A 60948-nucleotide genomic window follows, 5' to 3' on the forward strand; every position below is an offset into this window, starting at 1 on the left:
CAAAGGAGCTTATTAGTTAGGGCAGCCAATGATGTGGCAGGGGGCCCAGGTTTGGGTAGGCTTTTGGGCAGATGCTTGAAGGAGGAGGCAATTGCTGAAACATTCATAAACTTGCCTGTGAGCAGACTCTTCCCAGTTTGCCTTGTCTGCGGTGGAGATGGGGAAGCGCAGGCAAGAGCTGCTGGACTCATCCCAGGGGAGGTGGCAGGGAGCAGCCTCTGAAGCCTGCTACTCCCTGACACCCTCCTCTGCGTTAATTATCTTAATTAATTCCCATAATAAATTTCTGCCTCCAAAAGCCTCAGTGAGCAGAGGTCTGCCAGAGCAATGCCACGGAGTGGTAGCTTTTTCTATTTTTACAGGTCTTTTTTTTTTTCCTCCTGTACGATTCACATGAAGAAGAGTGCTCTATAGTCTCAAGACAAATAGCAACAAACCAATGCTAAATACTGGCTATAAAAAGCCTACTTATTTGCTGCATGCATGTTGCAGTGGCAATGCAAGCCCCTGGTTATTTTAGCTTTTTTTTCTTCCCTGTTTACATAAGTTTAAGACTCTTTTTAATATTATTCCTCTACATTTAGAAATAAGGGCACAATAGTTCAGCCTCTGAACACCTTCAGTCTTTGCGAGTCTCACAAGGTGTCTCGAAGGCCTGCTGGTACCAGGTTTTATAGCCCCATGTCCAACATGAGCTAGGCTGACCCATCTGGTTGTGAGCATTTCCCCAAACTGTTCTTGTCTTGTTTTCCTTTATAAGCTTTCTCCTGTTTTCCTCCTGGAAAGATAACACAGTGGATAGTGGCAGGAGTGGAGTCGAGGAATTCAAAATTAACTGCTGAGCTTGTCCTCAGTTCACCCCTCTCATTTCTCTCACCACAGCAGCCTGTGTTAGCAAAGATGCTGTTGTGTTAGCCGGAAGAAATAAATTTTCTGCTGCATGAGCAGTCAGCTAATCATTACGTGTCTTGGTTTCCCCATTTAAGAATATGTTCTTTAAATCTTTAAAACTGCCTGTCTTCTCCCAAGCTTGCATCTCTGTTGAACAAGCATGAATTTTGTTTTGAAGTCCTCTGCAGCAGTGCTATCGTGAATCTGATGCTGCTTCCTACAGACAGGCGCAAGGCGTCTTTCTGTACATCATTCAGGGAATAGCCACTGTAACAGGATAGGAATTGAAGTTTTCCATTTTTTAATTTTTTTTTTTTTGGGGGGGTATTTTTACAGACGTTGTCGTTAAAGGTTTGTTTTTAGAACCTTAAATCTTGGACTGTGGCTCCATAACAGTATGTAGTAGGATTTGGAAAAAAGTCTGCTAAAATGGTATATAAGGGATAGTGCAACAGTGAGGTCATGTTAAAGTTGTTACTTTCTGCTGATGATGCATGTGATTTTTTTAAATTTTTTTTTTTAATGAAGGCAGAGCTATGAATGTTTTTCTTTAAAAAAAAAAAAACAAATAATGGGCCTTCCATTTTAGACAAATGTCCCTTTTTTTTCCCCCCCAGTGTTTTTTCCCAGTTAATGGCTTTTCTAGTGGGAGCTGCCCTGTTCTTTCCATCTGATCTCTGTGCCCACACCTCTGAATGTTTCCATTTCAGAAAGGAGGAGGATGCTGGTGCCAGCAGACAAACTTCAAAAGCTGCCGTGCAGGGAAGTGTCACGCTTCTGAGGCGTTAGGAATGAGGAAAAAAAATTTAAAAAGGCAAAACACCAAAACCGCTTAAACTTTTACTGCCATGTGGAGATGACAGGAAAACTTGTTTCTTGGTTCCTCTGGTCTTTGTCACGCTAAAATACTGGAACTGAATAATCCTGCCATCTCCTAAAAAGAACTGGAGAGATTTAGGAGCACACAACAATTTTTAAAGAAAATATACCTCCAGAATGCTGCAGTTGCACTGTCACAGTTAGTGACTTAAAATGGGACTTTCGGGTGCTGCTTATCTGCAGGACACAGGTAAGGGCTCTCTTTCTCCATATGCCATCATATTGCTGGTATTTTTCATATCCCAGACCCAAGTGGTACCTGGTAGTCTTGCTTGGCCCCATCCCCAGTGCCCAACTCCAGCCATCCTGGTGGAGCCGAGTTTGAATTGGGCGATGTTTTTCTGTCCAAGCCTCCCAAGAGCCTATTGAGAGGGGAAGGGGAATGGCTTTTTTTTTTTTCAAGAGCAGCTGAATGCAATGCCCTAGTTACCATGGTTTTTTAAATGGAGTACTTCAGGGGATGTACAAAAGCATCTTTAGCACTTGCAGTACAAGGAGAATGAAAGGATCTAGATTATGTCAGCACTGCAGTGGAGGCTTAAATGAGTGTCATTCATTTATTGTTAGGAGATGACCCAATTTGGATTGTATTTATGGAGTGGGAGGGGAAAGTGGACCTGTTTCAGATGACTTTTGAGCTTTAAATGTACTTACAGGCTTTGTGTAAGGCTTGCATTGGCTCCTGCTGGGTAAACAGAGTCCTTTGGAGGGTGTTCCCTGTGAGCTGGCACGGTGATGTGTCCTGCCCTTCCTGGCTAGACATGTGCTGCCAAAGTGGGTTGATTCATGCCACGTCTCTCTGCACGGCGTTGTATTCCATGGGGAAAAAATGAGTTGTCAGAGCCTATCCAGCAGATTTTTATTTATTTTATTTCATTTTCTTGCAAGGCTTTTAAAGCCTCCAGTTACTATATAATTTGCGGACCGGTTCCAGCCAAGTAAATCCTTAGCTGAAGGCTGTGACCCTGCAAAGTGCTGGTGAAGGCAATAGGTCATTACGTCTGCACATAGTGGGATGCTTTTCTTTTTGCTTCCCTCCCCCTTCCTGTAAAATGATGGGCAGTCTGTTTTAAGCGTCACCTGTGTCATGGTCCACTGTCCCCTTCTTTTCTCCTGGTTAGGATGGCAATGAAGACCTCCTTTTTCACCTTAAAGGGCTTTGAAAGCTGGGCATTAGGGTCTGCTGCCACTGTTTGCATCTCCTTCTGGAGAGAAGGCTCTCACCTGTCTTTTAAATAAGTTTGGTCCTGCTGGGAGGAATGCACATCTGCAGATCCTGTGAAGGATGTAATTTCTCGGATTATCTTTTTCTTTTTTTTTTTTCTTCCTTTTTTTTTTCCCTTCCTTTCAAAGATTCCTGTAGCCATTACATCAGGCTCAACCCTGATGATGCAAAGTGCTTTGAGAAGTGGCCAGAGCAGAGGCTGCTGTGGGCTTAAACCCACCTGCAAATCTGGGAGGAGGAAAGGAAGATAAGCAGGGAAAACTCATGAGGAACGGAGCTCAGAGAAGCTCAGCCTTTCCGGCAAATGCTCCTTTCTAGTTCAGAAGGGCCTGTTTCATTGTAAGTTCATTAGCAGCGTTCCCATCCATTTCAGTGGAGCCAGGGTTGTGTCCTCCAGCTAAGCAATGCTGTAAGCCCATGCCTCTTGCTCTGGAGGGGCACGTCTGCCTTGCCTGCTTTGAAGGGCAGCCCTTTCCCCATGAAGAGGGGGAGAAGGGCAGCCATCCCAGCAAGCCACAAGGCTGGTCCACTCCGGGGGTTCAGCAGAGTGGTCACCAGAGCACTCGCTGGAGGAGGAGAGGGCTGCAAGCGCTTGGAGGGACTAGTTCCTTGGAGGATTTGCTCCTTTGGAGACACCATCAGCTGCAAAGCCTGGATGCGTCCAAGCCCAGGCTGCGCTGGCACCAGCTGACTTCTGCATTAAGGGAGGTTGTTGCTCTGTAGGAATTGGCACCCGATGCTTTTAGGTTTGCAGAGAACCTGCTGCCTGGGAAAGCTTTCTTGTTTGTGGGTGAAAGTATCAAAATTCTGTGAAATGCAGGTGTGCTGCACAGCTGGAGGCGAGGGTGGGTGGATGGTCCTATGGGGCAGGGTCCCTGGGCTCTGCCAGCACACCAAGGGCAGAGCAGCACCAAGTCGCCTGCAGCAACCACAGAGTTGAGCGTGCCAGGGCAAACTGGCTTTTCCTCCTTTCCCTGGCTTTCCCAGGAGTACAAATGGCAGTTTTTGATAACTAAAGGCTTTGTACAGAGAGATCGGTCTGACGTGGGAGGTGTGAGCCAGAGTTCAGGCTTGGATGTGTCCCTTTTCTGTCTGTAGGAGCTTTAGGCTGGTTATTGTGTTCAGTTTGTTTTTCTTCCTGATTTTTTTTTTTTAAATCAAATTTGATCATACTGTTCCAAGTAAATGATAATGAAGATTAAGTAATGTGCCCTACCTCTTACACAGCCGCTGCTGTGTGCAGTTAGTAGTTTAATGAGAAATGAGGCAAGGCAAAGCTCATTTTGCTTTCCTGTGACCAAGCTGGCTCTGCAGGACTCAGGAGTAAGATGGCATAATCGGGTGTGATGTTGTGGTCTTTAGGGCAAGACTACAGGAAATTCATTGTATTCCTTTGAACAGGATGGAGCCTTTCACGTGATTATTTTTTTAAAAAAGTTTAATTCTGTAATCTTGATCTGTTATCTAATAGCAGGAAGACTCCCTTGGAAATGTATTTGGAAATGTATTTCATCTGCTCGGGGAGCAGCAGGCTCCACCTTGGTCTGTCTGGGGAGCTCTGGCTGTCCCCTTGGCACAGGGCATCTTGTTTAGCAGATGCTGGGGGGTGCTGTGCTGAGGGCAATGTATTGAATTGCCTTTTAACTTGCATGAGGGCTGGAGGATTTTTTGTTGCAGTGGATGGCTGCTGCTGTTGAGAGACGACGTCTTTCTGGCTCACCTTCAGGGTATGTTGTGGGCTGACACAGACCTCCCTGAAGCTTCCCCTCTGCTGTGTCTCTTGTACCTGAGAAATTGGTCCAGAGCAGCTTTCCATGGCATCTTCCCTCTCGGTGAAATCTGTCTGTAGGAATGGTCTGTCATTCGTCTGCCCTGACTGGGAAGCTGACTCCTTCCAGAGCTCACCAAGACTCCAGAAGGAATAAAAAGAACACTTTAATGTCGGTGTCTTTGCATCAGGAGGATTGATTATTGCTTTTTTCCTTCATCATGGTAGCTTTTCTCCTAGGCTTTTTAGGTATGTGTGGATTATAATTTAATTTCCTCTTTAACAGCTTTAGAAGGACCAAAATCAGCAGCTGGTTGGAGTTGTGATTGAGGACACAGAAGCTTCCATGCCCTTTTCTTCTAGAGCAGATAATGCTTCAGGCACAAAGGAGAGCAGAGAGCCATCTGTAAAGCAATCCACTGCGCATTTGGAACCAGAGTTTGGCTTCAAGCCTTATGGGGTAACGTTTTGGGATACTCTTTTAATCTCATGTGTGACCCTCAGATTTTAAAGAGCTTAGCTGAGCCTGCTTCATTACCTTGCCACTTGTGAGTCGCAGGTGCCATGGTCCATGAGCCTGGAGAGTGGCTTTTCTGCCACTTTTCTGCAACACTCCTGCCTGCTTTTCCCTAATAACTTCTTGCCCTGTTTCAGCTAAATTTTTATAGGGTAGAAACCCTACAGAGTTAATTTTCTGCTAGCTGGAGAGATGCAGTCCTAAGTTAACAGCTCACCCTGAGGGAAGACAGATGAGACTCTGGCAGCCCTGCCAGCTTCTCATATGCCAGCAGCCCATCAAGGGTGGAAACAGTATGTGTGGTAGCTCGTCACTGGAGAGGATGAAGAGGTTGTTAGTATATTGCCACAGGGTGGTAAGACTCAGGGGACACAGGGAATGTCTCCTTCGAAAGTAAGGTAGCAGTAGTGAAGGTGTCCACAGAATAGCTCACACCTGGGCTCCACTCTTACGTCTGGTTCAGAGGTTGTGATGTGGTGGAGCCACCCAATGACCCATGGCATGGATGGAAGAGCCTGCGGATGAGCTGTGGCACTGCCGTGCAGAGCAGGTGACATCCTTGAGCATCCCTGGCATGGCTGGGCGCTTGAGCCTGGCATTGGCTTGCTCATCACCCGCGTGGGCATCTCTCTGTTGCCTCCTGAAGCCCCAGGGGAGCATGAGCTTCCTCTGAGGCTCCTGCAAGACAAAAGGCAAAGTGCTACAAACCACAACAGCTTCCACTCTAAAAATGCCATAAAAGGCTGTGTCCTTAGAAGCTGGGCATGGGAGCTGTTCCCACCCACATTACTGCAGCATGAGTCACTAGGCTGTTGCAACTGCTCTCCGTGTGGATGCCCGGCTGAAGATGCAGCGAGGAGCAGAGGGAGGAAGGGGAACTGCTCTGTAGCACTGTGGAAGTGATGAAGAGTTACAAAGAAGGGGATGACATACAGACATACATGAACTCAACCAAACTGCCGGATGGTTTTGCTTTTGTTAGTATTTTTTTTGAGAACTTCCAGCAAATGCCGCTTTCTGATGATTTGAGCTGAAGGTGTTTGCAGCCAAGAGTCTTCTGAGTATGCAGAAACCACCGGTTTGCTTTTAGGAAGCACAGTAATTGCCACATGAATAATATGAAGCTGGAAAACCCCTCTGATGTGGAAGTGTGTTTTATTTACTCTCTTTAAGCAAAGTTTTTCTCTCCTATTTTCCCTGTTTGTCTTCATGCTTGTCTCCCCTACCCTGGTGCAGAAATAGGCTGCCCTTCCTCGTGACAGAGGGTGTAAAAACATAATCTCCCCTGTATTACACATTGCTCTTACTCATGCTTTTTATCCAACATGCAGGTATTAGGGAGTAAATTTGGGTTTGTTTTGGTTTCTTTCCTGCGACGCTGCCCACCTGCCCTCACCCCGGTGATGGTACGGTTATTGTTTTTCCTTTTCCATCCCTTCTGCTTGACAAAGTCTTGGCTATCAGGGTTTACCGGATTAAGTTTGTCAGTGGGAAATTCTATAAAAAGCTTCCTTTATTTAGACACCAACCCAGTAATGACATCATGTGGGCACGTCTTCCAAGTTCCTCTGGGCTGAAGCGGATGGAGAGAGGTGGTGGCTGTGAAGCTGAGCCCTGCCTTTTTCCCAGTGCATCTCCATGGCCCTGCTCGGTGGCTGTCCTTCAAAATAACCCCAGTCCTCTTCCTCCTCCTCCAGGGAGAGTGCAGTGAGGTCCCCAGCAGACTGGTGCACCTCCTTTAGCAAACTTTTTAACAGTATAACATAGCTGTGGTTGTCTTCCTGCTCATCACTTTCAGGTTAGTCCTTTGAAATGCTTTTTGTTGGGTGTTCTCCCTGACTTCTCAGGAAAGCAGGAGGCTTGCACACTCAATGTCTTTGATGCTACTAAATTTTGCATTGAGCTAGTTTCAAGTAACTTTGACAGGGGAGCAGGTGGATTAAAGGTACAAATGCCTGCATGGACAGGCAGAAAGCAGGGGGAACGGGCGCATGTGAGATCTGCTGCTTGTTTTATGGTAGAGAGAAGAGGGTAGCTGGGAGGAACAGCAGGGCAAGAGCTGGCTGCCAAAGTAATGGACTGACGAAATTAATTTTTGTGTGTGGTTTCTTAAAAAAATACGTTTTTGAGTGTTCCTGAATTGGGGAAAGGTGTATATTTGTTAAGGGTTAGAAAATAAAGCATATGACCTGGACAAGGTTTCTGGACCTTCTGGAGAAGTTATTCCTGGGTTTCATTTGCATCTTTGGAGGAAAAAGCATGCTATGGTGCGCTAACCTTCCCCTTGTATGTGCTTAGCTGATTAAAATGTTCACATAGGCATTCCCTTACCTGCCTGCAGTAATTCCTGGGTATTCTTCTACATGATCAATAAACCAGAGCTTATTTAAGCAATGAAATGGTACAAAACTCTCTGCTGGGGGGCATGTAATTGACTCCCTTTAGTCTGCTCATCCTGCTGTTGAAGGAAGCCATCAGGTTGCCATACATCTTAGCTGTTTTGCTGTCCACTAAACGTCGATTATACTATTTAGAGCTGGGAGGATTTTTGGGCAGTAGACTGAGTAACCAATTCAGTCTGTCCATAATGCAGATTTTTCCAGTCCTACCTAGGATTTGGGTCAGACGAGAGGCAGTTTCCAGCCCTCCGCCAACACTTGCTCTGCACTGCTGCTCTCCTTGTTGATGTTATCTCCTTCCCACATTCTCCACCTTGATACTCTGAAGTATTAAAAAATAAAAATAAATCCATGTTGCACAAATGCTCTGCAGCTCGGTATGGGTGGCCAAAAGACTTTGTTCTCTTCAGAAAAGTTATTTTGCAAAGTTAGGTTGTGCTAGAAGAAAATACAGATTTGCAGGTGCCAGTTTCAGACAGTATCTTACCATCAGACGGCACAGAAAAGTGGGATCTTTGAGGCAGCAAACAAGGTCTTTTCCCAAGATGTCTTATTGTGTTCCCTGGCAAGAAAATCCAGTGTTCAAAATACCACCTTAGGTAAAAAACAAACAAACATGTTTTTACCATTGAGGAGTGACATCTGATAATGTTTTCACTAAAGAAGGGGTGTGGGGATCTGGTATTTTTAGCTGCAGCTATTCTCAAGTTGTTGTTCTTTTATGACCTTCTCTTAATAATACATTTCTCTAATACTTTCTTTAAAGGTTTTGTAGTTCCAGAAGCTTTTTCAGCCAAAGGTGTGTTGCTGAAGGGAGGAGAAGAGGGAGGAGCAGCCCAGAGGCAGAAGTATTGGAATCTGTTTTCTGGAGATGCTCTAGTGTAAGAATCCCGTGGGAAGGCAGGCGTAAGGAATGGCGGCTTAAATTTCAGGTCTTTATGTAGTAGTTTTGGCTGTGGCTGACTGTCTGGAGGCATTTGGGACTTCCCTGCAAATGTTGTTGTCTCTGAGATGATAAGAGAGCCAAGAAATTCCCATGTAAAACCTGAAGGTCATCTTTGTCAGTCCACAGGCTGCTGGGCTTCTCCTGGCCTGGTGCGTATGGACTGGAAAGCCAGCACAGATCCTGGGGGTCGGGTGAGTTGGTCCTGGGCTTTTGTGAACATCAAAGTGGCTGTGAAAAAGCTTCTCGTAGAGCGGTGGTGTAAGAAGCAGGAGAGGAGGAGCGTTTTCAGGTTGGGTTGCTGATGCTATCTGTCTCTTGGTAGTTAGCAGCAGAGATGGTCGGGCTTTCCAAAGTGAACTGTGCAGTTAGGTGATTCTCTGTGCTTGCCTCTGACAACATTGGGTGAGGAAACAATTAAGCTGAGTGTAAATAATAAGCTCACACCACATGAACGCAGGCAGGAGGAAAAACAGGCAAGAGGTGTCCGTGCTGCATCTGCAGCATGCCACTGCATTATGATGGGCATCAGGGAATTTGAACCTGGTGGTGGGGCTGGAGAGGTGTCTGGCTTAGGCTGAGCCTGGGGAAGGGACAAAGAAGGTGTTTAAGTGGTTGTTTATTTGTTTATATATTTTTTTTTTTCTCAATACCCAAATCAGTGATGAGGAGTTTCTGCTCATTTGCAATAAATGTCATGAAGGAAGCATTCCCTGAGCTGAGACTGTTTTGCTTGCCAACAAATACTTTCATGCTGTTGTGCCTTTTTAACAAGCGCTGTCAGAAACAGCAGCCCAGCCTACTGAAGGTGTCAACACTGCACGTGGTGACTGGTCCAGCCTTGAGTCAGAAGAAAAAAGGGTTGCTGCTCCCCAAAACATGGAGCCCACATCCTGTAGCTGCTGGTGGGGAAAAGCAGGACTAGGGCGTGAATGGGAATTGGGGATGCTTGCAAGCCCCACGCTGTTCCAGAGCTGGGCAGGACTTGCCACCATAAAGAGGATTTTGCTTGGAAGAAGTTATGGATCATGTAGATCACTTAATAACAGAAACTTGCCAAAGTGGCTTGCCTTTTTTTTTTTTTTTTTTTTTTTTTGAAGCTCATACTTTCAAAATCTGTTCAGTCTTTGGTAGAGCCTCATGCCAAAGTGATTGCCAGCGTTAAAACCTGATCTTTCCTCTTCTGGATGAGACCTCCTGGGAGCTTTCACCAGCAGATAATGCAGGGCTGGTGCTGAGCTCCTGCAGGAGCTGTTGTCTTCAATGTGTTGGCTTCACATTTTCCCTTGCATCGGTTTTGGGGTACAGAGTGACTGTCTAGGAACCTCCATGTGTCCATGTGTGTATGAAAGCTGTTGGGGCTTGGCGACAGCCATCATGTGCAGATTTCAGTTAGAAGTTTGCAAGGTGACAGCTTGACTTGTGGTAGTTGAGTGTTTCATATTCTGAATAATACTTGGACTTTCAGTGCCCTTCTTGGTTTTAGGACCTGACACTTGATACTCTGGTTGCTTAAAAAAAAAAAATTAAAAATAAAAAGTGACTGTGTGCATGCATTCAGTGCTTTTTTGGGAAGTGTAAGTTTGGCACTGTGTTTTCATGTGACACCTGTGTTTAATTCTGCATCACTCGTTGGCAGGAGCACCATGGGCTTAGTGCCTGGTGCGTGAGTGTTTCCCTTGGTCTCTGAATAAAAGAGCAGCATCAGCAAGAGTGGAAGTTTCATCCAGGTGGTTTTAGGGTGAAACATGGTGATAAGGGGTCTAGCAGAAAGGGAGCGCAGTGCGTGTTGAGAAGAGAAACAGCAGATACTCAAAGTATGATACTCAGAGTATGATGGAGCAGATACTCAGAGTGGGCAGAGCATCTTCTGGAGATGGTCTGCAGCTAGAAAACAGGCAGCCACTTGAGGCCAGGTCAGTGGTGCAGAGTTGGCCCTCTCTTCAGGCCAGGCAGCTGGAGCATCATCTCCTCCAAAGGACCTGCAAGATGATGAAGAAGGTGTTGGAGCGTGCGGTCCCCAGCAGGGATGGGAAGGCCAGGACCAGGCTGCGCCTGGGTCAGGATTAGATTTGCTGGGTGGGCTCTGAAGGGCCTCTGTCCCAAATCACCCCCTGCTGCTTTTTGTTGGGAGTGAACCTGTTATTCTACTGTAAACCCTTCCGAAACAAGGAGGGGAGAAGCAATCTGGGAAAGCAAATATTTTCTGATAACGGTGAGCAACAGTACAAGCTTTTGTTTTCTGTCAATGGAAGGAAGTGGGAGAAACGTAATAGCTTTAGTGCAGCCCAGGCTTTAGTCCTGCAAAAGAGATTTAGTGCTTACCCTCCTGTAGAAGCATAGAATTGTTAGAGTTGGAAGGGACCTTAAAGGTCATCTAGTTCCAGCCCCTCTGCCATGGGCAGGGACACCTTTTACTAGACCAGATTGCTCAGAGCCCCATCCAACCTGGCCTTGGGCACTTTGAGGAATGGAACATCCACAACTTCCATGGGCAACCTGTTCCAGTGTCTCACCACCGTCACAGTAAAGAATTTCTTCCTAATAACTAATTTAAATCTGCCTTCTTTTAGTTTAAAACTGTTACCCCTCTTCTATCACTACACTCCCTCATAAAGAGTCCCTCCCCATCTCTCCTGTAGGGCCCCCTTTAGATACTGGAAGGCTGCTATAAGGTCTCCCCGGAGCCTTCTCTTCTCCAGGCTAAAAAACCACAACTCTCAGGCTGTATTCAGAGGAGAGGTGCTCCAGCCCTCTGGATCATCTTCATGGCCCTCCTCTGGACTTGCTCAAACAGGTCCACGTCCTTCTTATGTTGGCAGCCCCAGAGCTGGACACACAGCACTCCAGGTGGGGTCTCACAAGAGCAGAGTAGAGGGGGAGAATCACACCTCGACCTGCTGGCCACACTTCTTTTGACACATCCCAAGATGCGGTTGGCTTTCTGGGCTGTGAGCGCACATTGCAAGCTCATGTTGAGCTTCTCATCAACCAACATCCCCAAGTCCTTCTCCTCAGGGCTGCTCTCAATCCATTCTCCACCCAGCCTGTATTTGTGCTTGGGATTGCTGTGGCCCAGGTGCAGGACCTTGCACTTGGCCTTGTTGAACTTCACATGGGGTTCTCACAGGCCTACTTCTCAAGCCTGTCTAGGTCCCTCTGGATGGCATCCCTTCCCTCCAGCATGTTGACCGCACAACACAGCTTGGTGTCGCCGGCAAACTTGCTGAGAGTGCACTCAATCCCACTGTCCATGTCTCCGACAAAGATGTTAAGCAGCACCAGTCCCAGTCCCGACCTCTGAGGAGCACCACTTGTCACAGGTCACTACTTTGACACTGATCCATTGACTGCAGCTCTTTGTGTGCAGCCATCCAGCCAATTCCTTATCCACTGAGTGGTCCATCCATCAAACCCACATCTCTCCAATTTACAGACTAGGGTGTTTTGTAGGACAGTGTCAAATGCTTTGCACAAATCCAGGTAGATTATATCAGTGGCTCTCCCCTTATTCAACAACGCTGTAAGCCCATTATAGAAGGCCACCAAATTTGTCAGGCATGATTTGCCCTTAAGCGAAGCCACGTTGGCTGTCACCAGTCACCTCCTTATTTTCCATGTACCTTAGCATAGTTCCAGGAGATTCTGCTCCATGATCTTGTCAGGCACTGAGGTGAGACTGACCAGCCTGTAGTTCCCTCGGTCTTCCTTTTTTACCTTTTTAAAATGGGAGTTATGTTTCCCCTTTTCCAGTCAGTGGGAACTTCACTGGACTGCCAGGACTTCTCAAATACGATGGATAGTGGGTTAGCAACTTAATATGCCAGTTCCCCCAGGTCCTGCAGATGAATCTCATAAGATCCTATGAACTTGTGCGCCTTCCAGGTTCCTTAGATGGTCTTGAACCTGGTGGTCTTCTACGGTGGGCAGTTCCTTGTTCTCCCAGTACCTGTCTTTGCCTTTTGCAACTTGGGTGGTGTGGCTAGAGCCCTTGCTGGTGAAGGCTGAGGCAAAAAAGTCATTGGATATCTTAGCCTTCTCCATGTTCTGGGTAACCAGGTCTCCCGTTTCCTTCCAGAGAGGTGCCACGTTTTCCCTAGTCTTCCTTTTGTCACCAACCTACCTATAGAAGCTATTCTTGTTGCCCTTGACATCCCTGGCCAGATTTATTTCTGTCAGGGTTTGTCTTTCCTAACCTGATCCCTGGCTGCTCAGACAATTTCTCCGTATTCCTCCCAGGCTAACTGTCCTTGCTTCCACCCTCCTGAAGAACCTGTATCCTTCCATTCCAAAACTCTCCCTTCAGCAGCCCCATCTGGGTGGAGGCACTGGCCACCACTGGAGTGGAGGGTGCAGACCCCCCAGCCTGAGCTGCAGCCTTTGCTCTCAGATGAGTGTCCACCGTTCTGCCTTGAGAGTCAGGTAGGATGAGTGCCCTGTACTGGTTCCTAGGAGAGAATCCAGTGGGGAGATATCTACAAGAAGAGGACAGACTGCTTGGAGCAGGTGGGAAAAGCCCTGTTTTTGTTTTGCAGCAGCCAATCTCTGAAGCAGATGCTAAAGGAAGGTCTGTGACCAGTGAGGCAAGATGGGAATCCAGGTCTGGGCTTATATGGGAAATGGGAGCTGGGAAGAAAAACTCCTTTGTCTGTACTCAGCCAGGACAAGACTGAAGCAAATGTGCTTTAAATTAAAGGGTGGGCTCACAGAGGCTCCTCTCTACTCAGCTAATGGTCATGATAAGGAGCGAACCATCTTTGATCTCTGCTCTCTGGAAGAATCCTGCCTGATGAAGGACTTGGTGTTTTGTAAAAAACAAAATGCAAAAAACTCCTACGTAGTTGCTATTCTATTTCGAAGTCTTGTCTGAAGGCCTGCAAGCATGTTCTAACTCAAGCATAGATCCTATTCTTTGTGTTGGTCCCACTCTTTAGGGGGAAAAAAAAAAGTGATTTCTTTGTGGCTTTCCTATCAAAACACCCTCCACTGCCCTCAGATGCTTATTTATTGTCAACTTCCCTTTTGCAAGCCTTCTTGCACAGTGCTGAGTCCAGCTGCACTTTAGTAGGATGCATTCAGCTCTCCTAGGTTTTGATCTTGGAACAGGAAGATTCCCATTTCCCAGGCTGTCAAGGAAATCATCATCCTGCTTGCAAATGTCTTTTTGTAGCAATTTTGTGTTTATAAGTGAATGTGTTTCAAGTGAACTCTCTAGTTGTTGCTTTGTTGGGTGAATGTTAAAGCATTTTTAAGATAAATGCATCTTTCAAATTCAAATGATTTTTTTTTTTCCTTTAGCTGAGCATGTCTTCAGTTAAGTAAGATTGGATCTTGAAACACAGGTGATACTTGAGTTGTGTTCGTTACTTCCTAGGGAGAACAGCATCTGCTGCTGATTTTATGGGCAGCTTTGCCTCAGTCTTGTACCAAATGCTTGTCTCTATATCACTGCCACAGGCCCTAATCTACTTGAACTTCTCCCTCTGCTTTTTATCTCATCCAAGAAGGCGTTTTGTAATTTTTTTAGTTCCTCCATACGTACTGTCCCCTTCCCCTGCAAGTTCCAGCTTTGACTGGAAAAAACCTTCTCAAACATTTTCATTAATAGACTTGAGCTTGCTGTGGTCCCCTTTGACTTGCTTTCATCCTGCTTCTGTTGCTGTCCATTATTGACATCACAAGTGTTGAGGACATGGAAAACAGTAATTGTAGGTAATAGATCCATTGTGGACTTGAGCATTGTTTTTTCTGAAATTCCTTGTGTTGCTTTCTCAAGCATATTTGTTTGAAGGTACTGCCTGAATGCCTCCAAAAAACTACAAATGGAAAGATGATGTCTGGTGTGATGTCTGCCCATGTCATCTGGCTCACTTGGTTGTACATCCCCATGGGTACTGGCCTCCATTGGTGGTACCTGCAGGTTTGAGTCCACACCAGACTTGCTCAGACTTGCTCTCCATGCATCAGGTGGAGCTGGCCTCCAGACATGGGGCTGGCTCAGGCCATTGATTGTGCCACCTTTCCACCTTTGAGTCCCTTGTGGGGTAAAATCAGCAATGAGCGAGACGATGTGCTCAGGCATAGCGTTGTCCCCCCAGAAACCAAGCTGAATTCTTGTCCTCCTCCTGATGTTGTGATCATCTCAGGAGGTTTCTAAACCAGGGCCAGGGAAGAGGCAGAGTCAGCAAACCTGAATTTCTGGTTCACAGTGGTTTGAGGTGGTGTAGGGATGCTGGGGGCATACATTGTTACATGGTGGTACATGCCATGAAGTGTGGCAGTGCTTTGCTGTCTCACTGAGAGAGGACTGTGTGCCTGGGGGCTCAGCCTTGCTGCCACGGATGGGGGGAAAATGCTGCCATTGTGGTAAAGCCTGTGAGACAGCAGCATGGTGACATTAGCAATCCTTGCCAGGCCCTTTGGAGGCCAGTGTTTAGCTAATTAGGAAACACGCCAAGTGCTGAGGGTGTGCTTGCAAGGAAAAAAAAAAAGTTGTTGGGGGCTTTGGGGTGAACGTAGGGCTGGTGGAGGTGAGAGGAAGACTCATTTTATCCCCCAAGCATACGTGCAAAGACACCAGCTGTTGACACCCACCCTGTTTACACCAGAAACTGGAGTGACTGTTCCAGGACTGGGGACTCCCCGCTGTGGTAATGGGGAGATGTGTTCCACACTTGCATGGGGTTGTGATTGGCAGTGTGGGCTCGGACCGCACTGTGAGGACCACTGGTTTGGCAGCTGCTAATGACCAGGAGCTGACACTGCTTGGTGCTGGTGATTACCTGGGGTGGCACCTCACCAGCTGCCAGTGGCCAGGAGATTCACATCCTCTTCCACACTTAGTGGACGTGTCCAGCACCAACCCGCCTGGCTGCGCTGCCACCGCTCCCCTGAGCATCATTTCATTGCACTTATATCTAAAGTACAGAAACTGTTATTGCAGTAACATGCCTCACTCCCAAATATCAGTACCGATTCATTTTCCCTGGCTGGAAAGTTGCGTGTCTGTCTTTCAACCCCAGCAGTCTTCAATGCATCCATTTTTAGTGCCAGGTTTAGTTTTAGGTCGACCACGGTAAAGTGGTAACAGCCAAATACATTGATGTATTTGTACAAATACAAGATGTATTTTGAAGCCCTGACAAAATGACACAGATGTTGATTTCAACACTATTAAAAAAAGAAACAAACAAACAAGAACCCTTGAGTTATTTTTAAATTGACTCCTAAACTGGCAAGCTGCTTTTAACAGGGTGTCCTACACAACCATTGCTGTTTCATAAGCTGGAGCATTACGTCTGCCTTAAGTCTTCACCTCTGGTTGGAATTTATAAACATGTTTTCCACGAAGGGAAGAGGGGGGGACTTTTTGTGTGAACAGTTTCCTCAAAGGGAACACGTTAAATTTTCTTGTTTATATAAAATGTTGCTTTTTCACAAAGAAATAGCAAAAATTCCTGTGACTGTTCAGTTGGAGTAATTTTAGGAGTTATCAACAAGCAAAAAGGAAGGGAAAGGTTATGTCGTAATTTATAAAAGATTGCTTTCATACTCCTTTAAAATGTTGTGTATCCTAACACTGTCCCTGCGTATGGTTCAAGGCTGTAAAAGAGCTTTGGGAGACATTTTCTCAGTACTTTCCAGTGTTGGATCAAATACTTCTTGTTTCCCTGAAGTTTTTGGACATGCTTGTGTGGGGCTATGGAAGAAGAAAAGAAGTTAACAACAGCTGACCCATTTGCGTCCGAAGATGCTGTTTGAAGGTAATGCAAGTCCAAGGTACTGCCAGCAAAATGGTCAGGGAGTGTCCTCTGCAGAGGCTGCCAAATACAAATAATTTACTGCATGGGATCTGTATTTGGAGGCGGTGTGAGTTGAGTAAACTCATTAAAGTGGTTGAAGGAATGAGGGTGGTTCTTGGAGAACCTCATTTAAAATACACATTTTCCTAGGGGATGGGCATTAGTCAGGGTCTGGGTCAGAATAATGGCTGGAGCTGCCTCCCCTCCTAAAAATGGGGTGCAGCCAGGGGCTCTGGCAAGCTATGCGAGACCCACACGGTCAGCGTAGGTCTCACTTGAACTCAACTTATAGATATATAACTTACAAATCATTCACCTCAATGATTGTTTTGAGCAAGTTTTCCACAGACAAGCTACATCTTGTTAGTGGATTTTTAACTTCCTATGCGTTTATTTCATCGGCTGTCCCAGTGACTTTATGTAATGGTACATTTGTTATTTCCTTATTTGTGTTTTAAATAAGATGCCGCCCCTCTGTGCCAAGGAGAGCACAGACTGCTGGCAGCACGATAGTTTATTTTTGCATCCTTGTTCCTTTGGTTCTGGCTAGTGACCATCGCTAGCTCCACAGTGCTCAGGGAGACATCCTAGGTATCAGCCAGGACGTGTCTTCACCCCACTGCTTCAGGCATGTGTTAGGTGTGGGTGGCCTCTAGCTGGCGGCTTGGCAGGAAAAGTTTTAAATAGCAAAAGGAGATGCAATAAGAGCTTTTAGCTTACCCAAAATTGCCATGTGTATCTGGAGGCAAGAAGTACCATGGGGATGGTAAAAGGGAAGAGTAGCGTGTCCTGTGGTGTCACTACATGGACTGAAAAGAATAAAGTACAGTATTTTGAGAGGAATGCATGTCTAAGTGGAGAACGACCCTTGTTGTAGCTTCCTTTAGTTTATGGTTAAAGAAATGTAAACTGCTCTTCCAGTCTTAAGCAAACAGAAGAAGCCAGTTCCTAAGCTCTGTGTTTATATAGTTCCTTTCCATGTCAGTGCATCACCCCCAAAAAAGGGGATTTCCCACCCCCCTGCCCCAGCTTTTCGGGCCTTTTTATAAATGCTGGAATGGAGGAAGGAGGGAGTGCAGAGAGAAAATTAGTTGTCAATTCCCAAAGCAGCACATGGACTTTTGGATTCTTCAGTTCACTTCTCTATTATTTAAATAAGAACTCATTTAAATAATGATGTTTTAAAAAAAATAAAGTATGCACCTTGGGATTTTTGTGCGGGTTTTTTTTGGTTTGGGTTTTTTTTGTCTGGAGAAGATGAGCTCATGTCAAAAAGAGCTTAAAAAAATGTTGGGATAGTCCTTTATTCGCTGTGAGGTCTAAAAATAGAAGCTGAAGAATTGCTTGTAGACTCACTGTTCTGCTCAGAGGGTTTAGCTTATGTCTAAAGCCGCGTCTTCTGACATTGCAACAGCTGAGCTTTGCAGAACCAGCAAGGCTGGGCTTACCAAGCATAAACAGGGAGGAGAGCACATCTCTTTATCAGCCCTCTCTCCTGTCTCCATCCTTGGGCAGAAGACCTTAACCTGAGCACCAAGGCACAGCGCAAAAAAAAATGCGTGTGAAAACGAGAGCGAGATGTAAGTAGTGGGAGCACAGGAAGGATGGTGGGGAGAGGGTTGAGGTTTTATTTACCGGCAGCTAGGCCGTGTATGTGGGTAGTGCTGAGGGGGGTGGCATGTAAATGCAGCCTTACATAGTGTTTTAGTTATTTCTATAACTAAAAGGCTCAGTCAACATATTTGGATTTCATGGCATTGCCATAGTCTAGTGAGTGGCAAAGTATTATCATCATTGTGACCACTGCTTGCCATCATACTTTAAAAGTCTGGTGCAAAGAGGGAAATGTGTGTAATCTGCATTATAACGTATGTAAGCCCCATTATAAGCTGCTCAGTGATAATGTATACGTAATGTAACCTGTGTTATAGGTTACTTGATGATAAAGGTGGCCACCTCTGATAGGGTGTGAAGCCTTCTGTGCTTTGGGGTCTCTGAGTCGTTATGTCCGGGTGCTGGAGGGGTGACAGCAGGGAAAGTCCATTCACAGGTGCTTGTGAGGGGGATCGGAGGAGAGGTGGTGTTATTAAAATGTCTGCTCATGACAAAAGGAGCTGTGCTTCCTTTCCCGGACATCGGCGTGCACTTCCCCCTCCCAGTGCTTGCTGTCTTCCAACACAAGCGTCATGCTTTGGGGTGATGTCTCAATTTCAGGCTTGTGAAACCAGTGCGTTGCTTCTCTGGGTTGCTTAAGGTGAGAATTAAAAACTTGTTTTAAAAAAATGATAGCTGTATGTTGGGCTCTGGTGTCCTCTGCACTGGTGTTAGCTGTTTGGATGTGTCAGGGAGGAACTGCAGGTCCTGGAAGGAGGCTCAGGTGGCACTGCTGGTGCCATCCCTTCCATCCTGTGAGTCAGTGGTGGTGTGTTACTGGTCTTAACCTGACCAAAGTCCCATTTGCTGTTTCTCCCTTTCCTCCCAGCTTGTTCCTGGGGGAACAGACTGGAACCCCTCATTGCATCCCTTCTTGGTGGCAGCATGCTTTTAGATCGGCTGAAGCTGTGTGTAATACGGTGCCTATGGCTTGGGCAGGGGGCATATTCTGCCTGCTGAGTTGCTGGTAGCATGTCTGCTGGTACAAAGGTATGAGGGATACTGAGATCTGTATGGGAAACCCCTCCATCCCCCAGCACTCAACCAGGCCAGAAAATGTGCTAAAACACAGCCCCCTGCTGCAAACCAGATGCTGGGTTGTGTCTGAGCTGAGCATCCCTGGATGAAAACCCCGGACAAGATGATGTTGTGCAGCTGGAGGCGCACAGGCTGATTTTCCAGTACCTGGCATGTATGGTCAGATAGTTGTAACATTCCTGCTCAGCCCCAGACAAAATCCCTATAACAAGTCCTCTGTGTTAGTGCAAGTTCGTGCTGGGCTGGGCTGGGCTGATGCTGTGAGCTGGGTGGGGAGGAAAATCATCCTGAAAAACTCACCAAATCAACAAAATCCAAGCATGACCCACACCAAGGGTCATCTTGCAGCGCAGATGTGCACAGTTTACTTTCTGCCATTGGGTGCCCTCCCGTTACAGCCTGTTCCTTCCCTGCCAGGCTGAGACGCTGCCTTGCTGCCCACTCCAATGGGACCTGTGTGCAAAGACCCTCTGCACTGGTAAAGGATGCTGGCTGCGCTGTGCCAGAACTGGAAAACTTACCAATTTCTCATTTCCTTTGCAGTGAGCCCAGGAGAAGAGAGCGCCTGCGTGCGGATTGCCTCCTCCCTTGCCTGTTGTCCCAGCTGCTCCCGGTGGGCTCGCAGGTGCCGGAGGAGCGGAGAGGAGAGTTAGGGACACACAAGTGAGGCCACAGGGCATTTGACCACTGGGGCTGCGGCGGCTGGGGGTCCTCGCCACCCTGCGGCAGAGACAGCCAGCTCCTGCCACGTAGATGCCCGCAGGGAAGAGGACAACTCCAGCTGAACTGATGCATCTTGACACCTGATACCAGGCTCAGGTAAGGACACATTGCTTGGACCCAGGTTGCATTTCCACACTCCCTTCTCTGAACTCAGAAACCGGCTCCGGAGCAGGTGAGAATTGCCCCGAGAGCCATCGTGTGCTGTGGGTACCGGCGCCGATAAATCGGCAGGATCCTGTCTGTGATGATGCTGGATACTCTGGCTTGTTGGGACATGCTGGTGGCGTCAAAGTGAGTTGCAGCCGAGGTTCTCACTTGGGTGTTGCCAGTGCCTCTGCCAAGGGAGGTGAGCGTGGTTTTATCCAGCATCCAGTGCAGTTTCAAATACAATGCAAGTTTACTATGACAGGAGCTCATTTGAATGTAACAAATATGCGACATATAAAGTGATCTATGGACAGTCCTTTTCAAAGACTCCCACACAGTTAAAACATAAACTTCCTTGCAATTCAGTTTGCTTTGTGCTCCTTACACTCTTAAAAGAAAAACAAAACTTGCTTGTGTGCTCTTGAGTTTTTGTTGTAGTCAAGGAAATAAACATGCAAACAGGATCTCCTGTATCTTGGCTCATCCTGCTTGATAGTAATTTCATTCCTGAAGTCATAATTCACTTTGCCAGTGCAAGTCCGATTTCCTTTTCGGTAGCAGGTTTGGAAGCAAGTGCCGGATTTGGGCTGAGATTGGTGATGTGCGGTCTGGTGACGTGTTGTTTTGAAGCTGGTGCCTGGCCAGGGTGTTTGCAGTCTGGGTTTGTTAATGAGAGAGGAGCTGCAGATGGTGATCAGCAGAAGTCCTCGACGCAAGCAGATTGAGTGTGTTGTCCGTTTTGGGATTGCAATTTGGGTTTCTAGTAAAAAACACTGCAGCAGCTGTGGTGCCGGAGGTGGGGATGCTGGCCTGTCTCGTAGCAAGACCTCAGGAGCAGCATGACTTCCGCGTGGGGAGCTGGGTCTCGTGAAGCAGAAGCTCTGCCGGCAGCGTGTGGCCGTCACTTCCTCCTGCGGCTCGTCACCTCCCGGGCACGCAGCCCTGCAGCAGCCCGCAGCTCCTCCTGGATGCCTTGGGAGGCTTTGAGGTTTCCACGGGCCGTGGCGATGCAGTCGAAGCAGACCCAAAGCCGTGCTCGTTCTGGCTGTGCTTGGTAGGTATGGGCAGTGGTGTAACCCCGCGGCTTTGCTTTGAAAGGCTGTAAGCGTGTGGGAGAAGAGCCTCTGATGACAGCTCCCTCGGCTCACAGCTGCTGGCTGTGCCCCCTGAATTATATCAGGCAACCACCAGGATGGGGAGTTTGCTGCCAGCCGGTAGCCTGCATGGTTGGAATCATGTCAAGGGGCCTGTTTCATGCGCTTTAGAAACCCTGAAAGGGTTTATTCAGCTTTCTGCAGCTTGCTTTAGCCGCTTTGTAAGCGGCCTGTGGCACCGCTTCGCTCACACGCTCCAGGGTGTGCAAAGCGCAGAAGCCACTGTTACAACCGGTCGTAGCTTCACAAGAGAGAGCAGCGCTTTGCTGGCAAGCGGTGCAGGCTGCAGGGGCATCTCCTGCGGGGGTCTCACCCTCTGCAGGTGGTGTACAGGCATTTCCACTTGCATAGATGCATAAGCATTTCCTTTAGGCCTGTTCCCCTAAAGGAAAAAATGCAGTCTTATACCATAGACAGCTAAAGATATAAAACACTGTGTTAAAATGTGCTTTTAAAATAGTACGTGAAACAGGAACAGCGACTTGCTGGGTTTCGGCAGTGGTGGATGTGGTTGTAGTAACTACGTACCTTTTTGACTTTATTCCACAGCAGTAGTTTCAGTCTGATATAGGCCACCGTGGCATTTAAGCACGGTGTGACAAAATTTGCCTTTTTTTTTTTTTTTTTTTTTTTTTTTTTTTCTCCTAACAGCATTCTCTGTTAGTGGCTAATTGGGCACATTCAGGACTCCAGCACACCTGCACCTAAAGTCATTTCTCCTTTTTCAATGACCTTCTGCTTGCAATAGCATGCAGCAAAAAAAAAATCATATATGTTTCCATGGGCTTGGGTGCAGCTGGAGAGGAGAAACATACAGTGCTGTGAGAGGTTACTGAAGCAAAAATGCAAATTTTGCAGGTTTTGCCCTAGAGATGGAGCATGTTGAGGAGTGAGTAGGGATTCAGGAGGTCGAGATGACTCTGGTCGGAGGGAGGTAGATGTTAAGATTTTGTAACTCAACTGTATTTGGCTGCGTTCCTGCATCATGCTTGACTTTAATTTGCTCTGCCTGGTGGATGCAGCGGGAACAGAGAAGTAACCAAAACTGTCTGTAATCTCAAGTGGCTTGAGTAGATGCTTTTCTACAGTATAAAATATTTTAAAATTGCGTTCCAGAATATCCCCAAATCCAGCCCAAGGTTGAGAACGCAATGCTATGCTATACTTCATAAAAAGAGGAGATTTTACTGATATTTTCATTTTCAAAAGCCCTTCTGCTAAGTGACACTGGATCTACAGTTCTCCTCGCAGCAAAATGGTGAAGTTGAGCAGTAAATTCTGATGCTAGTGCAGCCTGACAGTATAAAACCTGTGTAAAAGCGTGTAAAACTTCTGTACTTTCCTTGTAGGTATAAGGAAAGGGCTTGAAGAGACTGCAAATTGAGCAGCCTTGGCTCGGATGGGTTGTTTGGTAGCATCACCACAGCTACTCCATTCAAAGGCTGGGAAACTGCTTTCTGGCCAAGGTCCCAACAGCAAAACCACTTTGCGAGGAGGGCTCGGAGGAGTCAGGTCTGGAATCAGGGTTGCAGTGAATTTCTGTGAGGGCATCTGAAGACATGCTGATGTGCACCCACCTGAACCCTCTGCAGGGACCATCAGCTGAGCCTTTGATGTCTCAGCCCCAGTCCTTAGACCACATACATTTGCATTTTTGATGGGTTAAATTCCATGTATGGCTCTCGCATCCTGGTCAAGTTTAACGGAAGTTTGTCCTTGTTTAGTATAAATCGAGCACTGGGGAGAGGAGGACCTGGTGGTGAGCAGAGGGCTGTAGATGTGGCCTTGGAAAGTGACCTCTGTGGAAAGAGGTGGCAGTGTCTGTGTCTTCTGCAAGTACTGGCGCAGAGGGAGCGAACCAGGCAGGGTGTTTGCTAATGGGTTTATAAGCTGGAAACATGATGTTGTGGTTGGGGGCGGCAGGAGACGCATGCGTGTGTGTGTGTGTGTGTGTGTGTCCCCTGGTCCATGGTAGGAGCAGCAGTGCCACTGGGCCGTGGGAAATGCTCAGTTCCTCTTCTGGCAGCGAGCAGGGTTGCAACACGCAGGTTGGGCGACTGGTGGCCAGAGGTTCCCATGCTCCTGGCCGGGCTGGTCCTGGTGGGTACCACCCCACACGGGGCGGCAGGAGCTCAGCAGATCTTACTGCAAAAATACAGGACTTTGGGGGGAGGGTTATAACAGTAAATCTGATTTATGGATAACAATTTTTGCACCAAGTCTTGGATTTTTGCTGCAGACACCTTCTTTCTGCTGCCAATACTGGAGATCCAGCTGGTGAATTAATTTCAAGAAAGTTACTCTGATCCAAACCTTGGATATTTTATTTCAAGTTTGCTAACGGGTAGACAGCATTCAATGTGGGTAGGCAGTAACGTGCATTTTCATTAAGCATCTTTAGGCTTACTGTTGCTAGGATTAATTTATACTTCCTTAAATTGTAAACTGGAAGCTGCAAGTTTTAGAGTGAGATGACAGATTGTGGGGTTTTTCAACTCATTCTTTTTCAAAGGAACTAGTTGGTAACTTTGTTTCCCAGTTGAATTTAAGTGTGCCTGGCTTCGGAGTTTCTATTGCTTATGTCCTGGTAAATTTATCTAATGCCATTCTCGCATTTTTCACATTTTCTTACCATTCCTGTTTATAGCTACTTCACTTTGTGTGTTTATCGTGGAAAAAAAACCTCTGTTTGTTGGGAAAATACAGTACTCGCAGGAGAAAATTAGGTGTCAGGCTTGAGAAAGTCCTTTGAGCGGTGTATTAAAATAAAAACCACTTGAGTCTTATATAGGTGTGTGGAGAAGTGTGGCAGGTACAGGCTGTGCCTATTTATAGGTAGCCTCTTTATATCAGGGCAGAATGATGTGTTTCGTCAAACTCTCCAGGAAACAAATGTCTCGGTAGTTTTCGTATACACAAGGTATCGTTTCTCTCAAACAAATGCTTTGACTTCATGGTGTCAAACTACTCTGGACTTCAAGTATGAGCAGAATTAAATAATCAAAATACCATAGTTGATATCTGTGTTTAACGTAGGCTGTTAGAGCTAGGCTATATTCTGTTCCCTTTCCAGAGTACTTTGAAAATCACCTAGTCGAGCACAGCATCGCCTTCATACTCCAAAAAGCAGCAGTGTTGTGGTCAGACGCTGAGGCCGGTGCAGCCACTTGCCATCCCCATCCCTCTCACTGCCATCAACCATTTTCTCTGCTTTCAGGTCTTTTCCTAAATTTGGACTTTTGCACTGTTATAGTAGAAAGAGAAAACAAATGTGCACATTCCAGGCATGAGGCACAAAACTTGCTCCTTTGCACCAGCCTGGCGTTTCTGGCTGCAGAGAGGCTTTCACAGAGGCGGATGCCAAAATATATGTGGTCTCCCCGCTGTCTTCTGCTGTGTAAGCCCTCCCATGTCACCAAGTCGCTCTTCCTCTGGGTATTCTATTACAGAGTGTGGTCAGAGACGTTCAGAATAACTTCCACTTCGTAAATGTCTTGAAAAATTGCCCATTTAATTTGACATACAGTTTATTTTTTCCCCCCAGTCTGCAGAATATTTGTATTTTTAGCAGCATATAAAGGACCTCATCTGAATTCCTTGGCCCCATAACAATGAAAAAACGACATCAGAAGTGGGGGAGTGAATTTGCCTTTCAGTTAAACTTCGCAGATGAAGGATGTGAGAAGGAGAAGATGCAGATATATTAGGTGACACTGTGAGACACTTACTCAGACCTTGCTACTTTGAAAAATGAAGCTGCAATTAACACGTATTGGGCAAAATTCATGGCAACATTTGAAGTAAGAGCTGCAGCTCGGAAAAATAAGAGAACAAAGTACACTTTAAAATTTCTATCCTTGCTCTCTGTCTTGATTGTGGAGTCAATAAAATGGAAAGATACACCCATTTTTGCCATAAGTTTGAAGAGTTTGCTTTTTTCAGGTGTCTGTACAGATGAGTGTAAAGCAGTGAAATAAAAGCCTGTGCTATAACGTGTCACGGAAGAGTTGCCCTGGTGGCCCAGATTATTGTGTGTGGTTTAATATTTCTATTACACTGCTTGCAACCAGGAGCGCTGGCAGCTTTCGAAATGAAGAGTTAGGGAAAGATAGATCTCCCCTCGGTCTCCATCTGGGCCTGAAAAATACAGTGGCTGTGAGCAGGTTGCATTGAGGAGCTAGTAAGATGAGACAAATAATAGCTTATAGATGTCTGAAGGTGCAGAGAAGTGGGCTGAGCCTTGGAGAGTGATGATGCTTTTGCTCATCATATCTCCCTGAGTTGTTTCTTCATTGCTGTTTATTTTTGCACTCCAGGAAAAATCACATTCTTCAGATCATCCCAAGTGCAACGCCTTTGGCTGCTCTGGCTCATCCGGTGCCAAGCGCTGCTGCAGCCAGCTGCATGGTGGCTCACCAAGATGCAGCCTCAGCCAGAAGCTGAGTAGCGTGTCCTACAACAAGAACCCTTCAGGTTCCTCCTGAAGGGAGGTCAGGATGGCTCCTGGCATCTGCTAGCGAGCTGCAATGGCAGCTTGGGGTAAACTTGTTCTTGAGCAGCTATTGCAGAGTTTTATCTGTGGGTAGCAATGTTCCTCTTCCCTGCAAGGAGATGGTCACCAGCGCTTTGGGAAAGGGCCAGAGCACAGTAACACAGGATTTACTTTCCAGCTTCGGATGCAACATGGGAGTCAACCTGCTCTTTTTTTTATTTTCAAAAGGCTTTTCAAAATTTTGTAATTTTTTGTGGGAGGCTTTCAAGTCTGTTCTGCTAGGGCAATCCCAGATGCTCCAGGGAGCTCCTTTCAAGCCTTACAGGAAACTTCTGGACTTTATTATTGAAGTTGCTTAGCTTTCAGATGTTCTAGATAAATCACTGGATCATTTGTAGTGTGACAGTGGGGAAACTATTTTAAGGCTGCGGTGGCTCTTAGCAGTTTTTTCCCAACCCTGCTGAACCTTTTTACAGCAGGCAAAATAGCCAAAACCTCCTTAAAGCAGGCAAAATGCAGTCTGCCTCTGTAACAAGCTATTCTAAGAGGCTTAAGTGTTCAAAAACTGTTCAAAATGCTAAGATTTTTATAACTGTGGACTAAAATTATTTTACCTTGCTGTTCTTGAAATGCAAGACCTGTGGCAGGTTAGCAGGACCTAAGGAGAGAGCCATGTAGGTGATAACACAGCATGACTTCCTAGTCCTTATCCTATCTATCCTATCCGAGTAGGTTTATAATTCATAGCAGAAGTGTGGGAAAAATGTAAAACTATTTTAAAAGCTTTAAAAAAAATTAAGAGATATAAATAAATAAATAAATGAGACTTTAAAAAAATTTTAAAAAGCAACCAAGCACTGGGGAAAGGGAGCAAGGGGAGCTCTTGGGCTGGCTGGAGTTTGTCTATTTACAGAGCACTTGGGAATGTGGTCAGTGGGCTGGAGATGAGGCCGTCCCTGTTGGCTGCCTGTCCCTACTGCCATCCTCCATGCCTAGGAACTGCTGCAGCCAGGACTGCGCTGCGGCAGCATTGCTCCCGTAGCCCGAAGGTTTGGGTAATGTGGCTTGTGGTAGCCTGGCTTTAGGTGCTACTGTAGCCATTGTGCTGTCTGAGTTGGGCTGGTCACAGTTCCATAGAGTTTCAGAGGAGGAGTACTTGGTAGACCTTCCCTCTGCCCTCTTTGCAGCCACCCCTGGAGACTGTGGTTCCCTGGAGATTTTGTCTGCTCGTGTTTTCTCCTAAGTGTGTTAGAACAACCTTTTCTTTCGGTGAGCAGCGAGAAACTAGTTACGGCTTGACAGGGAGGATGATCCTTTGAGCTTGTACAAGAAAACACTCAAGTCACGTTTGATGTGGAGGTTACCTTGCTCATACGTATGTGTATGTGATGAAGCAGAACAGTGGGCACAGACCTCACGTAGCTGGACTGGATCTTGTTTAGACCAAGACTGGTCCATCCCAGAGTAGATGGAGACTCGGCGGTCATCTTGCTGCTGTGTTGTTTTTCTTTTGGGGGTGTGTATAGAAGGTAACTATCTAATTTACTTGTTGCATGCACACTTCAGTAGGCAAAAACTTCTTTTAGTTTCTCCTTTGATGTTAAATCTGCCTTTGGATGCTCCAACAGAGCATCTCATGGCTCCACATCCATAGCTGAGGGCAACAGCATGGTGGTTTGCTGTCATCCACATGAACGTTGTACTGTGCAGCTCCCAGCCGGAACGCAACCTGTGCAATGCAAGGGTTTTGTGGCTGCCATGCCCGTCTCAATTTAAAAGCACCATGTCTTCGTACAGGCACGTGTGTGCCTAAGAACAAAGGCATGATGTCTTGTCTTCCAGCAGACAAGACTCTCTCTTGCTCAAATTCAGTTGTGGCCCTGTGCAGAGAGCGGGGAGCTGGCAGTCCTGCTGCATGCAGACAAACTCCATGCGCACTTTGTACAGTGGCTTTTCAACATCAGCCTAATTTTAACTATGGGATATGACTGGAAGCTAAAGTTGTCAGCAAAGGTTTTTTCTATTAGCACTTTCCTAAAGTATTTCTCACGCTGTGTACACATTTACTTATCTCCCTTTCCCTCTGTCTTTTATTTTTTGCCTTACAGCTTCTGACATGAAGAAAGATATAGAGTCTTTAATAGCCCAGGAAAAAGCGGAGATCGTTGCCAAGTATGAGAAGGTACCAACCTCGTGTTTCTCCCTGACATGCTGGCTAAGGCCGAAGCTATTTAGTTAATTAGGAATGCTTCGAATAAGAACTTTTGCCTCTCTGCCAGGTGTCACCCCAGTAACCCTCATGCCATCAGGCTTCATGCTGGCTCTCCCTACCTCCTTCTGCCTGCACGTCCTCTCTCACCACAGCCCCAGAGTTTCTCGTGGATCTCATGTGTGCTCAGCACAGATACTAGAGCTGCAGTGCTCCCTTAACACCAGGACGGCATGTGCCCGACAGCACTGGTTTCTCTGATGTACAGCCCTTCCCAGCCTGCAGCAGAGTCACACCAGGGATGCTGGATAGGCTGAACTTGTGCTTTTTTCTTCCTGCCTGCACTGTATTTGTCTCTTTAGAGCAAGGTTTGGTTTTCTAGCTCTGTGCCTTCTAGCATGCAGGGAGGGAAGGATGCGGGCACTTGGGGGTGGGATGCTGGCACTGGGGCATTCCCCGTGCTGATGGTGGTTCACTGATGTCCTTTCTGCTTTCAGGGCAGGCAGGAAGGAGCTCAGATTGACCCATGGGAAGATGCCGATTTCACGCTGTATAAAGTTACAGACCGGTTTGGATTCCTGCAGTAAGTCCTTCTGCCCTCTCCTTTCCTCTCTGACCTGTGTGTCTGTGCGTGGCAGACCCAGCATCGGTAAGCCGCTCTGTGGCTTGGCTTGATCAGTCCCAAATGCAGGAGGAAAGACTAGATTTACCTCTTCCATCAACCACACATGTTCATACTCTCTGATGCTTTGGATCTGCTGCAAGACAAGGCTCAGAAATGGTTTCCCATCAGAAGGTGCAGGCTGGTGCCACTCTACCTCCGTGGGGGCCCGCAGTGTGTCGCAGAGGGAGAGGCTCTCACGCTTGCACCTGATGATTCAGGGAGGTGTAGGAAGAGATGAGACAAGATATCTGATTGTTCTTGGTTCCCTTAGGAAATACACATCCTAAATGAGGCGCAGATGAATTAGACGCACACCCTGTGCCTGGGGAGAATGCTTAAAAGAAGTATTTTTATTCAAAATCCGAACAAGTATTTATAATAGTAGGTGATATGTGCGGGAGGGGGGTTTGAAGCAATTGCGGTCCAGAGATCTCCCCCTCCTGCCACCTTTTAATTGCCTTTTAATGTATGTATTGAAGAGGAGCTTTATCCCCACAATTTCCAGAGATGTCCAATGTCCAGTGCTACATTACCCCCAGCAGATCCTGTATGGTGGTGGGTTTTTGGCTGGTGCTTCCTCTGCGTCTTCCTTGTTGGGGACAGCTGTAGGAAAGGCACAGAGCCCCTGAGCGTATCTTCTCAGGTGCCTGAGCTGGTCCCCAAGTTGCAGCACCTCATGCTCCTCTGCACCCTCTCTTGCCTATAAAGTAATCGGTGACCCCTTGCTTTTCAGTGAGCAGGAGCTGCCGACCCGCACGGCCTTGGAGGAGAAGGTGAGAGCTGCCAACTCTGTCATCATGGGTATCAATCAGATCCTTACCACACTGGTTGGGGAGGGGACGGTTTTTGAGGAAATGAATGTGCAAGTGAGAGCAAAGCAGGCAGCCAGCACCCGCTGGTCACTGCTGCTTACGCAGAGGTGGGAACTCTGCATGATGCCCAGCTGTTGGAGCTTTTATTTTGCTGGGTCAGGCATCTCCCCTCCTGCACTGAAATTGCACTTTTTAAAGCAATTTTGGGCTTTTCTCTCTGCTTTGGCACAGTGCTCAGCGGCTGTCGCTTGAAAAGCGGATTGCACATGTTGGGGAAAGTGGTGGATCTCCCCTACACTGGTAGCTTGTCCTCTGTGAAGATCCTGCTAACAGGGACTAAATAGCATCTCATTTCTGCCAATCTGAGACAATTATATGATTTGAGGCTAGCTAAACGTGCAAAAATTTTTGTTGTCAAGGAATACTCCTCTTGGAAATGCTTTTTCTGTGTTAAGCTTGTGTCTCATTTTTACTAATGCTGCTTTAATTACCACGGGTTGAAATTACTGGTGCCTGCAAGCACCTGTGGATTATTCCCATCCCTGATACAAAGTCTTTGCATGGAAGTTTAAACCTAAAGAGAATGGAGTTTTGTGTTTTCAGGAGGTCCCTTCTGGGGCTTTTTTTCTTAAATTTGTCTTGTCTTCTTGCCCCTTGCATCAGCAAAAACAGCAGGAAATCGAACGTGTGGACAAGTGGCTAAAGATGCTGAAGAAGTGGGGCAAATACAGAAACAGTGACAAGGTAAGGAGGAAGAGAAAGAGCACGTGTCCGGAGGGACGGGAATGGTGCATCCTTCCAATGGGTCAGGCTTTCAGAAAGTTGCTAGAGAAACCAGAGATCACCGGAAAATATTGCCTAATTCTACCTGTTAGATTTTAATATTTTAAATCTTTCCTTGAAGTTGCTAGGGAAAAGTCCTGTTCTGACTAGCATAGTTTTAAAAATGGTTTCTTAAGTGCTGCTGGTGTGTTTGCACTTCTGCTTCCCTGTGCAAGCAGGAACACAGCAGAGATGTTCTTGTGCTCAGCTGGGTCCCTGCCCTGAGAGCAGGGGGTGGTGCATGCTGCAGGTCATGTCTGTGATTCCACCACCTGGGAATGGCATGGGAGATGTGACTGATATGGTCCAGCTGATGTTCCTTGTAACTCTCCCTGGAGGGAGAATTATTTGTCTACAACATCACCTAGATTGTGAATTTTGCTCCTGGCTGTGCCTGTGAGAAGCCCCTTAGGTGTTAGGTTGTGTGCACCCATCTGTGGAAATCAAGGATGGAGACACCAACCTTGTGTCTTAGCTTTGGTGTTCAAAATAAACTCTGCACCAAATGCCACTGCAAAACTGAGTTGTTTTTAATAAATAATATTTGTAATGTGTTCCTATTACAAACCTCTTGAAACAAAAACCGCTTGAACCTGATGACAGCGCCCTTGCCTGGGTCATGGAAGAAGCATCACACCTGACCTGCTCTGCTTACGATGCTGCGCAGGAGAGAGCTGAAGCCCAGTGCACCCTGTTGCCGTGGCCCCTGCAGCCTTCTTTTTTGCCTGGAGAGTGGAGTGTTTGGCTGTATTGCTTCTAGCTCCTGCTGAGGGTCCTCAGGAGAAAATTGAGCTTGGATAAAAGGTTGTGCAGAGGATAGCTGCAGGGGGGGGACATCGAGAAAAGCATCCCCCTCGCCTGGCCATGCAGTGATGTCAGGTTCACCCAGCCAAAGACCAGCTGTAGTTTTGCCCTTCCAAAATCTTATCTTCATGACAGCAGGGATGGGGTGGAGAAGGGCGTGGGTTTTTATAGTCCTTCTTTTCAATTCAGGGTAGTTCTAATTATTTTGTTCATCGGTGCTGCTCCACAGGCAAAAACGGAGGATCTCTCATGGCTTTGGTTTTTCTAATTAGAAGTTAGCACTAATTGGTTAGTGGCCTTGTGGGTAAAGCGCCAAATTCCAGCAGAGCACAGGGAATTCCTTCAGGTCCTGGATAATGTTTGGGATGGGTAATGAGTGTTTTTAGCATGCCTTCAGCTGGTGGGGACAGATGGGATCCAGGGTGAGAGGTGTGTGCAGCAGTAGCAATTGCCGTTTGTCTTTTGGATTTACCCTGACAATTAGCGGGTGTGTTAAGCACGCTGCAGCCAACGTCGCAGGTCTGCTGAATGGCAAGGGGCTAGACCAGCAAGTGGGTTTTGAGTGTCTTTCGGTCAGAAAAATCACAGAGCTCTTGTAATGGAATAAATGATGTTATTTATAACAGCCCGTAAATGGCTGATGACTCTTGGGCACAGACGTGGCATTGTCCCCATGCTGGGGGACTGGAAATGGCCATCCCCCCTCCCAGCAAACAGAGAAGCAGCTCTTGGCTCCAAGCAGGGACGGAGCAGTCTGGTGACCCCGGGGAGTAGAAAGGAGCTTTGGTTTCAGTCCTGTCCAGCCTAACACCCCGCGGCCCTGCGCCAGGGCAAGTGCAGGCAGGAAGGTCTGTGCCTCGGAGCAGCCATGCAGCGTCAAGTGCAAAGACCCTGAGAGGCACAAAAAAAGTGCTCTAAAAAAATAATAAAATTAGGTTGTATCCTTCACCTGGATGTGCAGCCCCATGCTCTTGTGTCAGAAGTGTGGAAGCTGCTCGGAGATTCTTGCTGCCGTGGCTGGATTCAGCTCAGATGTGGCGTTTCAGGGACCTTATGCCGGGATCACAGTCACGCACTTCAGATGGTTATGGTGTTTTTCTAGCTAAAGTAAATGTGGTAAGCCCTTGATCTGATTTTTCTAAAGCAGAGTGGGTTGGTTTTGTTCCCTCTCTGAGCACTCAGGCTGTCACATCTGCATTGCACGTTTCCTTCAGGTTTGTTTTCGGCACTTCGCTGATGTGATGGAAGTCCAAGTGTCACAAGACAGCAGCTCTGTGTTATTTTTATAAAGACTAGGATGTCATCTTTGAAAAAAACCTCTTGCTGAAGACAGCAGCCTTCCCTTTGATGTTCATTTTGACAGACTGCGCTTTATTAGAGGGGAAAAAAAAAATATCTTGTTGCAGGAACTCCAGGCAGTTTCACAGGGCAGCTGCCCTGACTTTGTATCTGCATGAGTGATGTAGAAACCCATCTTATTTTCTAGGCTGAGACTTTCTGGACTTCAGGGCCAACCTTTCGAGTCCTAGTTCATGTTCTGGAGCTGGCAGACAGCTGAATGTGTTGAGTGCTTGAAGAGGGACTCTTGGCTTATGAAGTAGGCTGTCATGTTTTGCAGGATCTTAGTAGCTGATTGGGGCTTAGGTTGTTGTCTCAGCTTCTATGTTGTGGGAGGAGAGAAGTTGTGTACCTGTCCAGGCCCTAAAGCAACCACCCGTCAGCGGGCGAGAAACCAGCTTTTTCAGACCCCCAGCATGAGCCATCGCCAGAGAGCAGCAGGTTTTGCTTTCTGTTTCCCCACCTGCTGCCAATGTGCATCCCTGCCTGCTGTGGGCTGCAGTCTGGGTGTTGTGGCTGTCACAGGTCATGGGAAATAAGGCTGAAAAAAACCCTCAAGGGGGAGAGCCTCTTGCAGTCCCTAGCCCAGGATGGCCCGGCTATGACTACAATCATTCCTGGCACAACCTGTTTCAGGATAAGCAACAAATAGCATTATCTTAATTAAAGTAATGCCCTTGAGCTCATCACCACATCAGATCTGTCTCTGTATCTGTTCTAGACATGCTTCATAGTGATCTGATTTAATTTCAGTAGCATCATCAACAAAAAGCAACACCAGCACAATTCTTTGCATTGAGGGGATTAGACTGATGCAGCGGTGCCTTTTCCTGGCTGTACTTCCACAAGGGAAAGGGCACAGAAGTAAAGGAGTCCGTGCAAGGACCACACTGCTTTGCAGAGCTAAGGTATGTCAAACTTGCAGAGAAATGCTGAATTGTGTAATCCAGGGTTCAGCACAGGGAGGCTCAGGTGGTCTGTGTCCTCCTCACTGCTGTTTTAAAGCCGAGTTTAAGTCCCAACCTGACTCTGCTGTGTAAGAGTATACACAGTTAAGGCAAGCACAGTTTTGCAGAGAAGAAAGAGGCTGTGCTGTGTGTGCTCCAATAGCAGGATAATTTATTCATCATAGCCCTGAAACAAGTGGATTTCAGCCAGTATTATCAGTCTTAGGAAGAGGATGTGACCTCTGCATCATTTGCAAGCTGCTGCTTGCTGCTGGCTGTGTGGGATGAGACCTTTAGAGAGGGATGTCTTCAGCAAGAGATGTCTGGTTTTTAGGCAAAGCCTGTCTTTGTGCACAGGGGTAGCCTTGTCTCTGCTAAGGTCACGGGAGTGCAGGGCACTTAATCCAGCGCATGCCAGCAAAGCGGTTTAGGATGAATCGGGGCTCTGTATGGACTGACACGGACCCCCAAGAGCGAATAATCTGCTAACGCTGGGGAGAGCCAACAGACGTTTGTCATGTCAGAGTCGGCTGAAGTCAGATCTCCTGCCCACAAATGCCATGGGAAAGAAAGGGGGTTGTCCCTTGGAACTGCTGCTGGTTTTTGCCATTTTGGAAAGGCAGGTAGCATTTTCCTCTCCCCTAAAGGTTGTCCTGGTAATAAATGCAAATGCCCACCCACAACACATCAGCTTCAGGATTTAAATTTGCCCCTCCTTTGCTGCTGGAGCCCCTGCAGACCTGCTGGCCCCCCATTCAGCATAGCCAGGTCTCCAGCTGCAGGGACGACAGCTGAGCTGGGAGCAACCATTATCCATACAGAAAGAAAACCATGCGCAGCAAAGTCCAGACTGCCAAGTGTCTTGCATGGCCACAGCATCAATCAGCCTGCTTCGTGGTGCAAAAAAGAAGTCCTCCAGGGTGGTGGTGGTGGTAGCAGAGACTTCATGCACCACTCCAGGTGAAGACTTTCACAGCTCAGCTCCCCCAGCACATCACTGGTGGAGGAAGTGAAGGAGTCCCTCCTCTCCGGAAGGGTCACTCTTTGAGGCCTAAAGGAGCCAAGGAAGGAGGATTGTATCCCACTTCAGGGTGTTGGAGACGTATGGTGGATATCTGCAGAGGCTTGAAAGTGAAGTTGCCATGCATACCCAAAATTGGGGTATTAGTCCTGCAGTCTCTTCCTGGTGGACCATACACATGGCTGAGAAGCTAACAGCGACAGGCTCCAAAATGTGAAAGTGGGCTGAAATGTGTATATTCTGCTTTAAAAAACCAACCCACCTTTCCCAAACCCTTTTTAACTTCAGTGTCTTAACTACTGCAAAAAGATGTCCTGTGTCTAAAGGCAGTCACTCCACCCAACTATCTAAAGACCTGGAGCACTTAGTTGTGCAGAGCAGATCTCTGATGCAGGAAGATGGAGCTCGGGTCTGTACTTTTATAGTCTTCCCCATCCCATCACTGGAAAGAAAGTACATGGAGAGTTAAATGGGGATGGGGTGACAATGGCCTCTGTGCTGTGAGCTTTGTATGTTAAAACCGAGAGAGGGAACGTGATCCTATGGCAAAACCTGGAGCAAGTTTTAAACACTTTAGGTTCAGTCCTTGGCTTTGACACCACCTTTCTACACAGCACTTTGAGCTTTTGCTTTGAGCACCAGCATCTCCATTTGTGAAACAGGATGATGTCCATTCTTCCTGCTGTGCGTTGGTCTGTCTATCAGTTTGCATGGGGCATGGTCTAGGTGCTCTCTGTCCATCTGTAAGGGCTGAGTGGCTTATAAGAGACAGAAGATGGTGACCTTGAGGGCTGTTTCTTCTTCTCACATGGAGCAGGAGTTGCCATCACCTGCTGCCTTCCCTCTGTCAGTTCATCCCAGCATTAATGCTGCTTTTAATCATAACTTCCCTGTTTTCCTTCAAGTTTCACGACGAAGGAAAATTGCTCATTTTTCCTCTGCATGACTCATGGCTCTGAGGTTTTATCACTTTCATGTCTGGAGGCGGTGGGAGGAGGAAAGCCCTGGGATAAATAACAGAGAGGCATTTCAGTTCAGTCCCATCTCAGCATGTTTTGTAACTCCCCTGTTCCTGCTGCGCTCTCATGTGGAGAAAATCATTAGAGACATTTACTATGTGCCAGTGAGGGCTGCACTCATTAAAGTATGACAATACCAGCTCTGGGAATTCAAAACAAAATTACTTTCTTCCCACGTATCTGAGCATCATCTTCTACCTCAGCAGCTGTCAGTCAGTCTCTCCTAATCCATTGGAAATATATTTTTTGTGAATTGGTGATTTTATCTGAATTCGTACATACTCCGGTTTCTTGATCCTGTCTCAGCTTTTTTTTCATGAAGTCATGAGTGCTTGTGGGACCAAGGCTTTTGTGGGCACCTCACCAGTACCACTTCAGGGATATGATTCATGTAACACTGTCATTTTGTGTTTCCTGATGCATTGTACTTCTTTCATCCTGACTTAATGACTCTTGGGGAGTGGGAGTCTCTTGTTCATCTCCTTGGTGTTTCAGCCATGGGGATGAAGCTGTCCAGCATGGCGTGGAGGTTTGCTGTCCTCCCAAAACACCTCCTCATGTGAACTTGGATGAGCAGGAGTGGCTCCCCCAGGTGTGCAGACAGTAAACTAATGATCATAGAGTCATTATAGTTGGAAGCGATATTTAAGATCATTGAGTCCAACCATTAACCTGGCACTGCCAGGTTACTACTAAACCATGTCCCTCAGTACTACATCTACACATCTTTTAAATACCCTCAGGAATGATGACTCGGCCACTTCCTTGGGCAGCCTGTTCCAAGGCTTGATAACCCTTTCAGTGAATAATTTTTTCCTGATATCCAATCTAAACCTCCCCTGGCCCAACTTGAGGCAATTTCCTCTTGTTCTGTCACTTGTTAGTTGGGAGAAGAGGCTGACTCCCACCTCGCTACAACCTCCTTTCAGGTAGTTGTAGAGAGCAATAAGGTCTCCCCAGGTCTCCCCTCAGCCTCCTTTTCTCCAAGCTAAACAATCCTAGTTCCTCAGCTGCTCCTCATAAGACTTATTCTCTAGACCCCTCACCAGCTTTGCTGCTCTTCTTTGGACAGGCTCCAGCACCTCAATGTCCTTCTTGTAGTGACGGGCCCAAAACTGAACACAGTATTCAAGGTGCGGCCTCACCAGTGCCCAGTACTTCCCTAGTCCTGCTGGCCACGCTATTTCTGATACAGGCCAGGGTGCTGTTGGCATTCTTGGCTACGTGGGCACACTGCTGGCTCACATTCACCTGGCTGTTGACAAACGCCTCCAGGTCCTTTTCCACCAGGCAGCTTTCTAGCCACTCTTCCCCAAGCATGTAGCATTGCCTGGGATTGTTGTGATCCAAGTGATGTCCCACTTAAAATGCAAGATGCTGTTGAATCGGATGGTGGCATTCCATGGGCACATCTTGGTAGTGAGATGATTTTTAGGGGGCAGTTCTTATTTGGTGCCTACAGAGAGGGGGAGAGCAGGATCTTGCGAAGGATTTCTGTAGGGTATGATCCTGGCTACGCGTTGGACCTTCAAAGCTGGTGCTAAGCAACACCTGGGGCAGAGCAAGCATTTGGCAAGTGCTGAGAATGGGGTTTTAAATGTTGAATGACCATTACACTTACAGGATGAAGATACATTTCACTGACACTTTACGTGTCAGCAGAAATACTGAAATATTTACCATATGTAGTGGAACAGTTTTCTAACACGCGTCTCGTCTAGGAGGGCCATGGTTGGCTTTGTAGTGCATGGCATTTCACAGGTGGGATGAATGAAAAGGTGGAAAATATTCAGAAATGAGGCTTTTTTCTTTTTTTTATGAATCTTTTTCTTTCAATGGGAGAAGTCAGGGATAGAACAAAAGCTCTTTTTTCTGTTTTCCATTGAAATTTAATGGTCTCTTTAGAAAGAGAGGGCTTTGTGACAAGAAGAAAGGGAAGAAGCATCTGTGAGATGGAACACATAAAGACAGGAGGAGGGACACATGCACGTTTGTCCCCAATACCTCTCCTTGCTTGAGAAGTACCCTGCATGTTCAGGGGAGGGCCCCTGGTGTAGTCCACAGTCTCCTTTGCTGCTTGTCACGCCATGAGAGCTGCTGTGGACACGTCCCTGTGGCTCTCATGGTACGGGCTTTTCTCTCCAAGGGGAATTGTATTTTTCTCCCAGTCCCTGAGGACCCAGGTGAGAACAGCCATGCCAAGTCAGATCAAGGGCATCAAAGCCAAGGGTGCTGCTTCTGGTCCTTGGAGAGGAGCCCAAGGGCAGGCTGGTGTGCACAGAATGTGACCACTCTGAAAGCAGGTGCTCAGCTCATCCATCAGATTGGAGATGCCCTCTCTGCACCAGCACAGGCAGAGGAAGTGTCCACTCAGATGGCTGGTGGTCCACCGCAGCAAACCATGGAGCAAATCTCTTCTGACACCAGCAGGACCAGCTAACCCTGCATGTGTTTCCCTCCCCACAGATGTGCCGGCGAGTGTACAAAGGTATCCCGCTTCAGGTGCGAGGTCAGGTCTGGTCGCTTCTGCTGGATGTCGAGAAGATGAAGGAGGAGAACGACGGAAAATATGAGGTATGGGCTCTTCCTGGCGAAGACAACGGGAGCAAGGTGGTGGGGAAGCAGGTTTGGTGGGGCTTCACTGGTTGGAGCAAGTCAGACCTGTGACAGATGCAGGTGTCTCCATCTCCATCCGCATGGGCCAGGTGGAAATGGGGATTCCTATGGGGATGCTTTCAGGGGTGGGAGGCACAACCCAAGCCTTGCATCCTCCCTCTCAGGGTAGCAGCGTTCCAAGTGCCCTATGACATGCACTGCTGGTGGGGCCCAGTCCTGTCCATGAACTGCTGCAACCTCGGAGAAGGAAAGGCTGAAAATTAGTGAGGACTGAAAACGTAAAGGGGATAAACTCTATAGCACGTTAGCCAGCTGCTTTCCCTAGCGTGATGCTTCCATTTATTCTGCTGGAAGTCATGAGCAAAGATGCTTTCCTTAGGGAAAGATGCAGGGAAGAGGGAGAGGAAGCTTAGCAGAGGTACCACTCACAGTTCCCTGAGCTCCCTGGAGTGATGCAGAGAAGCCAGGAGTACCCTGAAGCAGGTAGATGCTGGGTGGGGGTACCCCAAGCTTGAAAATTTCACTCTGCGCATTTTGAAATGTGCAGCAAGGTCAGAAGCCTTAAACCAGCCGACAATGTATCGTTAGTCAAGAAACCCAATTAAGGCGGGGTGAAGGCAGTTTTTGCAAGCTTGTAGAGGATTTCTGAGCACGAGGTCCTGGCTTACAACTTAGATGTGCAGCTGGAAGTTGACTGGCAATGTTTGAAGAGCTTGGATTGAAGAGGCTTCTTTTATCTTCCGTCTTCAATCTTTTTATAACTGTCTTGAAAGTTTCTATTAAAAATCACTTATTTTCTCTGCAGACAGGAGAAAAGTCTGCCTTGCATTTCTTCCTCCCAGATGCATGCTGCAGGATTGGATTCCTCGGTGTAAAATAAGACATTTCTGTAGCATGCATTGAACAAGAACCCAAGTGACAGGGCTTGCTGTATTTTGTTATTTTTTTATTTCAGGCATCTCAGCTCCTTTACGCTGCCTATTTCCATAGGCAGTGTGTGCAAGCCCTTGGTTGATAATTAACTTATTTTCCAAACTTGTGTTATGATTTAGCTTGCATCATGTACTCAAGCAAGGATCAGGGTCATGGACACAGTTATATTTCAGAGGCAGGAGACTGTGTGCTGCTTCCAGCAGGTGTTTCTAAGAATCTCTGCCTATTAATGCCCAGGATGATGCTAATGCTCATTATAGTTAGTCAAGCGTAGATGTTAATAGTGAGATGCTGCTGGGAAGGAGTCACGTGCAGGGGCTTGGGGAAGGCAGGCTGGGCTCACAGCAGTAAGAAGAGATAACTAAGCTCTCCCAGCACGCAGATTCTTATCACGCTCCCTCCCTCAAAGCTGTGCTGTGCAGGCAGGGAAGCAATCCGAACAAATGAAAGTCCCGAGGAGTTTATCTGTGCTCCAGAGGGGTCTGTGATAAACAGGAGCTTCAGGGCTAATAGGCTTTGCTGGATGTAAACCCCCTACAAACTCATTTTAATCCTCCTCTTCTTTGCTGCCACCTGCCGCCAGTAATTAGCTCTCCTCTAATTCCTCTGGAAGAGGCTCCCTGCAGGTCCTGGATGAGGGGTTTTGCTTTCAAGAAGGACCAAGTCTCAGCCCTGGGTCCTGGAGGGGCTGGGTCCAAGGCCACCTCATTTCTCCCTGGGGCATGAACCATGGCACAAAAGCCTGGCTTTTGCGTGTGCCTTGAGTTTTGAGTGTGCTGCCTAGCATGTGCCAGGTGATTTATCTTTTTTTATACCCTCTGCTCCCTCTGTAGAGAAGTTGTCCCCTGCACCCAGGCTGATGGAGGAGCTACTTTTCCAGCCAAGCAGGATACCTTGCTCCCTGTGTCCATGTTGCCTCTAGAGTGATGCAATTAAAAAGCCTAGCACGGTTGCTTCTGAAGTGCTTTGTCTTATCCCAGCTGTCCTCCAAGTCCTCTCCGTGCAAGTCTCTGAGTCTTCCTCAAGGCCGTGGCAGCTCAGTTGTCCCTGATGCTGCAGGAGCCCGGAGGCTACCATGGAACGTGCAACACTTGGTTTCAACTTGGGTGTGATGCTCTGCCTCTCTGGGATTTTATAGCCACAACCGAGAGGGCTTGAGGAGAGCTGAGAAGGCAGCAGGAAAACGTGCTGGTCATGGGGCAGAGCAGAGGCATCCTGGCTTTTACCTGCTGCTTTGTAAAAGGTCTCTGGGATGGGACCTCCAGTTTCTCAGCCTCTGCTCTGCCACAGGCTTGCTCTCTTGTGGTGCTAATGAGCTTGGAGAAGCATCTGTGGAGCCCCCAGGTTACTTAAACAAGGGAAAAAAGAACAACTCATCCCGGGCTTCTTGCTTACCATCTACAGAATTAATAAAGCCTCCTGGGTGCATGGAGGTGACAAAGTGCTGTGCAACCTACCTGTTTTTCAGATGCAGTGATTTAAGACACCACCCCCACCCAAAGTAGGGTTTTTCATAGTCTTTGGGAGGTTTCTGTGTTGTTCTAGTAGGGAAAAGAAGAGGGCCTTTAGCAAGGAGGTTTGAACTGAAGTGACTCAGTGCATATGAATAGTCATCTTGTCTCAGGTAGTCTGCCAGCTTTATAGAGGGCAAGGAGCTATAGGATGCAGAGAGCACAGAATTTGCAGCAGGGAAATGGTATTGTTCATCAGATCTTCATTCCGTTGTCACTTTTATCCTCCCTTGTCTTGTGCAGGCAATAATTCAAAATAGCCCCTGCAGTGTTGCTTCTCTGTACAGCTGCTTTTGAGGTTGGAGTTAATATTCCCAAGATGCTGTGCCTGCCTTAAGTGTTGGCTGTGCGGGACACATTTGAGTGCTAATGACCTTTTGATGTTCCCTAGAGCTGATGTGGCCACCTCGGGAGGTCAACAGCAGCCTGGAGGCACCTTGTATCAGGCTGACAAGCATTTGTAGGATGGCAGCTGCTGGAGCAGATGATTAAGTATCTGTGCAGATGTGCTATTTTCTGTCTCCTGTGGTGAGCGAGGAGGGGTCCTGACACTGGACTCCAGGCAAGCTGGGCTTGCCGCTCATCTCCGCTGCCCCTAACCTGCCAGTGAATCTCAGGCTGCCTGAAGACAACCACAAAATGTATTTTATTAATGCAATTAGCCCTGGAGATACTAAAGAAGGAGGGCAATTGCATGATCACCAGTGGTATTTAAAGGCTGTGAGATGAGATGCTTGGCTATAGCATAATGGTCTTTGCCTGCACACACAGGGCTAAACAGTGGGTTACTAATAGGACTGCAGTGGGATTTGTCCAAGGAGCATCTTGAGCTTGGGACTCTGAGGGTGCAATTGGTTGAGGTGGGCTTAGATTTGGTTTGAATTTCCTTCCTTTGGCTGTGTGATGCTGCCTTAAATGATTAGCCAGCATGGGAGGAACATGGGGATTCTTGGTTTTGAGTTTAGCTTCTGTTCTGTACTCTGCCACTTTTGCAGCAGTCCCAGTGAATACCCCAGAACTGCTTTTCTATTGGAAACTGCTTAAACCTCTTCTGCAGTGGAAGTAGTAGATGGAGATCACTTCATAGAGTCCGCTGTCACAGTTTGGACTTCATTATGACTGAGCCTCTGAAAAGCTCAGGGACCTGGTGCTTACATCTACATACTGGTTATACAAGGGTATTGTTCCTTAAGCACCATCAGAGATCTCAATGCTTTATGACAGCCAGGCCGTGTACCTCAAAGAAATCAAAAGAAATCAGAGTGGAATTTAATTGTAAAGGGTTTAGATCCTGAAAACTCGGTATCTGCATTGGAAGATGGGCAAAGGTTGGATTGGCAGCTGCTGCTGTTGTAGCGTGTGAGGGTGGGGTCATCCTCTTCTCCCTGGGGCTGAGGATTCACCTCCAGGCTGCAGATCGTTGCTCAGTGCAAGATGGCAGTGTGCCCGAGTCGCTCTGCGATAGCTTTGTGCAGCTGACAAGCTGCCACTCCTGCTGTAAGGGAGCATGCCTGCTGGCTGCGGGGAGAGAGGTGTGGGCTGAGGTGGTGTCTGACTCCTTCCTCTTGTCTGCCCCTCTCCCTTCCAGCAAATGAAAGAACAAGCAAAGAGCCTTTCTTCGGAAATCAAGCAGATAGATTTAGACGTTAACCGCACCTTCCGAAACCACATCATGTTTCGGGATCGCTACGGAGTGAAGTGAGTACGGGAGGCTTCGTGTGGCTGTACAGGCATTGGTGCCGGTGGGTGTGTGTGGGATGAGCTGGATGGGGTGTACAGCAGCCCCCATGGCTCGGGGTGGCCACCAGCCCCCTGGCTCAGAGCAGCTCACAGGAGAGCAAAGCCATCTCTGCTTGCTCCACAAACCATTGGCGCATGGGACCACCCACAGATGGGGGGCTGCTGAATCTCTCATTGAACAGGTTCACTCTGGACCACGTTCAGCCCCAGTTCTTGAGCCAAGCATCAGTTTGTTGCAGTGCCTTGTCCCCCAGGGTACTAGCGTTGCAGTTGCAGAGGGCTTGGTTTGGGATGGCTGGGATGTTGGGGTGGGTCTGTTGGGAGCTGGGTGGGATGGGGTGTACGTGGCCTCCAGACAGTGTTTGCGAGATTTGACAAAGTGGCTTGGATGAGTCACACCTGGCTGCCCTACACAGACATACAGTCTGCGAGGAAGCATGCACTGCATATTTAAGTCCTTTAGCAAGGAGGGAAGAGAGAAAGGGGCCTACTAATTAAATGGTGGCAGTGCTTTCCCCCAGGAGGTATAATGCTTGATGCCTGGGTGGTTGCAAGTCTATTAAAAACCCACCACCGCTCCAAACCTGAAGAGCAGGTGTGTCGGCACGTGTGGGTATGTGCATGTCTCTCCAGGAGACCTGCTGATGGAGCAGGCTGGTTCAGCCCTCCTCTGCTGGGGCCACTGCTGACTGACTCCCCCGTGAAGGAAGAGGTCCCATCCCACCTGCCCATCAAGGTGCTTTCTGGTTCTGTAAGCCCTGCTCCTTGCAAAAGTCATAAGTACCAGTTGTCTGGGTGTTTTCAGAGCCTTTGCTCTCTGTGCATACGCATTGGTGGGCACAAGAAGCTGGAGACCTCGCAATCAGGTGTTTTAATATCCTTCTTTCTTTCCAGGCAACAGGCACTCTTCCATGTCCTGTCAGCATACTCGGTCTATAACACCGTAAGTAGTAAGTTAGTCCAGTTAAAGTGAATAGTGTTGTGCTTTTTATAAATATATCTCTATATAAAGCCTTTTAAAAAGCTTTATATACAATTACATATGTGTATACATGTAAGTGTGTGTATATATATATATACACACACGCACACACCCACATTTAGGCAGTGGTTATTCCTATTTTAAGTCCTAATACTGGTTTGTACCGACAGCTGCAAGACTCACAGGCAGCACAAGACTCTTTGCACAGTTGTTTCATTCCCTTGTTCATTCTGTCACCTGGTAAGTGACACCTGGCAGATGCTATTTGGGCGAGTATCAGCAAAGAACAAGGGACTGCCCTTTGTCTTTCCAGGCTGAAGGTCTGTCATGCTTCTGACTTCTTGTCATACACTGAATGGCATCCTTGTTGAAAACACTGATTTATTACAGCAAACCAGTCATTTTTAGCTGAAGGGCACAGGCAGAATAAGCCTAAATTAGCAGTTAAACCTACTGCCTTCATCTCCAGGAGAGGACAGTTACTCCAGAAGGCAGAGAAGATGCTCAGGGAGGGTAGTCAAGGAAACAAAGACCCTGCCTTCCCTCATAGCAGATAAATGCTTACCAGATTTCTTTATTCTTTAATTACTTCAGTGCTCATGTGGCTGAAGGAATCCAAACCAGTATCAGAACCACATGCTATTTATCATCCCATTCCTTATTCCTTGAAGTAGCTGCAGGCGCCTCTTATGTTGGAGTTTCTGTCCCTCACCCTCCAGGCTTGAGCAGGGCTGGTGGGGGGAGCAGCGTGGTGGGTGGCGTTGCCTGCAAGCCGCTCACCTCCTGCTAGAGGTCCTGCTAGAGCGGGTCCAGAGCAGAGTCACAAAAATGGTCAAAGGGCCGGAACACCTCTCCCATGAAGAAGGGCTGAGAGTTGGGGATGTTCAGCTTGGAGAACAGAAGGCTCTGGGGTTACCTTATTGTTGCTTTTCAATATATAAAGGGAGTTTATAAGACAGACAGACTTTTTACCAGAGCCTGTACTGACAGGACAAGGGGCAGTGGTTTTAAACTGAAAGAGGGTAGGTTTAGATTGGATATAAGGAAGACGTTTTTTACAATGACACTGGTGAGGCACTGGAACAGGTTGCCCAGAGAAGTTGTGGATGCTCCATCATTGAAAGTGTTCAAGGTCAGGTTGGATGGGACTTTGAGCAACCTGATCTAGTGAAAGATGTCTCTGCCCATGGCAGGGGGGTTGGATAAGATGATCATCAAAGGTTCCTTCCAACCCAGACCACTCTCTGAGTTAGTGACACGCTAGATGCTGTAGACATATGGGAGCTGTGAATTTGTGCACAATCGATAAAGACCTTGAAATGGGACAGACCTTGAAAGAGAGGAAAGAACAGGCAGCCTGACCTGCTTCTGCAGCATCATGGTGGAGTCTGACGGTATGGCAGCATGAGTGTTCCTCTTGGCTCTTGCAGGAAGTGAGCTACTGCCAAGGCATGAGCCAGATTGCAGCCATCCTCCTGATGTACTTAAACGAAGAGGACGCATTTTGGGCACTGGCGCAGCTGCTGACCAACCAGCGGCATGCCATGCACGGTAAGGCTGGGGTGGGATGCGGATGGGGCCTCTTGCAGCAGGAGGGAAGGCTGTTCAGGTTAGTCGGTAGAGCCTCGTTTCCCCTCACATACTTGCGTAGAGCAGGGAAGGCCTAATTGTGTGCCAATGCAAACCGACTATGGAGCTGAACTTTGCTTGTGGAGGCAGACAAGTTCATCAGAGAGAAATGTGGTTTATTGGCACTGAGCTTTAGCACTCAGTAATTAACACTCTCACAGAGGTGATATCTTCCCTGCGGAGTGCCTTGCCCTTGGCAATCAATTAACTCAAGGTTACGAGTTCTTAAGAAGTCTCACAGAAGTACTTCCAACAGCATCATGTAATGCCCCGTTTTTAGCGTGCCACAAGCTACGTGCCCTTGTGCTTTTTTGAAGGTGTAATTCTACAAAATGTGCTGTATTATTTTACTTCAGACACATTAAAGATCCTTTCATCTTACTTGTAGTTAGCAGTAATCTATGCGCAGAGGGGTATTTTATGAACAGAGGGCTAAGCCTTTTGGCTTGATATCTCTGGACAATCTTAAACGCGTGTCCTGCTAGATTACGGGGCACTGCACAAGCTTTTGTTCAAACATCTTCCGCTTTCCTCTGAACTGTGGGAAGCACGAACATGTGTTCGGAGAGGTCTTGGCCAAGCCAGGTGGGCAGGCAGTGGGGAGGTGAGTGGGTCTGCTCCGTGGGGCTGGGGTGAGGAGGACCGGCTGGGGCTGGGGCTGGGGCTGAGGGTGCTGTTGCTCATGCAGATGAGGTGAAAGGCAGGCTCTGGGAGGGATGCCAAGGGAGGCAGCTGGGCACGTTGTGGTCCAGCTGACTTCAACAGGCAACGCAAGGGGATAAGTTTCTAGCAAATTGGGCTGCCACCATGACTGCTCCAGAGCTTTTATGATTATTTTTTATTTCTCTCATCTTTTCTCATTAAGGTTTCTTCATTCCTGGATTCCCGAAGCTGCAGAGATTTCAAGCTCACCACGAGCAGATTTTAAGCAAACTCTTTCCCAAACTGAAGAAGCATATGGTATCTCTTTGCTATCAGTCTCCCCATACTAATACCGCATTTTAATGCTAAAGCAATTAGTGTAATGTTCTCCCAAACAGATGCACAACTGAACATATTTCTAACCATGTAGGACTGCTTCAGCCGCTAAGAGGCAAGCGTTTATTAAATGGAGTGCCTGAATCTCACTGAGATGAATGGTTATCATTTGCCTGCTACCATCATTAGTGTAGGGACTGCTGAAATCTGAAGGCTTCCTGAGGAAAGCAAGGCAGGAAGGCTCATGAAGCCTGCAGCAAAAGGAACTGTTGCATATGGCAGCAAAGCCTGAGGGGTGATGATGCTGGACTGGATTATTAGCCCCAAGTGCTTGCATTTAATGGCTTTGCTGTTGCTTAAAGACAAGAGGCATGTAAGATTTGCTGTGTGTTTTGTTGCTTGGGCATGTCCAGTTGTTTTTTTCTCCAGCAGATGGTACAAGCCCATGTGGTGGCTGGAGGAGCATCTGCAGGACACATCAGCTGCAGTCTAACGTCTAGGCGACTGTTTCGCAACACCTGCTCCCTTTTTTTATTTCCCCTTGTCCCCCCTTGCGTTTGCTGTAGACAGTTGCTATTCAGCGGCCAAACTTCTGAAGGTTTCTTATGCTCCCAAGGGACTCAGTGGCCTGGCTCCAGGGAAAGCTGTTTAGATTGCCATCATCTGCAACAGCTCTTGCTTCATGCTGCAAACAAACCATCCCTGGCCATATAAGTGAAACAGAGCCAGGACAGGTTTTCACTTAATTATAGTCATGGGGGTGGGGAAACCTGGGTGGGGAGGATGGGAATAACTCTCTGAAGGCTGCTCGTGCCTCCTGGGTCCCAAAGGCTCCCCAGGCTTGCAGGTGCCCATCACCAGCCAAAAGCAAAGACTGGAGCTGGCTGTTTCTTCCTGTCCCTGTCAGGAAAACGAAAGCTGTGCATGAGCGCTGTGCCAGGCACCACACAGGGATGGAAAAGTGATAGACTGGGGTGATGTTGGTGAGGTTTTTAAGAGTTTTCCTTAGCCTGTCAGGCCATCCTGCTCATGCAGCAGCCATGCCATGTTGAATGAGGTAGTGCTAGCAAAGCTGGCTTGACTGTGCAGGTCTGGATTTACCTGTGGGATACTTGAGGTTAATCATTTTTGTGGTGCTCTGAGAGGCTCACATGGGAATTACTATGGAAACAAAAATAGTAGTCTGCAAGGAGTGCATGGTTTAGGTTCCTGGAAGGTTTTTGTAAATCCCTGGGCTAGATATTAGGCCAGAAAAGCTTCTTCTAGAAATCCCTCTCCAAAGTTGTGGCTGCAGTCCGGCCACGTTGAGGATCAGGTTCAATGAATAACTTGGGGCAAAGGGCCAAAGCAGGGCTTCAACATTGGTATTTAAAGCAGGGACTTTGTTGGGAGACAAACTGCAGCCAGATCCTATACTCGGACCCCAGCATTAATAAGCCAAGCAACCGACCTCCCCAAAAGCCCTATGAGTTGCTTCAACCTCCAGCAGCCAGCCTGGTGAAACGTCTCTCTCTCTCTGCTGTCTCCTCCTAGGACAAGGAGCAGATGACTACGGGGATTTACACAACCAAGTGGTTCCTGCAGTGTTTCATTGATCGGGTGAGGATGCTCTGCAGGTTGTTTGCTGCTCTGCTGCTTGCATGCATAGTTAATCTGCCTGGTTTTTTGAAAAGTATCATAATTTGAAGAAGTTGTTAATATTTTATAAGGTGGGATATTATACACACTTTCATTAGGCAAAAAAATTAATGAGGGAGAAGCTAAAAATAACTGCATGTCACTGATGACAAGCCAATTCCTGCTTGCCTCATCACAAGCGGTTGCTGGGAGATGGCTCAGCAGCAGCAGTATAAGCTTCAAAGTCAGGAGAGATCTTTCTCTTGCCCACTGGCACTGCTGCAAAGGCAATTAACCTCCCTTTGGCTCTGGAAACAGTGTAGGGAGAAGAAGAGCTCCAGGCACAAACCTGAACAAATAGCTCTCTAGCAGCTGCAGGCAAAGGAGCGGGCTCAGCACTGGAGACACATGAAAGTGTGAGAAAATTACCCTGATTTGTCCAGAGCTAATTTGCCAGTCCTGAGCCAAGACTACTATATATTTAGGGGCAGCGTTGTGCTTGCACGCTTGATCGCAAGATCCAGACTTGCTAATGTTTAGGACATCTGTGTGTCCCCAGTCTCAGTTTTCTGCTGCCCCTTCTATAAAAGAGTGGATGACCTCTTTCCCTCAAGAGGGAACTCGCTGCTTTGCAGTCTGTCACTAAAAGCGGTGTAAAATGTAAAATCCTTTTAACTCCAGTAAGGTGGTGAAAGAACTGCAACAGCCAGCCGTGCCAAACTCCAGAGAGCAAGTGCAGCATCCTAAATATCAACTTAAATCTCACAGTAGAACTAGTATTAATTTCTCTGTTGGTGAGATGCCTTAAATCTTTGCTGGGAGAAGATGGGCTGCTGCATCACTTTGGCTATTGGTTCACTCCTGGTTGCAGAGGTTTTTCTAGCAGGCAGAAATAAGCCTGTGTATAAGGAAGACCACTTTTCTAGACACCAAAGGAGTGATTTTTTTAATGCTTAGTGAAGCACCATTTGGCCATAAACAGCCCTTCATCTGGTTGGGCAATTTGTATGGATAGAGGAGGGGTTTTGTGCACCCACAAGGCTGAAAGATGATGATACTCCATCCAGGGTAGGGGAATCCATGTGTGGAAACCTTCTCCTTTTTTGGCATTTGCGGCTGGGTTTTAAGTACTTTCCCGGTCACCCAAGGCTTTAAGGCAAAACCATAGATGTTAAAATACGGTTTCGTGTTATCAATGAATCCTGGACATCCAGTGCCTCACCCTGTTGTATATTTTGGTGCGAGGCAACACAGTGATGCCACTAACCTCTGTATTGTGGATGATCATGTAACCTATGATCATCCCATCAATCAGTGCTAGCAAGTGTGGTGCTGACGAGCTGGTTTATTGTTTATGTGTTTGAAACAGACCCCCTTCACCCTCACCTTGCGGCTGTGGGATATCTACATCCTGGAAGGAGAGCGGGTGCTGACGGCCATGGCTTACACCATCCTCAAACTGCACAAAAGTAAGGTCCCAGCACAGCACATCTCGTATAGCAGAGGTAGCACCATGCTGGGCCACCCTTGTGCTGCTGACCCAGAAAGCCTTGCTGGCCACCACCAGCCTGCTTGCTGCCCTGTGCTGGCCCCAAAAGGCACAGTCCTGTGCTGATGCTCCGGGGAGGAAACGAAATGACACAAGGTTTGAAATCCTGCACTCAGTGGATAGCAAACCCCACTGCTCCAAGCTGCACCAGCAGCTCCCAGCTGCTTCTTTCTGCATGCTGCACCCCACGTCTTTTATCAACACAGATTTAGGGGCAATACAGACAGCAACCCATCTGTCTGCAAAGCTCCATGTGGCAGTTCAGCTGAAAAGGCTGTAGAGGGAGAAGTAAACCCATGAATATACTTCTAAAATGACCAAAACCTGGTTTTCTTACATAATATTAAGGCAGTGATGTTTCTACCTTGAGATCTTTGAGACTTTGAACCCCTCCACTCCTATAAGCTAGCAGCTTTGCTTTGTTGCCCTGTTAAGTCTTTAATGTGGGACAAGAGTGATGCTGATATTGCATGCTGGCAACCTTTGGCTCAGTGGCATTTATAGGATTGTATGTGTTGGCTTCTGCAAACAGCCACCCTGCTCTTCCTTCAGTTGAATGAAGAACAGGCTATCCAGAAATACATCTTCAAGTATCCCATTTGTTTGCAAAGACTGGGAAATTGGCAGTCAGGCAGAAGTTTCAGCCTGACTTTGAAATCCTCTCTCCTCCCTGAGGAATGTGGTGTGGATCGGCATTCCTGCCTGCATCCCATCCTTGTCTGCATCCCTGGCATGGGTGAGCATCCCTGTCTGCATCCCTGCCTGCTGGCTAGTGCAGTTTGGCATCCCTGGCTGGCAGTGGCGGCTGCCGGTAGTGGCTGTTCAGTCTGACACTCAGGGTCTGTCTCATGGAGCTTTTCCTCCTCCTAGAGGTATTGGTGAGAACTTCCAGAAACGGCCTAAAACATGCATCCTCGTCAGCACATGTCCCAGCCCCACCATTGTCCTGCCATTGCTGAGCTACTGCCCAGAGGTGGCATGGATATGTAAATGTATCGACAAGCCTGAGCAACAGTGGGAAGGTGGGAGAGAGACAAAAACATTCAGGCTGTCCCATCCTGGAGTGGGAACAGCAGCAGAATCCCAAATGAAACCAAAGCAATGCAACCAATGCTCATGCTACCCTGCAATTTGGCTGTGCCACTACCATTACTCCTTTCTACTGCCCCCCAGAGCGCTTGCTGAAGATGTCACTAGAAGATTTACGGGAATTTCTGCAGGAGAAAATTGCTGCTTCCTTGCAGTACGAGGACGATGCTGTCATCGAGCAGCTGCAGGTGTCGATGACTGAGCTGCGCAAGATGAAATTTGACCTCCCCCCACCAGGTGGGTAGAGGGGAAGGTGGGCAGCCCAGTGGGAAAGGTCAGTGGTACCCGTGTCCCCTGGTAGCAGAGCATCCCTTTGGTGTGGCTGGGAGCCGGGGCAGCCCAGAAGGGCTGGCACCCTCTGGGTGCAGCATCTGCCTTCCCCACGGTCAGGGCATGCCAGATGCAAAAACAAACTAATGCACAGTTTGGGGTTTATCTTGTTTTCTCTGTTTCCAATGCAGCAAAGCCTGAGGAGTACCCACGGAAACCCCTGGGCCTGGAGCTCTCCCTCAACCCAGTAGCCTTGAAAGGCAATGTGGCAGCCAATGGCCAGAATGGCCAGGTGGGCGAGCACCACCCGGACAAGGAGCCCCATCCCCACAGAGGTCCTGGGGCGCCGGGAGAAACAACGGTGGTGGAGGAGAGGACTCCCACCCTCCAGGGTGAAGCAGCTGAAGCAACGAACATCAACCTGCATCCTTCTGGTGAGGGGCCACCGGGAGAGAAGGGTTGGGTGGAGCCCACCAAGGACAGGCAGCCGCCGTTTCTTTTGAAGGCAAATGAAATGCAGGCCCATCACCACCTCCTGCCTCCAGAGCAGCCTCTTCTCGTTCCCAGCCATGCCATGGTGGATCATGAGTCGGTCTCCCTCCCCGCCCCAGCCAAGCATGGCTCCTCGGACTCCTCTCTACAAAACACACCAAGTCCTCCTGACTCAAGCACCGCTGAGCTTTCTGCTACGGACCACGCGGTATGGCAGCCAAATCCTGCTGCCCAGACGGTGGAAGAACAAGCATCTTCCATCTGCAAAGAGAAAGCACTTGATGCACCCCCTCATCCTCTGCCGGGCAGCTGGCAGCAGCTCTCCAGTGCATCGCAGCATGACGGGTCCCCCGAGAGCAAGCACGGGGAGGAGATGGCTGAGAAACGCTGCAGAGCGGCGCTGCTGAACAAAACAGACTGGAAGCGCTTGGCATCCAAAGCTGCATCTACAGGGGAGCTTGCCAACCTGCAGCAGAATGGGCCAGGGAGCCCCACCAGCCCCACGCACTGGCTGGAGGGCTTGGGGACACTGCCCGCACAGGGCCTGGCTGGTGGCAGCGTGCCCATCCTGTCTGGTAGCGAGTCGGAGGCAGAAGGGCTGGGTGGGGGCTGCCCCTTCCAGCAGTCGCCATCCCCCGCGGTGGAGGGGAACAGCCCCTACACCATTATCAAAACCACCACTCCCCTCCACCTGGCCCATGCAACAGAGCAGGACTTCTCAAACAGAAAGCAGGTGGCATTGCCTCTGCTGGAGACTGGACGTCCCCTGCCTGCCACCCCCACGGCACCACCTCTTGTGCTGGGCCCAGAGGAGGTAGATGCCCAAAAAAGCCTCCAGAAACCATTAAACGCACTGAAAGCCCCCCGACCCCCCCTGAGCCCTAAACCAAAATTACCACCACAGGTTGCCAAATCCCGCTCAGAGAACAGTTTCCTTTCAGGCTCTCCTCCCCTGGCAAAGCTGCCCAAATCGGTGACGTTTTAGTGCAGATGGGGGGAGGCAAGGGAGAGGAAACGGGTGCTGGAGCAGCACCCACATCCCGTTTTTGGGACCTCCCCCTTCAGCAGGGCTGTGTCGAGGTGACAGCACAGCAGCCATCACCTGTCGAGCTGTGCTTTGGTACGAGCGCCCGGCGAGGCGATGGAGCGGTGACCGCCGGCGCCAGGAGGCACCAGCAAATTGGTTTTGCTTCTTTCCTATGGACGAATTGGAAAGCGCTTTCATTTTTTGTTTCATCGAAGCTCCCCAGGCCTCGTTGCGTGTCAGGGGAGAGGCAGAGCTGGTGAATGTGTTGCGTGTTTTCTTCTGCTCCTGCCTGCCGTGAGTACCCGTGGCCATGGAAGTGGGCGCAAGGCACAGGAGCCCGAAACGCTTTCTTTAAAACGCCCAATCAGTGCAGCCAACAGCGTTGCTTTCAAAGGCCTTTGTAGCAATAGATCTTTTATTTCTTTTCCCAGACCCGCGGCTGTAGGCAGCAGCGTTTTCAGGCAGCGCCAGGGCATGCCGGCAGGGCGCGGGCAGCCCGCTGCCTACTCTATGCAATTCCACAGACCGGTGCCCGGCTACTGCCCCAGCGCCAGATGGTGTCCCGGAGGGGAGGATTAACAGCTGGTGAGTCCCTGCGGGGTCTGTTTGGTGTGACCCCAGTGGAGAGCTGCCGGCAGGGTGGTTCTGTCCCGCGTTTTCAAGGGACAGGGACAGCGATGAAGGTCGAGCCTGGTCTCTTGGGCTGCGTGGCCTTTCTGCTGGCCTTTCCCTCGCAGGTTCAGGGCAGCGAGCGGGCTCGCTGCCCTTCCGTTGGCTGAACAGGAAAAGGGGCTGCTGCCTTGGGAAGCCTCCTGTCTTCACTAGCAGGGTGCCCAACCTGAAGCCCGCTTTTAAGCAAGTTAAGTGTCAGAGTGAAAATGGTGTAAGAGTTGGGGAAGGGGAGCACATTGCCCAGAACCTGATCTCAGCCCTTCTGGTTTAGCCCACCTAGAAATCTAAACTAAGGAAGGAAACCTGGGCACAGAGGTTTGGAAGATGATGCTGTAGAGCATCAACGTCACCACAGAACACTGCTGAGGAGTGGGTGCCTGCTTGCCTTTCGTGCATCAAGTCCTGAGTGGCCTATCTCCTCCCCATCCCAGCGTGCTGTTGCTGCACAGCCCAAACCATTGGCTGGAGTTGTGCAGGGACCCAGAGACAGCTCATCCCACTGAAAGAGCTGGTCCAAACTCCTGTTCCCAGTATTTACTTCACCCCTACAGGTAAAGGGACCTCAGCAGGAAGGCAGATCAATGGAAGCAGCAGGGAAAAACTAGTCCAGGTGTGCTGTATTAAACTGTGCTGGCCAGAAGGGGTGGCTGCAGATGCCACCTTAGGTGGGGCTGCAGGTGGGATTCCCATCCCTTCAATGGAGACCCTGGGCAAAAGCTCCTTTTAAGTTCTAAGAAGACTTTGAAAACTGTTTTTTATCTCATAGGCTGCTTCAGTAATATACCTAAGCCTACCTGGAAGCCCAGCAGAAAACTTCCACTAAACTACTTTGTGGGGTTTATCAGGTTTTTTTGGTGTGTGTGCATGTGGTGGCTTGTTAGCAGCAGCGAGAGCATCAAAGGGAGCACCCCATCTTTGGATGTTTCCAGTCAGACCACAGCACCCTCAGCTTATGTTGCAATCTCCTGCTCTGTCAGAAAACCCATCTTCTCCTGAGTCTCCAACCTTGTCCAACCTCTCTCCCTCTGCAAAGCAGGGATAACCCTATTAGCTACCTCGCAGGGGTGTTGTGAGGAGTCGAGAGTTGCTCTTTGAGAAATGCTGTATGAATGTTCAGTATTTGTGTTTTAAGACACCACAGGTCCTTTCTAGGACAACGGTGCTTGAATTGGTTTTAATTTAGAGTACGTTTTTCAGTAACTGTGCAGTAGTTAAACCTATTTGTGTGTTAACATACCTGGGAACTATTTCAGGACAGGTATCGATTGCTTTCACTAACAGCCCCAGAGATTGCTGGGAAGCAACAAGAAGCATGAGGGCTGGTGATGATGACCTCTTGGCTTGGTTTCTGTAGCTTGGGGGTCTGTCCTCTCTTTGAAGCACACACAGGATTCCTGCTAAGACATCTGAGCATTTGGCTCACACATGCAAGAGCTGAGACCTCTTTCCCCTCATTTTGACCATTTCCTCCTCATTTTTGGGCACACAGCCTTTGCACATCATGTTGTATGTGTCCAGGCTCCTCACCCAGCATGTGTCTGGGATGTTTTGCAGTATTCACATTTTAAAAGATGGTTTGCTCTAATTTTGGAGAGCTGTCAAATGCACAGTAGCCATAGCCATGGTGTTTGGTGCATGGTGTTCTACAAGAATTTGGGGGCTTTCTCTCCTCCAAGCCCCAAAGGGAATGAGCAGCAAGGTCCTTGGTCACCTACCAAGCCTGGGGGAAGCTACCAGCGGCTTTCAGTAATCTTTGGACTAGGCAGACGCAGACTCCCCTCCTCCCACCAGTGTGCTTCTGGCTGGGAAGGCCTTCATCCTCCTCACTGTGTCACCTAAGAAGCTCTTCTCCAGCCTGCAGCCCCTGAAAGCTGGCAGGTTAGGGAAGAGTTCCTGGGGCAAAGTAGCCTGGCTGGAGCTGGCTTGGAGCCATCAACGTGCATTGCTTTCCTTGAAGTGATGCTCTCACTTCAGCACATCAAAGCATGATCTACTAGGAGATGACTGATCCTTTCTCCTCTGCCTCTTGCTGCAGATGAAGGTGTGGCCGCAACAGGTCTGTGGCAGGAGGGATGGGCAGGACATGGCCCAGCCTCAGCAATTTCGCTGGGGAGAGCAAAGGAAGGAGAAGGGCGAGAGTGGCAGCTCAACAGGACAAATAAATGGCCCAAGCCATTTGCACCCCTGCCCCAGCCTTCTACAACAGCCTCAGCCCCGTAGCAAAAGCCACTCTTGCCACGAGCAAACTCAGGAAAGCAGTGTGTCCCCCCCCCCCCCCGCCATCCTTGCCCTCGCAGCCCTGGGATGGCTTTTGCCTCACTGCCCTCCATGTAGCATCGTTGCGGGGCTGGGGGGAGGCAGGGGGTGTGTTGGTTTGTAGTTGAGCACTTTGAGTGGCTGTGGCACCGGCAGGCAGCGGGAGCCACTGGGACCAGCTCCAGCGTGGGACGGCGGTCAAGGTCAGGGTCTCTCAGCCATGCACTTTGAGAGCCTGGCTACCATCTGCTTTTCTTTTTAATTGCTATTCTTGTTTACAGCGTGGAACGCTTCTTCCATGACTCTTTCTAATGTATTATAATTATTACTTTAAAAAAAAATTTTTTTTTATGTCTGTGCTTTCTTTTGGTTTGTTTGGGTTTTTTTGTAGGGAAGTTTTTTTGGGAAAAGAAGAAGTCAATCATTCCTTTTTACGCTGATCCAAACAGACTGTCCGGAGTATTTGATGCTGTGTTTACATGGTTGTAATGATAACAGTTAAAAAAGTTCAGCATAAAATCAGACTCCACGAGGTTTCTTGCGGCACCAGATGCTGCAGCAGTTGCCTTGTCCTGCTGGCTTTCAGCTTGGTTCACCAGGTGTGCTTCAGCTGTGGAGGGTCCAACACGCTCCATCTCTGTCTTCCTGTTTTTTTTACCACAGTCAAATCCAGGCATCCCCAGCAGCAGCGAAAACTGCTCCTTTCTATGTACGGCTGTCCCCTCCCAGCTCGCTGAGCCGAGGGCAGCATCCTGCCCCCAGCCCCTGCACATCCCTGCCGACACGGCCGGTGGCCAGCAGCCCTGCTGCAGCTTGATTTTTTGGCCGAGATCTCAGTTTTGGAGCTTGTTTTCCTGCTCCGTGGGCAGCACTGGGAGGGTTGGACGGGATGGGGAGCGGGTGGGCACAGCTCCTTGCACAGTGAGTGGGTGGTTGCGACTCACCGTGACGCCGTGTGAGTCAGGCCTGAGTCACGCTTACGCCAGTCACTGGGAGCGTAAGGTGGTGCCGCTCACAGCTGAAAATGGATTTTAAAAAGCTCTGTGTGTGAGCAGCACCTCTGACGCACCCCACATTTCATGGCCAGTGCTTCCTGTGCTTAGATGACCACAGTATTGTTGGCTTTGGGGTGTTAAATTTGGGCAGTATTCTGATAATAAGAGAGAAACTTTGCCCTTTGGTACTTGAGCAACACGGTTATGGTAAACACAGGGTCATTTGTCTCTACCAGAGCAGCACAGAGGGCACAAAGAATGACAGCAAAATGGAGGAGCCAGGATTAGCTAAATGCCGCCCTAGAAGGGCAGTGCAGGAAATGTGGCATCCCCGTGCATAACCCAGTGGGTACTGTAGGCTGATAGTCCTCCTTCTAGCAGTGCTTTGCCTCACCTACAAGAGGTCAAACAGGAACAAAAAGAGGTCCTACCTTGTTCTCCAGTGTCCTTAAGTTATATTAAGCTTATTTATATTAACTCATTAAAACTGGTCTGCAATCCTGTGAAAACAAAGCCAGCACCAGTAAGCACCACAGTGGAGCAGCAGAGCAGTGCGGATGCAGCTCTCGGCACGTCTCCCCAATCATTTAGCGCTGGATGCCAGCCCAGGGATGCTCCACCACAAGCACAGGTGGGACATAGACAGGCTGGAATGAAGCAAACCTTGTCTCCTCCATGTTTCCAGGTGCCTTCCAGCAGCCCAGCTGCACAAGCTGCTTTGTGTCACCTCCTGGCCAGCAGCACCAGTGAACCTGTTGGTTTTCAGGTGGCACAGAGGAAGCAGCCCATTGGGACCAGGTTTGAACGGCTGCGGTGGTTACCTGCGTGACAGGCACCGCATGGCATTTAATCCAGCTGCTGGGACAGCTTCAGCTCCATGCTGCCGGAGAGGGAGCAAAAGCGTCCAGAAGGGCAGGGTTTCCCCCAGGGAAGGCAAGTTGTGCGGGTATTAAGGGATGTGGCAGACAGAGTCCTGTTCCTCTCTGAAACAGCCTCAGTTCACTTGGTCATTGAAAAAAAACGGAGTAAGACATTGCTTACTGGCATCCTTGGTCCCACACCCCATGCATGTGCCTGGTCGTGGCCTCCTTGCTGTGGCAGGATGCTCTCACCCTGCCCCTGGGGGTACCAGGGACAGGCAGGGCTCCACCACATCCCCTGACAGCATCTTTCCAGCTTATGGCAGGCACCACAGCAGTACCCAACCTTGAATGGGTGCTGAATGGGGGTCCCAGGTAGGGTTGTCCAAGGAGGACATGCAGAGCATCTACTCCCCAGGCCTCCTCTGGGACTTGCCCATCAGGTAAGCCTAGGACCTCCATCCCTTACCAGAAGAAGTGAAAGACCTCAGGGTGGACGAAAGCCATGCAGGGCACCAGCACACTCTCCTGCTGCAGAAGTGCCCCAGCATGGGAGATGCTGCTGTCCCCAAGGGGACAGGAGTGCAGACAGCCCCTGCACCAGTCAAGCAAGCACCCCCTACCCCCTCCTATGATCCCCAGGTGCTGGGTGCTGCTCCCAGGGGACCAAGAGCAGGACAGCTGTGTAAGTCCCAAGCTTATCAATATCCATTTGCTGTACAGCACTGGGACCAGAGGCACATGAACTCTGTAGAAGGTATCAAGGTTGCTGCTTAAATCCTAATGGCTTTGTCAGCCAGGGACCAGTCTTCTCTCTGCCTCTCTTTCCACACTCAGTATTTGCCAGTATTAAATCCCCCCCTTTCCCTGGTGTAGCCACTGCTCTCATCAGGGCTTTCAGACAACTCTTTAACACCACCTCTCCGGCTCCCCGGGCTGGTCCTTGCCCAGAAACAGCTCCAACACAGACCCACAAGCTGTGCTCAGCTCTGGTGCCCTGGCAGCCCCCTATGGCTCCTGCCCTTCCTGGCTCATGAACAGCCACACCAGCAGCACCAGGAGCTGGGACAGGTGGGCAGCCACGTCTCACCCTGTCGCTCACTGGCTCTCTGCTGAGCCACGGCTGCACTCCTCATCCTCCCTGCCCACCACCCACGACCACTAAGAGCTGGGCAGCCCTGCTGCGTGCCTCCACAACACATCAGCGACTCAGCACTGAGTAACTGATGCTAAGTGGAGCCTGGACCAGAGCCAAGCTGAGGGAGGGAGCAGGGCTTTGGGCTGTTGTAGGCTCTGGTCCTGGGATGCAGCAGGGGGAGAGAGATCGGTGTGCGGTGTCTGGGAGCTTTGCGCCCCAGCCAGTTTGGCAGAGGCAGTGCTGGAGTTTGGCTAGGCCTGGGAGTCTTCCTCCTCTTCAGCTCGCGGTGCTGCTGGCGTGATGCTTGCCTGCTGCCGTCTGTTGCTGGTGTGCTCCTTGTGTGCAGCAGAAGGGCTGTGGCAGCGGCGGCTGGGAGCTGGCGAGCAAAGTGAGGGCAACAGAGCCCAGGGCGTGCAGATGCAGCCCCATCAGTCTTATCTGGGGCCAGTACCTTGGCTCTGCTAAACCCCAGACCCGCCCCACAGAGAGAGCAAGGCTCACCTGCCCTAGGGGAATGAAGCTGCACATGAGGCCAGTCCCATCTGCCTGTCCCAGTTCCCACCAGTTGCTAGTGGCCAGGGTGTTTGCTGTCACACCGTCCTCTGAGCGATGCCACCCTCTTCCTAGAGCACATCATTGGGTATAAACCAGCACACAGAGAAGTAACAGCCCGACAGCTGAAAGATGCAGGTCTGATCCCTTCCTGAACCATCTCCCAAATCCTAAAACCTCAGCGGCCGAGGAAGCCCACAGGGCATACACCAGCATTCTCCTGGTAGCAAGACAATCACGCTCATCTAACAGGATGTGGGCACCGTGACAGTGCAGGAGATAAGCAAACCAGAGCTGAAACAACTCAGCCAACATCTCACTAGGAGACACAGCAGCTGGTCCTAACCCACAAGCATCCTACTCACTAGCAGCAGTTACAAAAGAGCCCAAGATGGGAATGCAGATGGCTTTGAAGGCACACACAAAGGCAAGAGTCCAAGGGATTGGTCACTACAGCCTGGCTTATTTAGCCCTATTCTTCCACACAGTAAAACAGGCTCTTCCTAACACCCAGAGAAAGGTTAACTGTAAGAAACTTCCATCCTTGCTCCAAAACTGGTATGAGGTCCCTAGAGGTAGCTGCAGATAGATGGGGTGCAATACCACAAGCCCCTGCTTCCAACCACCCCATTAAGAGCCTCTGGTGCCCTGGACACCACTCAGCCCAGCCTCACGCCAGAAGCCCTGCTCCTGGGGTATGTAACCCTGCAGCTCACTCAGGCAGGCAGTTACTTAGGGAAGCTGGTTCTTGGGTGGCTTTGCTTACCTTTATGGCTCCTGGTGGAGCCAAGAAGTGATACAGAAGTACTGCTCGGGCTGGAAAGGTCTGCAGCAGTGGACTGGACTGTAGCCCAGAAGGGAAACCTGGTCTGCTCCTCCTTACCCAACCACACTGCAAGCGAGGAGGATGAGGCCAGCATTTAGCCAGGGCTGCTCTGTAAAACTCGGCCTTTCATTCAGCTACCACCCACCCCACCATCACCTCTCAGGTCTCTCTCTCCAGCAATGAATCATTGCTGCCAGCTCCTGCAAACTCAACCCAGATGCTTGCCAAAGCCTTCAGCAAGGACCATGTGCTCATCTGTTTTGGAGCCACCACCCCTGCTGGCATAGGAAAATGCTTCTGTGGAAGCCCTCACAGACCAAAAGGCATGAGATCTGTTCCAGCACTTAATCAGCATCTTTGAGGACTTGTAAGCAATTTTGTCATTTGACTCAGCTGTGAGGTCTCTGGAGCCCAAAGCCCTCTGTGACAGGGTGTGGGGCGCTTTGATGATGTGGGAGAGAAAAGCTTATACATCAGTACTGAGGCATCTGGACCTGACCAAACCAAACCAGACCAGACCTCCTCAGCTATTCTGTCATTTAAGTACAGGTTCAAAGGTGGCACTCCTCCGTCACAGGAGATGCAGCCTCCACAGATAATCAGTACGATGCTGCCTGAAGCCTTCTCAGAGGTGGTGTTCACACTTGCCCGAGAACCATGGCACAGCACCAAGTTTAGTCCAGCCTTGCCAAGACCAGCTGAAGAGATCATGGCAGTCAAACATGAGCTGATGTGCCCAAATATAGGAAAAAGCTTACCTCTATGGACTTCTGCAGGTTCCAGCTATGCAACTGGAATGGCTCTTCAGAATAACTGCACGTTCTGCCCACCAAAGCTCGTGCCACAGAGGCAGAACTGAGATGGGCAACAAACTCCTTGTCGTAAGTGAAACGATTGCACTACCTGAAAACCACATCTTCCAGTCCAGGTACTTCCAGAACAAATGTGCCTTAAATAACTATGCGGAAAACCAACTAAATTTACTCCAAACCCAGCAATTCCTTCTCCAGACCTACATGCACTCTAATGAAACTGTAACCCTGGTATTACTTTCTGACTCAGGAAGTTCAACCAGTGAGGAGAGAGAACACATCGTGACCTCATATACTGACATTACTGACATCCTGCCCGTCATGACCAGTGAGTTGCTACCCTGTACCTAAATTACCAGCACCAAGTCAGCAAGTGAAAACGCCAAGTCCAAAGTAACAGCTCCACCCAAGAGAAGTGATATGATCTGGTTTTTGCCTACCCCAAAGATCAGATCAGAGCTGACGTATCTTACTGCACGCTGAAGATCTGTCATGATTTTCCTGGACCAACCTTGTGGAACAAAGATGCAGTACTACATTAATACACGAATAATACATGATTTCACGGCAAGAGCTGTGGTGTCCAGCTTTTAACACCTCCTTTTGTTCCCAACCTACCTCCAACTTTCAGCATGGAATTGAACATTGACCTGAGTCAGGGTTCCTTGCGATCTTCTAATTACAGCAAAAAGCTAACCAGTGGTGCTTCCAGCTCCTGAGATGGCCACGTTACGGACTAGCATTGTTTGACAAAGGTCCTGGCTGCCTCCCTTCTGATGGGTGCAATTCACAAAAGAAACAAGACTGGTCTGCATCCTTCCAGGCTCAGACCACCTGCTATCAGCTAGGTCCTCCTAAGACGCTTGCAGTCTCCAGTTCCAGTTCCTACGTACCTGCTGGATTTCTGACGTGCTGTCTTGTCATAGCAGTGTCCTACCACCTGCACAGAGATGAAGGTGTACCCTGGCTCCTGAAGAACTTTCAGGTCCATTTGCAGAACCCTAGGGACGCCTAGCATATCTATGTCTGCTGTAGCCATACATAAAGTAGCACTATAAGCAGCCACCCCAGAAAAGAGCCTATCAATATCTGGTACCACTTGAAATGTACAACAGTTCAAAGCTGTGAAGTTTCAAC

General features: G+C 48.6%; 1 protein-coding gene across 1 annotated transcript; it reads left to right on the forward strand.

Annotated features, from left to right (window-relative positions):
• Nucleotides 1-19658: 19658 nt before the first annotated feature.
• Nucleotides 19659-51658, forward strand: LOC141465917 (uncharacterized). The gene is made up of 14 exons (XM_074149602.1): nt 19659-19934; nt 27740-27813; nt 28338-28423; nt 29238-29277; nt 29980-30060; nt 37734-37841; nt 41916-42025; nt 42962-43010; nt 44480-44600; nt 45544-45638; nt 47190-47255; nt 48643-48742; nt 49996-50148; nt 50373-51658. Exons 2-14 carry the CDS (start codon nt 27748-27750, stop codon nt 51656-51658), a joined length of 2361 nt encoding a protein of 786 aa, XP_074005703.1. The 5' UTR covers nt 19659-19934; nt 27740-27747.
• The last annotated feature ends 9290 nt before the right edge of the window (nt 51659-60948 follow it).

Source organism: Numenius arquata, chromosome 6 (genome assembly GCF_964106895.1).
Source record: "Numenius arquata chromosome 6, bNumArq3.hap1.1, whole genome shotgun sequence".
NCBI classification, from domain to species: domain Eukaryota; kingdom Metazoa; phylum Chordata; class Aves; order Charadriiformes; family Scolopacidae; genus Numenius; species Numenius arquata.

Excerpts from the sequence above, each read along its gene's own strand:
- LOC141465917 (XM_074149602.1), top strand. The coding sequence starts at position 27,748 with ATGAAGAAAGATATAGAGTCTTTAATAGCCCAGGAAAAAGCGGAGATC. Across the intron at positions 28,424-29,237 it reads GACCGGTTTGGATTCCTGCA|TGAGCAGGAGCTGCCGACCC; the intron begins GTAAGTCCTTCT and ends CTTGCTTTTCAG. Across the intron at positions 48,743-49,995 it reads CATCCTCAAACTGCACAAAA|AGCGCTTGCTGAAGATGTCA; the intron begins GTAAGGTCCCAG and ends ACTGCCCCCCAG.